A 66,438-nucleotide genomic window follows, 5' to 3' on the forward strand; every position below is an offset into this window, starting at 1 on the left:
GCCGACCCATAACCAAAGCCCAGAGGAACAAGCTTTGGGTCCGAGCCACCGCGAAATGGGTCAGCGTGTCAGTGTGCACTCTCTCTCCCGTCCGAATCCATACATCGCTTGGCGTTGAGATATGACAGCCGGTTCGTTGTCAATGAGCTAATTAATCCAATCCTCACTGGACTGATCCCATACCATATTTGGGCTTCCTTAAGGGGTGTTCGGTCCTGGAGTGCAATATGCTGTTCTGTGCTTGTTTGTCAGTTAGGACATGTTGCCCTGCTGGGCAGTGCTCTGAGCGGTGCACGTATCACGGCTCGACAGGCAGCGAACCCCTGCCACACGGCCACGAGAGACACTTGTCAGAGGTGTTGAAGCGTTAGGCCCAGCAGAGAGGCGAACAGCGGCAGGGCTGTGAAAGTGTCTCCTACTCACCCATCTCAGGATGGTGCCTCCCCTCCACAGGCACGCTGACCGTCCGTCGCAGCAGCTTGTTCCTGTGCGACTCGGAGCGCCGCTCGCGCATCAGCAAAGGGTGAACCTGAGAGGTGGAGAGAGAGAGAGAGAGAGAGAAAAAGAGAGATTTAGGATCGATATACAAAGCAATTGGTCAATAAGACAGTGTGACTCACGCATGCATGCAAACAGCTGTATAGAGTCTCTGTTCTCACAAGCTGAGAAAATACATACTGATGTTCCCAGAAAGAACAACTCTCCCATAGGCTTAAATTTCCTTGAAATAATAAAACACATGATTAGGATAATTGCAACGCTCTGTGTTTGTGCGTGTGTGCGTGTGTGTGTGTGCGTGTGTGTATGTGTGTGTATTTGTGTGCGTGTATGTATGTGTGTGTGTGTATGTGTAATATGTTTATCTAAGCAGCAGTACAGGGCTGCGTCCCAGGAGAGAGCATACGGTAGCAGTAGCCCACCCTCTCTGAGAATAGGCCCAATTTATCACTCTGTAGACTCTCATAACACATCAACTCCTTCATCTTTTTTACCACAAAAAAAATGAAGAAATAAAAGTCTGATACTAAACTGGCACAGAAGAATATATATTGTGGGTAGCACTCCTCTGTTTTCAGCAATATCTGAGGGAGATATGATCAGGGTATTGAGGGAAGAGCAGGGAAAGAGCTTATTATGGAGGGGCTCAGGTGATAAATGAGAAAGGTGGGTATGGGTCAAACTGTGGAGCCCACTGGAGTGCAGCTCAAGTGTTGGCTGTCACCTACACTTAGAGGTGGCCATGTCACCACCAGCACAGGCACAGTCATAAGACCCTGTAAGCCACTCCACTGTGAGTCCTGTTGCAGCCTTTGGGTGGATAAAGATCTCATAAACTCGAATGCTTACGTTCATTTGAAAAGAGAGAAATTCTTGCACAAGGCCTCTGAACGTGATAACGTGATTGGAAATAATAAAATACCGTAAGAAAATTACACCCCGGGGTGTCAAAATACTGTTTTTTAATCTCTTTGAAATCATTTAAAAATCACAATTTATAATGTTATTTTCATAACATTACATATTGTGAGAACCAGTTACCTTTTGACTGCAGTTAAGTGCTTCACCACAGATTCATATCATGCAGAACTGTATGGGCTGCACTTGGTAGAGCGTTTTGTTCACGTGAAACATTTTAAAACTTAACCCCCGAACATAATACTCCTGTAAGTGTCTGTATTAATTAGGTCGAGATTGTTCAGTGATGCTTTGAATAGCGGTGCATTTTCATGTTAAGGTAGTATATTTGCCGAGGACGGATATACTGCAAGCTGCAATGAAATTACAGAATGGGCCACCCAATAAAAAATGCATTATATGCAATAAATCCTTTATGAGTAACCAGCAAGCATGCAAGGGCCGTGTTCCTTTATCGGCTCACTTGCGCTTTTATTTAAGCGATTATCTATCACATTGCCTGACAAGGATCTATATATATTTTTAATGGTATGTTCAGAGCACTATGTTTGCAAAGTGTCATCTTCCGTAACGGTTTTAGGTCGCGGAACTTAAATTGTTTTACAGTATCTTACAGGAGAAGCCCCAAATTTTGTGACGTGGTTAATCTTATTTTCAAAACCGCTGGGGGGGGGGGGAATACTGAACGACTATGACCTGATCGTTTGAGAAACTGCCAAAACAAATGATCAAATCATGACTAATTAATATAATAGCTTTAAAGACAACTGGGAAATATAGAAAGTGTGAGAGTCCACTTTGGGCAGGTGTGTCACAGGTTGTGTGTGCTTTGATGGCTTTTTAAGTCCTCTGGTGAAGACGCAGATGGAAAAAGGCGCTGAGAGCCTGAGGGGTCTTAAGAGTCTGGACCATCCTGTTCCAAATGTCCCGCTACCCTGACCCGTATAACCACCATTTCCCCAAATATCATTCATGTGCTACTTTATTACAGTCCGATCAAGAGCTGCTGGTAACCTTTCATTGCTCCCAAATTATAATCTTTAATATTTAATACATGTATAAATAACTAATAGTTATAATCTAAAAATAATTTACTTGGCATATTTACTTTAGATGCTCTCAGGGAAACATTTTCAAGCGACAAACACTCTCACATAGACAACATCGCAACTGACACACGACGTCTGGGTTGCGATTCACACACAGCTAGAACAGAGTCACCAGGTTGGCGTCTGAATGGCCGAATTCCCTCAGTAGCAATTACGGGCTTCAGTGTTATCTGGTGAAGATCGCAGAGGGGACAGTGGACAAAACACAGCAAGAGAGACCCGGAGTGTTCTCGCTAGTCTCCTATCTTCATCTAAACACTGTGTCCACCTACGCACCGAGCGCACGTCCGCGGCGACTTGGTCTTAACGTTTCCACCGTAGAGGGAAGCGTGCACACGTGAGGGATGGCAGCGCCACTCTCGACGCCCCTGTAGATGGATAGCGACGGAGTGATAGAGGTGATGAGAGGGGAATGAAAACTGTAAATCTAGCCCGGGCTTGGCACACGGAGCTACGCCGTTCTCCGTGGGGGGAACTGTGCCATATGTCAGTGTTGTCTAAGCAGGCCCAGCTGTGTGAGGATTTCAAAGAGGGAGCGAGCCAAGCAGCAGGTGTATAATCCATTCCACCTTAACGGGGCATTAATCGATCACTGTCCGTGCCCCGACCGACAGCACCCCACCGGCCCGCCGACTGGCCCTGAGCTGCCACCCGCGGATTGCCTTGTCTGCTCTGCCTCTGAACTCACACGAGAGCGGCATTCTCATGACCTTAGAGAAGCTTAAAGATCCATCTGTGGAACAGCAGCGTCTGTTTGCCCGACGGCTGCACTGCAGCCCTGTAAAGATGACACTCTGGGAAACAGTTGGGTACGTTTTTTTTTTTTTTTTTTGTCGTGGTTGTCGTTGTTGTTTTGTTTTACGGTAGGTATAACACAATACAAATGTTTACTGAATAGGGTACAGAGGTTTATCTCAAATCAGTCAACGTCACAAGGAAAAGTTAGCGTGTTAATTACCCTAAACTGGGATTTCTAGAAGTACCGTCTTCCGTTCGACGATAAAAATAAGTCAGAGCGCCACTAAGGTGTCTATGTAATGCTCTGTCAAACACAAAGTGGACATTACCACACAGAGCGTTCAGTTCCACATGGTCGCTGAAGTAAGGCACGAAAATCAAAGCCTTTTGAATGAATCAAATCAAAAGTCATTTTTTTCAAGGCTGTTACGTAAGCTCCGAGTCGCTCCTTCCAAATGGATTCCCATGGATCATGAATGCGTAAGGAAACACACACACACACGCACACACACACACACACTGCTCCGCAAGTCTTGTTTTATGCACTGTGACAACAGGAGCTACGGGCAAGTCACAATGGCACTTGGTCCGCTGTGTCCACACTAATGAACCAATTTACTGCTGCGGCCAGAAAGAACATATGGACAAACACAAGCTGCGGTGGAGACAGTCACCAAAACACAAATTCTGTTTACTACAGATTCTTGGGGATTTGACCACATTATCTGAAACCAACTCAAAGAACGGCTCAGCCACCTAGTGTGTTAAAGGAGTATGCTTTAGGCTTTGCTTGCATAACTTTGTGTCAGAGTACTGCTGTGCTTCAGCGCAGGGACCATATAAAGGTGCAGCGGTGCATGCAGTGTGTGTGTGTGTGTGTGTGTGTGTGTGTGTGTGCCTGTGTGCGTGTGCAGAATGAGGGCCTGTGTCACCGTGCATCAATTACAGCAGAATTAAATGTCATCTGTCACTTTAGAATCTATCACTCCCTCTTATGGCATTTACAGCACATAACAGCATACACCATCTGTTTGTCAGTCTCTGTCCGTTTGTCTGAGATGTTCAGTCCCTCTGCATATCTGTCCATCTAAGAAAAAAAAAAACAATCTGTCCATCTAAAAAAAAAAAAAAAAAAAAAAACACACAATCATTCTCATCATTCAGTATGTGAGCAGAATCTATAAACCGAGGTCAAATAAGACAGTCAGCCATAAAAGTAAAGGGCTCTAGACAAAATGGCTGGTTTAGTCCGCAGCCAGGTTAGAGTAATATATTACCTGGCAATATGAATCTATGATGGGATAAAATGGGAAGAGAGAGGATAACGCATCTATTTTCCAACCAGTTAAAAATCAAATATGGAATATATGCGTCCCCTCCCCCTCGCCATCAATCAAACTGAAAATGTCAGTGAGGCAGAGATGGCTGTCATTTACTAAGGAGTCAACCTGAGAGAAAATAGCACTGTATTCACACACACACCCACCCACACACACACCCACCCACACACACACACACACACAAATACACATACACACACAAAACAAACAAATCATGGATACGCACGCACACACACACACACACACACAGTTGTGTAGCCACTGCAGGAGATGAGTGACAACCATGAATATTTCATAGTCCTGGTCTTCACAGAGGTAACAGTTATTAGACTGTCATGACTGATTCAAATCTACTCAAAGTGTGGCCTTATCTGAACGAGCAGCAAAACGGGCACAATTAGAGGGGAATAGGCTCCTGATTAATGGTCCTCTCACAACCCATGCCCCAACAGAACGCCTTATCAGAACCAACGTCTGCCCCAGTATTCACCCGAGTGTGCCTGCACAAACACTACCCCTATCGCCTCAGTCATTCGCTGGGAATCAATACCACAATGATTTATATGCAATATGCACAGAGGAACACCTTGGTACTCATGTCACCAAATGATTCAAAATGTTGGGCTAAGTAAGTAGTATTACTGCTTAAAAAATACACACAGATTGTATTTTTTATGGGTGTGTATGACACTTGTTTGTTTGTTTGCTTTTCTTTCTCAAACAGATTCGATTTTATATGGTTGTGAATATTACATTGTAAATGATCACCATTAGATATAGCCGCAGTGAAAGCTGACTTGGATCAGTGGGGAAATCAAGCACACGATAGCTATTTTTTTGCTTTAGCATCTTCAGACCGGTTGTTAAGTATAAGACAACATAGTACTAGTTTTCCTTTCTCTCAGCTCTATTCTGTTTTTAAATGACACAAATATATAAAAAGACATTAAAAAAAAAATAGCTCAGTCAAACCATAACGAGAATACCAGTGACTCCATAAAGATTAGATCATTTAAGAACGCAGGACACAAACGCCTGAACTATAGACTAGAAAAGGTTTTTGATTTGAATTTTCCCCTCAGACTGAAGTGAGACAGCAGTGATGTAAAGAAAGCAGCACAGAAAGGAACTCCGCAGTACCTCCTCCTGGTCCAACATGTAGAGCTGATTTCCAGAGATCACACAGAGACGTGGATCCCAGCCAGTACGCTCGTAGGAGGGAGCAGCAAAGGAGTGGGCATGGGAGTGATAGGAGGGGGGGGCAGCAAACCTCGCATCTGAAAAAGAGAGAAAGAGAGAAAAAAAAAAGGAATGTAAAATGACAGGCTCTGTTAGTGTGAGTTTCATAAAGCTCACAATTCCCTAAAATAGTTCACAATTACTAAGCATTGAATAGAGCCTTCCCTGACACACAATAGAGGACTGAGGACCGGTGCTTGAGTGAGAAGAGATCCAAGCACTCTCACAACGCATAACTACTGAGTTTTTATCAATGAAAAACATGCTAACCATGGCTTGGTAATACTAGCACTATATTCACACACACACACACACACACACACACACACACACACACACACACACACAGAGATTTGATTTCTGCCTTTGCAGTGCATCGGCACACGGGCAGTAATTTACATACAGTACTATGGAATTGTGATAAAATGACAGAATCACTAAAATCATATATATATATATCTCACATACATATATTTATGGGATATCAGAACTATATTTGATATTTTATTCTGATCACACACCCACCCACCCACACACACACACACACATACAAAGCTTGCTCTGGAGCTCTTGATGTTGACATGATCTTCAATCTAGTCTGAAAACCTCATCTCTCCACTGTCAGGGGGGAGAGCAGTAAAAAGATTACAGTGTCCTCTGACATTTTTACATCACTCTCTTTTTCCTGTTCAACATATGGTATGACAGACCATGTTCTTTTATTCTAACCCCACCCCCCCCCTCACCCCCCCCCCCCCCCCCCCCCCCCCCCAAAACGTTACAATTTCCCTGTTTTGTGGCCATTCCAAATACGATGCCACAGAACTCCAACTCTCACTGTTCTCCATCTACAACCTGCTGTAGCAGATGCCAGTCATGCTTGGGCCCATGGTCCTGCAGCAGGCAGACTATACCATGAGAGGGAACAAGACGGGGAGGGAAGAGAGCAGTAGAGCAAAAAAACTCCACACACATGAAAAATGCAGGAGACCAGCATGCTAGGATCAGATAACCCTTCTCTTTCCCTTTTTTTTTTTTTTTTTTTTTTTTTTTTTAAAGCTATCCTTTGCGGATGCTTCGGCTGTTTTCTATCTCATAGACGGACGCTCTTTTCGTTCTCTATACCGAGGAAAATGCTACAGTAAGGGGGGAAAAAAAATGCTTTCATGGATGCGGCCGCCGTCAAATGTAGCAGGCGTAGATCGTATTCCAGCATCTACCAAATCATACAGATGAAAGCTACAATCCCCCATTGGCCTGATGCATGTGCTTACTTCATAGACATTGGACAAGCTCACAACAGTGCGACATGCTGTCCATTTGACGCTAAGCCAGCTCCAATCCCTTCTGCCATTGGAAATGGCCTGTCACATGCAGCTCTCTACTAAAGTGAATAAGCTGTGTGTTGGGTGAGACACACACTGCAACTGAGACCACGCTTCGCTTCATCTTCGTTATGAATAGAGCTTCAAAATGAATAGATTCATGAATATAGATGAGAAGTGTAATGGCCAAAAACATTAAATACACCGTAAATAACATACTCTATATATAAAAATATCAAAGATGTCTATGGACTTAATCCAAAAGGATAGTAGCGAGTGTTCTAAACTGCTGAGTCAAATAAAATTCACTTAAAACATTCAATACCATAGAGCTCCACTGATTACAGTAGCCAAAAAAAAAAGGGTCATAAAACTATGAGGAGAACAGACACGGAATCTGAAGGGGTTTGTGTTTTTTTGGGGGTTTTTTTTGCCAGTGTGATACGTTTTTGGTCCCCAACCTATTCAGAAAACAGGATGTGTGTGCTAAGAGGGGCTCAGATGCTGCGTTAAATGAGAGAGGTTGAGGGAGGTGAGCCGGCCAGTCCATTATGAGACAAGCAAGGTGACGTTCCGCTTGTGCCGCTGCATCAGACGCAAGCTAATATTAAATCAGGTGGCTTTCAAAGCCATTCGCCGTAGTTTCACAAGAGTTAACATGTAACTGTCTGGTCGGTCAGCTTCACTCAGTGTTGTCATTGTAGAGTCCACCAGGGCTACCGCTGATTACCCACATCACTGGGCTCAAAACAGCGCTAAAAATAATCACGCGGTATCTTCTGACGCCCAAGGCACACTATGTTCAAACAAGAGTTGCCATGACCACTTTCAAAGCAAAGCATACAATGTCTGCTTCGACGTTGTTAAAGGAGATCCCAGTTAGGGTCTATACTGCAATAAAAACATATTATTACACTCTTTATAAATCACAGATGAGAGACAGAAAGGAGTCTAGATATAGAGGACGTTGCTTCTCCATCTGATGAACAAACATACAAGTGTCAAACGGTATGTATGTATAAATCAATCGTTGGAAAGTAAATCTATATAAATCACATGTTGAAAGTAAAAAAAAAAAAGATTAAAAACACTTCAATGTCATTTTGCATCATGTATGTTTTTTTTTTTTTTAATCTGGTCCAATACTGTACTGTAGGGATGAACAGAGGGTCAATATTTACAGTAGATCCAATGTCATATCCAGTCTGGAAAGAAGCTTGAAGACATGAGGGGCTGAAGCATTAGCTCATCAGCCGTGTACCGTACCTCAGGATCCCCTGGCTCACTGCATCCTCCACACGGCGTCACTGTTGCTGCACTTTTGTGAATCCGCCCCCAACTCCACATACAGGAAACAAGGTTACTGCCCAAGAGATGTCACTTCCGAAACACCCACTCTCGCTCGCTCTCACTCTCTCCCACACGCCCCCAGCCTATTGCCATGACAACCGAGAAAAGAATAGAATATAAGTGAGTGTTAAAGAGACAGATGATCAGAGAGAGAGAGTGAGAGAGAGAGGGGGGAAAGAGGGAGGTAGAGAGGACGAGTATATAGGTGGACATAGAGAGAGAGAGAGAGAGAGAGAGAGAGACAGAAAGAGATATAGAAGGGGAGAGAGTGCTAAAATGTGTGGGAGAATGAGTGAAAGCGAGAGACGGTAAAAGACAGTGATACAGAGGAGGAGAGGAACGAGAAGAGATGGAGGTGTTTTTGGGGGTGGGGGGGTGATACCAGTTAAGTGAGAGAGAGAGAGAGAAAAAGGGAGAAGTGAGTGAAAGAGAGGAGACAAGAAAAAACTTGGGGGGAGCCGCAAAGAGGGAGAGAAATATATAAATGAAGGGTTTAGAAAGGAATAGAGGGAAGGAGGACACTTTTTTTGGGAAAAGGGAGCCTACATCTTGTTCCCATAGCAACCTTGCCATCCATGAAATACTGACTTGGTCCTCCCTCTCTCTCTTGCCTTTCTTTCTCTCTTCTCTCTCTCTCTCTCTCTCTCTCTCTCTCTGCTTATAGACAATGTATATGTCGAGTATTTACATAAGCAGTTAGTGAATGAATAACATGAAAAGATATGCATGTCATGCCATTTTTGGAGCACACATTTAAAGCAGTCATATTGACACACACTCTCATTGAGAAGTTGAAGAAGGGGATGCATTTAGTATGCACAGAGCAAGCAGTTCAGTTGTAACATGTGAGATTATCACTGAAACCAAAAAAAAAGGGCAACAAAATGACAATGTGCAATACATTTAACCAATAAAAATGAATTCCAACTTTCCAACAAAGTCACTGGCAACCTCCTTTCATCTTTCCTCCATCTTCCTCCCTCCCTCTCTCCCTCCCTCCCTCCCTCCACCTTCTACCCATCTGTCTCCCAGCCCCCCACTCCCACTACCCATCTCTCCCTCTCTCTCTCTCTCTCTCTCTCTCTCTCTCTGCAGCCTGTCTCCTAGTTCCTGCGTTGTCTTCAGGAAGAGCTGGCAGTAGAATCAGGAGAGGCAGTACCTGAATGAAGTTTGCATATTTGCATTGTACAATATTTGTCTCAGACGCTGGAACATTCCACACAGCAATAGCACACACAGCATTTCTAAGAGTTGGGCCTGCCACCCAAAAATACAATTTACATTTGCCTATGGGCATTCATAAACAGAAAAACAGAAAGACTTTTTCTGTGTGTGTGTGTGTGTCTGTGTGTGTGTGTGTGTGTGTACACTTGTGAATGTGTTTGTGTGCAGTGCATTTATATGTGGTGTACATATTTATGTTTGTGTGTGTATTTGGGTGTTCATGTTTGCATTTGTGTTGGTGTTTGCATTTGCGTGTGTGTGTGTGTGTGTGTGAGTGCATGTTTGTGTATGTCTTGTGTATGTATATGCATGCATTAATACATGATGCATACAATGTGTGCCTTTGAGAGCATATATATGCAGTAGGTGATTTGTTACTTTTTAACAGGCGGAATGTCCCAATGGTCATTGACACTACTCTATAGAGTATGTAGGGCTATGACAGGTTAACAAGGGGGATGCATTTTGGTCATTTTGCTAACAAAGGGAATAGGATCGCTTCTCATCTCCCTACAAATCGCCTACTGCGTATATGTGTGTGTGTGCACACGTACATGCATGCGTGTATGTGCACTCACGTGTGTGTGTGTGTGTGTGTGTGTGTCTCCGTCAGTGTGTGTGTATATATATATATGTGTCTGTGTGTCTGTGTATCCTTGCATCTTTACTTTGTGTATTCTCTTATATGTCTTCATGTGTGCAAGATGCTCCACTGAGAAAAGCAGGTCGAGTTTTGGATCCTAGGAGATAAAGAATAATTATAGTGATCTGTCCTCAATCCAGAGATAGACTAAGAACTGTGTCATTGTATTATTACCCTGGGGCTGGGCAAACACACACACACCTTAACTCCATCTACACACACACACACACACACACACACACAGGCTCGAGACTGTAGACCAGTCAAAATGGGAGGTCTTGTCTTTGCCTTCAGGGTTCCAGGATTAGAAGCTTTTGACTTGGAGAAGCCTATGGCTGCATGACATTACAATCTTTCATCTGACTATTCTTTTACAGAGACTGCCTTTGGTCACTGTGCCCTGCAGCTGACCACAGACTAAATCAACAGACTGCCCAGAGAACAGCTGAAGTAACTTTTAATTTAGCGGGATGTTAGCTCTGAAGAAAAAACTCCAGGCCAATATGGAACAGGTGTTCTGGTGGTATTGGCCGTTGTGACGTGTCAAACATGAATCTACATTCATGCTTAAGACTAGAAAAAGGAGCGTTTTCCAATAGTCATGCGATGCCCTAAAAAAATTCCTAATAAAACAAGATAATATAAAATCATGTCACTAAATCTAAAAACAGAGGACAAGAGATCCATTGGGTGACATCTCTCTGACCTGTAGAAATACAGTGAGTCATTTTTTTAGGAAAGTGCTAATATTTATACAACTACAGTGCCTATAAATTAAAAGGTAACATGAGTACATTGCAGCCATTTCCCTATGGACTCCACTCATGTTCAATTATTAAAAAAAAAAATTGCTTGAATGATTCCTGAAATCATTAAAGAGAAGAATGACTTATTTTATCAATAAGCACAGCACTTGAATCATTCATAGCAGACTAATAAAGACATGGCATTAATGAGACACAACTGAGGGCCTGTGAAGAGAGGACACCTATGAGATGTATCCTTCCATGTTTAACGTGCAACTGCCAAAGAAAGGAGAGCAGGTGGCTTAGAGCAGCAGCCAGGCTAGTGGGCATTACTTACTGCTGAACAGATAAAAAGCCACTGCCAAGAAGTTTTTTTTTTTTGTTTTTTTTTTACAGCAATGTAAGGGTTTCTGTTATGTATGTATGGAAATGCTTTCAAAAAGAGACGTGAATCAGACTTGGGAAAGAAATGAAGGTGAGGAGGGAGAAACAAGACAGTGGGGTAACAAAGAGGCTGCGTGTGTGTGCGTGTGTGTGTGTGTGTGTGTGTGTGTGTGCGCGCGCGTGTGCGTTTCCGTGCTTGAGTGTGTGTGCATGTACATGTGCACGTGCTGCGCACGACACTTCTGCATGCAAAGAGTATGGGCCAAAATGACATTAACCTTGAGCTATTCAACAAAGTTACAGTTAAACACTAATGTCTGAACATTAGTGAGTTCATCAAACAAATCCCATAGTAAAACTCTCCTCATCTACTTAATTACTAATATATAGCCTTCTGAAGCACCACTCCTGTCTCAGACACTGAGTAAACACCACAAGGGAACAGTCTAAAGCCATTTTTCTGTTAAGCTTTCAGAAAATAAAAGGCTTTGCAAGCGTGTAAAAAAAGGACATAACAGCCAAACTCAGCTCAGGATATGAACTTATGACCTTATGGTGTTCAGAGCAACAGAGTATTTTATAAGGATATGAGACTGTGTGCGTCTGTGTATGTGTGTGTGTGTGTGTGTGTGTGTGTTACTGGAGAGAACAATTTCCACTCCAGGGAGTGATGTCATCTTGTTACTCTAAAGAAAAAACACACACACACACAAACACAAACACACACTCACACGCAAACACAACCCTGAGGTTATCTGACATGTCTTGCTAACAAGAACGGACATATGCCTTCCACAGCTCCATGCTTCACGCGCCCAGTGCAAGTTTCAGCTGTGGCTTCCGGATAGTATTTATTAATACCATTTTCTTATATGATGTCTGAGAACAGAAATTTACACAACTCATAAGCAAAACAACCACAGGAACCTCATAGAACTTCTAATCTTTTTTGGTTGTTGTTGTTGGAACTGAGAATGTAAAGGTCATGATTTTACAAATGTCATTTGACCATAACTGCTCGCTGAGGTCACAGAACAAATTAAGTATGTGCTGTAGAATCCGGAGAAATACTATGAAAGCTTTAGAGATAATTCCCAGTAATTCCCAGTAAAGAATGACGTTTTTAGGAACTTTTCTAGAGGAGATATATTTCAGGTAATCTGTGTTGAGAGGTAGTAGAGCAGGTATGCTGTAATTCTGTAAAGGCACAGGTGAACATGATATTTTAACAAGACTACTAATTCTCCATTTAGCTTCAAGTACTGCATGTCCCAAGAGAAATGTTAAAAAAAATGAGGTTTCTACTGAATTTTTGCAACCCTTTGATCAGTCCAGTCTATTACATGTGCTCTCTTTCTCCCTCTCTTTTCTTGTATACTCTATGTAACCCCTGAACACATGAAACAGCAAAAAACAGATGTCAAAGAAACCTTGCTTTTAAGCTACAAGTGGAAGTAATTCAGGAGACTACATGAAGCATGGTCCAAGAAACACACAGGGAAAGTTCATGTTAGGCGTTACTGTATAGAAAAGCAGGAATCATTCCGTCTTCCTTTTCCCAACAATGTTCGATCTTCTTTTCCTCTCCAGCTTTTCAGTGTCACTGTCTGTAGATACTGCAGCCAAGAGCCTGCTTTCCGAGGTAAGTCTAAGTTTGCATAAGAAATATGCATAAATGAGTGAATGTACCTCCATGACCTATACTGGATAATTCCTCTGGTCAAACAATCATTAATTCTCAACCGTTAAGACCTTTTACGATGATTGTCCGATTCATGAAATGCATGCAGACAGATAAAAAAAAAATGGTGATGAGGATTTTTTGTGCTTGATAAATGTTTCGATCACAGTGTACAGTTCTTGATAGTCTACATAGCTCTGTCCATCTGTGTATATTTTCCCCCTTGTTCTGAATTGTCAAATACAGTAAAAGAAACTGTGAAACATCAGGGACCTGAGAAGGCCCAAGTAAAACCTGTTTAGGCATATTTGCTTTTTTTTTCAGATTTCAGTTTGTTTAGATTATGAACTCACGAACTGCACTTCCATTTTTTTTTTTTTTTTTTTAAATCACTCTTCATGTGTGTTCAGACTTTACGGCTATATTACTGCTTAAATGACTAAATTGCACAACTGAACTTGTGTTCTTTCAATTTCAGAAATCTATAGGGTTCTGCCTGTGGGGGTAAAAAAAATGGGACTTCATTATTCAGTGCTGAGCTGAGGTATTTAACAAAAACCATTGATGTAGGTCCTCACCCACCGCACCTCATTTTCATGGGTTTTACTGAGCGAGCTCCACACGTTAGAGAAATGGGCTATGCTGCTGCCTCGTGTCCGTATGGTATGACTCTTTAGCCATGGAGTGACTGCCACGCAAAGAAACAGGGTGACCTCCTCCACCAAACAGATGCAATTAAAGTACAATTAAAGCCACAATTTTCTCATTATTGAACCGAGATGGTGATTTCATTTTAGATTAGTGCAAATCACTTCTGGTGATCCTTAGAGAATTAACTGATCTTTTGCTGTTTTTCATTATGAGGGAGAAAAATCAAGTCCGAAAGTCACTTGACCATGAAAACAAACATCTTTACTACCAGTCACAGTAGTAGGGCTTCTAATAAGAGCACAAAGGACTGAACCAGCTATCTTAAATCTATTTCACAGACATCTTCTTAAGTGAAAAAAAAAAAAAAAGTAAAATAAAGCAGACGCAGCAAAAAAAAAGCTGCAAAAGAAGAAAGAGACGGAGAGAGAGAGAGAGAGAGAGAGAGAGAGAGAGAGAGAGAAGGAGAGCATATTAACAATCCATCACTCTTCCTGAGAGAAACTGCGCCTTCTACACACTGTTATGACAGGGCAAGGTCCATTGGTTCTACTCCCGTGCCTATGCATATCTGTGTATTTGATTATGGGCAATTACACGGGGCACCATTCTTCATTTCTCCATCACTTACTGACTGTGTTAAGAGAGGAGAAGCCTTTTGCTGCCAGGCCTATATGAACCGAGTCGTATCTTTTAAAAGCTCAGCTCTCACGCATACACACACTGCGCAGAGCATTTCCAAATGTTACTGAGACTCAGAATGTGAAAACTGAAAATAACTCTCGCCGATTCATAATGAATGGTTAATTGAGCAAAGGTGATAAGGCCACAGGAGTCTTATGTAAAATAAAATAAAATAAAATAAAAAAAAAAAAAACTCTTGAGTGAGCACTATTTCTGCTGCTCAGCAATAGCTCTGTGAATCATAAACCGTTGTCCTGCTGCAGGCAGCACTCCAGTGATTTAATAATGTTTTATTTTAATTTCTGAGTAATTATATCATGATCTGCAGAGTAAGTATCTAATAAGACACAGGGAGTGCTCAAAACCCCACCTTTAAGCCAGGAAAAATCAAAAGTGTTTCGCAGGTAGTTTAGCTTGCTTTGACACAAAACTCTTATGCGGCAGGTGGCGTGTCTGTGCAGTGTATTACCGAATACTGTGGGTAAGACCTGGGGAAAAAAATTAACATGTCCTCGTATGTCCTCATAGAGTGACAATATAATTAGAAATACACTTTCAGCAAGAATGGATATCAAAGTATAACACATTATAAAACCGACTGAATTTCTTCGAATAATTTGTACAACCTTGATGTCACATTCAGTTCGGCTCTTGTTTGAGGAAATCTACAACTGCGAGTATCGTCCTCATTAAATTGAAAAACTCATGGAAGTATGAGAAATGTGGTAAAGACACTCATTAAATCAAAGACACTACATTTACAAAATATTCTACATTACTGCAATGGTGCTACATTGTAATTACTATATTATAACGCTGTTCTTAACCAAGGAGGGTAAAACGCTCTCTGATCGACTGCACATCTAAAGTGAAACGCGTCTAGTACCATCGCACATTACCACAACAAAGCATCTTAGTACAATGTACTACTTCTAGTAGATAAATGAGAAAACAAATGAGCTAATGTGGGCATAAAAGCATGCAGAAATTTCTCAAAGAGTACCTGGGGCCAGTGGTGAGATGACTAATCATAGGGGCATCATTATCTTTCACAGGATGTCCTGAACTGGCTGAGAGCCACAATTACTCATTATATGGTAAGGCATTGATGACCTTTGGGCTGAAATGAGTTCCTAAGATCAATCAAATAGTCCCTCCTCTTCTTTGGAGAAAATCATGAAGTCATACAGTCAGCTAGATGTTCCTTTTTTTTTTTTTCCCTCTCCCTGCAGAGCTGAACTGGGCCAATAAATTTGGACTACTCTGTTCTAAGACAACACTCCTTCTCACCACTCCCTTCCATTCTAGAGAGATTCTTATGTATATGTAATAGTGTAAGTGAATCTAAGTGAGTCTTGTCTTTTGGGGTCTGGAGGTTGAGCGATAGAGAACTGAGAGTGAGAGAGAGAGAGTGAGAGAGAGAGGGACAGGCAGGGACAAGACTGGATCCCTCTGGTAGAACACTTTCACTACTTTTGGATCTTTTGGATTCTTTAAGGGCTTGAGGCAATTTTACATTCTATCTTTGAGGAGAGTTCAATGTCACATGAAAGGAAGGTGTGTGGTTCTGCAGGTCCGCTGCACTTGAACAGAATGTTTTGCCATGCTGAGAATACAGGAAAATAAGTAGGGGCCATCGGAGGATTCAGCTGACCTGAAGGAGAGATCAAAAGTCTTTGGGTGTCTGTTGGCTAAAATGCATAACAAGCTCAGTACCAAACACCTACAGCCCTACAGCTTATTCATAAGACCTCAGACGAACCTCATGAATATGATAATACTCATGCAAATTCACACAAATAAAGGGCAGATGAACTTTGACTGCTTTCATTTTAGTGGACCAAAGTAATGAATGTAAATATATAACCTGAACCCACCGCCTCCCTCCTACTTTCAAAATTTTCACCTCCACCTCAGCAATTCCATTCAATGCATCAGCTCCATTTATAAAAAAAATATTTTAAAGCTAGAGTGAAGAAGCAGCACTGATATTAAGGCTGCCATTTCAGGAGAAGTATCAGTTTAAAACCTCATTTAAAAACATGTATATAAAGTCATAAGTTGGACGATGATAACACAAACTGTAGTAAATTAGGCTTTTCAAAGCACAGATCATAGACCCTGCATTGCCCCATAATTTCAGGCCCTTTGGTACAGAACATATACTCTCTAGTATAATTGATGACTGAGTTGATGATAACAGGTCAATGATTTAAAGGGTCTAAAAACCCTAAAAAAAAACACTACATGTAATCAGCTGTTGTCTGACAGCCTACAAACTCAATTACCTGGCTTACAAGACATCAGCCAGTGAGAAGAATTTGGAGCAGACTTTTATGACAAGGTAAAATAGATGGGTTGAGTGCAGAAGAAAACTTTCCACTGAATTAAATTAAAGGCACTAAAGATAAATCTGTGTTCAGTTAAGGACTTATAGTGAATTGTGGCAATGGATTGTTAAATATAATGAACAAATTAATAAAACTGAAATTGTTAATTAAGTCTTGTAAATCAACGGAAATTAAGATTTTTAATGACATGTTATATTGATTTGTTAATTCAGAGAGTGAGCTTCAAAATTACTTCATTTCTGTGTGGAAAATTTGAACATTTTTCAAAAAAAGCAAAGTTTCAATGTGTAAAACTTCAGTCGTGTACTGTCACTTTAAATACTGATCATTTTGATTGCTGTATCAAGCTACTGTGAGATGGACATGACTTGGATTGGATATAACCAGGACAGGGGTTCCTTTTAAATATATGAAATCCGTTGTAAATGTTGACATAACATTCCACCAGAAGAGAATGTCTCAATTTTGACAATCACCTCACAGAACATACAATGGTTTGCACATAACATTGGGTCAATACATAGACATCTGGATTTACATCATTTCCAGAAAGAAAAAGAAATGGTTCTGCGAGCTTTTAATTACAAGTGAGCTGACGTCTTCTATTGCATTCAGACTGTGTAATGAAACTTTTACTTTAGTGCAATAATTATAAAAGTCAAACTGTTCAAGAAATATCCACCACTAAGGCATTTCTACCTGAATTTAAAGTTACTGTGCAAACACCCAAACATACCAAAGTATATCTATGCGGAGTTATTCATAGCTAAACATCACACAGGTCTTACGTAACGCAGCGTGCGTGCTTTACTCCACTGCTATTTGGGCATATCACACTACATTGAGTAGATCTTGGACCAAGGCTTTCGAGTAGCCTGTATCCACTCTATGAGATCTATAACTGTCTTAGATGGACGTAAGGGTTCCATCTATGTCTGCTGAGTCTTCCCCGGGAAGAGCTATCACGCCCTCAGTTTCAGGGTTGTACAACTGAGTGTAATAACACGAGACTTCGATGTGTAGCCCTGAGGTCACTCAGCCATAATTTAGAAAACATTTTTTAACAAATGTCAGCGGCTTCTGATTTGTTGCCTATTGCAACATAACAATACAGTCAATAAAACTCTGAAAACTTTCAAACTGATTAATTTAGTCGTACCTGCTGTTTTTTTAAAGCTATGTTTCAATATGCCGATATTTCAGTCAAAAGACTGCACTATTTTTACGCGTGCTAGGAGGTGTTGATGTTACTATCGCAGGATATTGGTCAGGTCTGCACCAGTTAAACTGAAAGGAATATGACCACTCTCGCAAAAAAATTGGTATATCTGAGGAGACTACTTACTCATGAAATGCTAAGCTTTATAAAACAAGCAGAAAGTACAACTGAGTATGACTACAAGCAAAGATAGGAACAAACAAGCTCTTATTTCCAAGACTACTTCATCTTCAATAGAAAGGAGAATTAGCGCGACTACTTCAACATGATCCGTTGAGATGGGTAGTCTACATGCAGTGAGATCCACTTGCAATGCCTAACATGGGCAAGCTCACAGCCTACACTTCAACAGATTACGGCGCAGAAACTGTAATATGATAATTACATAGACTGATACTGAGTGAGTGACTTATGAGTTTTGGCATCATAATCGAAACGCTAAGGCATGCCTTTCTGTACGCAACCATTTGTTATATTCAGTACAGCATTAGAAATAATATAGCGCAAGAGAGAGGCTGTGGGAGAGGAAGGAGAGAGGATGGTGAGGGGGAGGAGGGGTGAGAGATGCAGTAGTGAAATATATCAGTTCTCTTACCTTGAAAGGGAACATAGGACATGTTCCAACGGCATTGAACGTGGTCTTCGCGTCTCAACAGTCTCTCAGCACGCGAAAACACACCTCAGTAATCTGAAAATCACTGATGTGCCGTTAGCAGTTGACGTCGACGTTGACCAGTATTCCGGTGTTGCAAATAGGAAAAAAAATAGAAATTATAATCCACGGTCGCAGTGAGTCATTCAAAATCTCAAACCCAGTGCGTAAAATTATATTCACAAATATCTCACGCGAGCCGTTGTAGTGTGAGGGGAAACGAGGGGGTGAGAGTAAGAGAGGGAGAGAGAGAGAGAGAGAGAGAGAGAGACGGCTGAGTGAGTGCGCGTGTGCCTGTTTTCCAGTGTAGTCAAATCTATATGCACCACATATCCCCTGTCTTCTCTCTGCTCTAAAAGTATTCTAGGTTAATGCCGTCCAAATTCGCCGTTGAGAGGTACGGCTCTCTTCACTGCTCCCACACGCAGCCGCAGGCACACTCATTCACACACGCCCTGTAGATAAGGGGGGGAGAGAAGCTCAGATGCCAATTACGCGGCGGCATCTTTCACACGCCCCATCTTTATCTAATTTACAACTGTAGTTTAGTATATCGTAACTACTGTCTGCATGTTAAGCCTCAGAATTAATGCGCTCAAGTAGCTGGGGAGAGTTTGCGGTAGTGATGAAGTTGTGTGCACGAATGCTTCTTACCGACTTGGCTACTCTCAAAATACGGTTTATAAAGGACAGGGCTTAAATGTCAGTTATTTAATAGTGAGTGTTTGACTGATGACTCAGATGTCAACTGTAGATTCCCGAAACTTAAGGCTACTTCAGACAGGAGTATAGTTTAATTTATGTTGTCCATTGAGTTTATTTCATTAAAGTAACAAAACAATGTCATCTAATTCTAATTAAACCCAAGAGTCAAATGAACACAATATAACCAAGAAGAGATTCAAACTTTAATACAGGCCCTCCGTCTCTCTCCCTCTCTCTCTCTCTCTCTCTCTCAAACACACACACATACACACACACACTGACACGCATGCATGGGCATTCATGCAAGCGCAAGTTTGCTTGCACCGTACACTACTTCTATGCGACTAATCGAATAGATATCACCATAGACCAATACACTGATTCTTCCGAGGTAGCCGGAGCCAAGATGGCGTTCAATGGAACCACGAGTACATGCTATCACCTGTTTGCGTGTAGTTTCAATGTTCGAGCATGCACGCCACCTGGCGGCAGAGTACTTCAATCACATATCATTACTTTCTCAAATCAGTTTGTAAAAAGCTGACACGAAAGAAAAATTTGACCTTTCGGTCTAAGTAACTCACATTTTTGTTTAAACTTTCTCAATGTCTTCCATGTCCTCTTCAAGATGGTTAGTTATGGAAGAAAAAGATACATTTGTGAATATGTATTTGTACTCTCCTAATATTTTAGACAGAAATAATAATAATTGTCATCAACCTTTTAACCAAAGAGCGAAATAAGCCGCATGGATGAAAAACCCATGGAAAAGACGATCCCTATAACTAAAATATATTCATTGCATGCTGTGTGAGTAAATGTGCCTATATGTAACTTTTATGTGACGTCTGGTCTGTTGAAATTTGCATTCATCAGTTTTGTACATCGATTTGAATAACGCGTTTGCGAAATTTCAGTCCATTCCTCTCTCTGCTTTATTCCAGCCGTGTTTGAAATATTCGTTACTTTCAAATCTTGCCTCAATATTTCAGTGGGGTTTAGGTCGGTGCCGAAGCACAATGTTCCCCTTTCGTGTGCTGTGGATCTGCTTAAGAGTTTTGGACTGCTGTATAATCCACTTTTATCTTATCTTTAACTCATGGATGGATAACCTGACAGTCCCAGCAGAATTTCCTAACACATTGTGAACTCACTGTATCATCAAACGATAGCAAGCCATCCAGGTCCTGAACCAGCGACGCATTCTACATTATGATACTCCCTCCACCATACTGGGTAGTTTGGATAAGGAACTTCTACGAGAAGGCAGGGATTGTAATTCTCCCCAAAGAGACTGTTTCTCGCTGTGTTAGAAGTTAGTCTCTGCTTTCTGTTCATAGTATTGTAACAGAGTTCTGTTACCATTATTTCCTGGGCTGGTACAGGGCATACTTGGAGTGGATTTCTGTTGTGGTTTCTATTGGTAAAAGAGTTCTCTTGTTGAGATTGTGCATTGTTCTGTAATGTTCTGTACTGTTTATGGTGTGTACTGTTGTCTGTGGTTATCAACTGGGGAATGTCTGAGACATGTTGTGTCACCGTTTTGTAGTTCAGTAGAGCACATGGCTATATAGCAGGGATGTAATTAAGCAGAAGTAAGATTCTAATGCTACATATTGGTACCTTGATGTTCCACTGTGTGAAAGTTTTCATCACCATGAAACTCTGTTTAATCATATTTGCTAGAGTCTGCGTTACTGATCATCGTGACGGTATTTTTACCGTTTGTGGCAGAGAGGATTTATTTGGGGCATTGTGTCAAACTATCAAATGAGAAACAACCTTGTGGACGCTTTGTGCCCTGGCAACATCAGAAGGAAATTTCTTCGCAGAGATCGTTATTTCTTGGTTGTGTCACAGCACCATTCTCAATTTGAAGATAAATGTATTATTTGACATGCCCTAATTTTAAAGCTTGTCGCTCTTTTAAGTTAAAACACCCTAAGACAGAAGTGCATTTTTGGCGACAATTACTTGGACAACACTACATTTACATGTTTTTTTTTAAGTCATGAAATTTTAACTCATCACATTTTGATTACCAGTGTCTCCAGTCTATTTCTGTGCATCTTCAAGGCAAACATTCGGGTGAATTTCACCTTTCTCACGTGTGAGATTTTTGTAAAGCATCACACTAGCAGATAATTGGGATCTTACAAACACAGACACACTTCACCTCACAAATACCTTCATATAACTTGTAAAAATTATGGAAGTCAGTAAAGGTGTTCAAGCAGTATTTCATTGTAATTGTTTTTAATGTTTGTTAACAGTTCAGGTGTCAACCTAAGGTACATATACAGTATAAACTTAATTTGAACAAAAGTCAAAAAATACTGTAAACCAAACTTGGACTTAACAACAAATCGATCAAAAAGGCTATAGCCTCTTAAGTCATTGTCCTTAGGATTAACATTCAAACCTGACATGTTCAATTTTTTTTTAAAGTCCATCTATGAGCTAACAAGCACTTTATATGTATATTGTAAATACCATAAATGGAAACACACAAATACATTCATAATCATCCACAAACTGATGTTGGAACCTCCTTTATATAACAAACTGCAGCCCAAAACATTCAGATGTTCAGGAAAGATCTATATCTAACTTCAACAGGACTTAGTTGGTACTTGCTTTCTTCATGCACTTCTAGTTAGAGACATGTCAAACTCACACACACTGACATGTCCAGACCTGCATCTAATGTTCAGGTTGTCCATTTAAATGATGTTTATTTTATTTCTTTTGTTGTGTTCTTGTGATATCCTCGCTTAAACAAACCTTACAAACTAGATTAGTTCAAGTTCCCATTGACAAATGGTAACTGGTGTCTCACGTCCTGCTATATCACATTCAGAATAATAACTGACTGATTTGATGTATGTAGTAACATTGGAGAACTCAAGAAAATTCCAGAACTTTCACTGCAAAGTCCAACTCTGCACTGAAACACGTTATTCTGTAGATAGCCCATGATGATGAACAAAACACTGATTTCACTCCCTGCTGACGCTGAGGGTGTCCAGGTCCTGTAGTGAAGTTGTCCATTTTTTTGTATGTTGGAGGAAGACCACTTCATTATGACTTGGAGAGAAATTCAACAACCTGATCATTTGATACAGGGAACGCACCCAGTCTGTGAAAATTAGTCTTAAATGAGCACTCAACACCTCTGGCATGACATAACACATAATTACAATTATTTGTAGACTGTGTAACCATAAAATAAACTTTTCTCAGTAATCGTACATCCAAGATTGTTTTGTTAAAGTAAACAAAATATGATGAAAGAGTCTCATTTGCATGAATAACTGCTTATATCATACAAACAATAATAAAGTTCAAGGCATTCTAAAGGTATATTCAAACAGTATTCAAAGTATGGGAGACACTACAGTGGTAGAGATAGAGAACTGACAGTATAATCTCAAAGGGTGAAGCCGTTTTTTCAGCTCGCCCTGGATTTTTTTACATGCCAGTTTTCTTAACTTGATGTTCTCTTTGAGCCTCTCGACCACCTAACACCCCAGCTGCTCATTAATCTCAAATCTCCATGACGTAGCTCTACACACACTAGCGATATTTTCTAATCTTCCTCTCTGGCCCTTTCCTCTTTGTTCTCTACTCTTTGATCTCTCTCTCTCTCTCTCTCTCTCTCTCTCTCTCTCCCCCTCCCTTGCTCTCTTTCTCTGTCTCTTTCAGTAAACACTCACATTTCCCCACTCCACTAGATACTGAACTTTTCCGTCTGGTGTTACGCGTCTGGCCAGAATCCTGACTGTCTCCCCTCCACCCCAGCCTCTTGTCATTGACCCCTGCATAGGCATTCCAGTGGGATAGGGGGCGACGTCACGCAGAAAGAGTGAGGGGCACGGCTCAAGTCTTGGCCCAGGTTGATGGGTGGACGAGAAGGGAAAAGGAAGGCAGGGGGCAGGGAGACGACAAGGGTCCTCTGCACTGTTAACGACAGACAGATAGAGAGACGGAACTTGAAAGACAGAAACTGAGATAGCAGAAACTGGAATAGGAAAATGTAAAAAAAAAAAAAAAAAAGATACAGAATATATTGTGTTGCTAACAAACAGTCTCGAGTTAGTTAATAAGAAAGTAAATATTTTACCTTCTCTGAGGAGATCATTGTTCACGCACCTGTAGTGGTGTAGTGCTCTAGATAGGGCAGGAGTTCCATTATATGAGGGATGATACAGGGCAAACATTCTCTTGGGGGGAGACCTGTTACACAGAGGTTAAAATACTGTTACGTTCTTTTCTTCTTTTTTTTTCTTTTTTTTTCAATACATCTATAGATTACCAAAACTTCTCTGCAAAAAAAAGGTGGCTTTATCGTTTTGACTGAAAAAAAAAGTACTTACATACAGATGCTTAAAACAGGAGTAGTAATTATTTTAAACTGAAGACATATTACTATTTTGATAATACTTACCCCAAACTCAACTCCTCATCTGATTTTCTGGAATTGTAGAGGTTTGTCCCACCTACGTAACCATGGTAACATGGCATCAAGTCCACTGGGTTGGCAGCAACTCCTTGTGAACAAGGCTAGTGAGAAAAACAGTTTGAGCCACAACACACATACATGTCATTGTTTTAGTTGATCAAATTTTTCAGCTTTGGATACTTGAAAAACACTATTTACATCAGTTACACTTAAAGATTGTATACTACTTTAGTGAAATCTATGAGCTGCAATTAAGAACACTGAACTACAAACGAAAATGCAGTACTTTCAATAACCGCATTTTCTGCGGTTTTCTAAAAGCTAAAATTAAAAAAAATCTCGTAATAAATATAGTTTGTAGAAAGTTGAGAACAGTCCACATCTTTATAGGTCGTAACAGTGATCTATAGGTCTTCAGTAAATGGATATTACATATTAAGACTAAAATACATTCTTTCAGTACATGTGCAGCAATGGCAAAATGGGGGGCTATTCTGCATATGAAAATGGCCCGTAAAACCACAACATCAGAACAAGCATTTCGCCAGGAATTCTAGTTGCCAAGTCACCATTTTTTGGCAATTCATATTGCAAGTATACTCATCCTGGAAGTTCCCATCAGAGATCTTCCTCCTAAACTACATGTCATACATGGCTGTGACATCGGCGTGTGTTTGTCCTGCACCGTGTGCTGACATCATAGGATATATCATTTTTGCTTTGCTGGTGCTCTGCCACTTTAAATCTATGACTTCTATCGATGCTGCACTGTCAAACTGCTGGGGCCACCTGGCCAAACTGTAATCGACTGCAAAGTGCAGTTGGAACGAATCCCAGACTGTGCATTTCTCCATACCTTTCTCCTTTCATTCCATTATAATAACAGACCTGTCTCAAAATCGAAGAGGTTCAGCACAGATAAGCCCTAATTCTATTTAAGTATGCTAATAATACGGCTTTGAACGCAGACGTGGTGCGAAAAAACCTTCTTTCGGTTCAGCGAAACACTGAATGCGTAGTTCGCTAAAAAAAAAAAAAAAAAAAAAATCTCTCAGAGCAAAAGCCCATCACATAAATCTTCTAGTTCATAATGACAGTCCGGTCATTTTCATGCAGAGGCGTAGTTGCTTTCCATGCAGGGAGACATGGCCTCTGCATGCACTGCTGTGACTGTTCTTCTGGTCAAAGACAGAGGCACTGACCTGTGTCTCCATGATGCGTCGTTTGGACTTGCGCGACTCTGGCCCAACAGCTCGTCTCTGGCACTGCAGTGACAGGGGGCTAGAGCACAGAGCACAGGATCAGTCAATAACTCTTAACTCACAACGTAAGACACGGCGCTCACCGTCCCGCTCCGACTACGCTGCAGCGAATAACAGAATAACAGACCACTATGAATATGAGGATTTTTAATGTTATCTGTGATATTGTTTCCTATGTTATTTTATGCCATAAAGGATTTTTTTTTTTAAAATGTTGGTTTTGATGTTGCTTGATCAGCACTGGGAGGGTATTAGGAGATGAGAATATCCCAGTTTACATTTAAGCTCTTCTAAACTGATCTCACTTCAATCTCAACCTAACTGAAAAATGTATCATACGTGTCATACGCTTTTGAAGGCACTAAGAACGAGGTGGCGTACATTAAGGTTCTGTTACCTGTGATTTTGCACAAAGTACCACCATAAATGCACCACCATAAAAAAAAAAAAAAAGACTACCAGAGATTTGCTTGTGGACGGTTTGCCAACCTGAGAGTCAGAAACTGATAGTCATGATCCTTACTCTGACCTTCTCCTGTGTGTGATGTTGATGGGTTGCTCTGCGATGAGGGGAGATGTGTCAGAGGTTAGAGGAGGAGGAGCTCGAACCTGAAGCCCAAAAAGACACTTTTTCTTCTTGATCTCTTTACCGGAGACAAACCTTGACGTCAGGAACACATAGCTGAGTAAAAAACTTTTAACCCCACGGAAATAAACAGCAATACTTCACGTTCTGTCACCAAAAGTTCTGGTTTTAAGTCATTTTAGCTTAAAGAGCACTGAAGTTTTACTCAAGCAAGGTAAAAACATCAGATACATAGGAGCCATAGCTGCAGTCATGGACAACGGCTTTAACAGTTTATATAGACTTCATTACATACTCGGTTTCTTACCTGTCTTTGTGGGAATTTAACGCATTGAGAAGGTTATGACACCGATCTTGTCGCGGTGTGTCTGACAACTAAGAGATGAACAGAAAAGACATAAATCATGTGATCAAAAGATTTTTAGGAAACCGACATTCTCACCTTTGGCATCATTTTGACCATAAAAACAAACTAAGCAATTCTGAAACTATTCTATCTATACTGATTTTTTTCTTTCTGTGTGTGTGCTAGTGTGAGTGTGTGTGTGTGTGTGTGTGTGTTTAAGTGCTTCAATAATCCTACTGATGTTACCTCTGCACCAAGCACCTTCCTGAGAAGTGAGCCAGCTATCTCTTTGAGGCTTCATCATTCTATCCAGAAAAGGACACATTCATACTGTACCTTCCCCAGCAGCAAAGAATCCCAGTTCTCATTAGTGAAGGATAGGATTTCATGGTCAAAATCAAAATATTTCCTCTTGCAGCACAGGGAAAGGTGATATAGCACCAAATGAGCCAAATCTACCCTGAATAATGAGAAGACAATCAGAACATTACTGTAACAACATTTCCGTTTAGTTTTCCTTCTGTCATTTTCTTACACGGTCGCTTCACTTTTGTATCTACTTAATTCAGCGGTTGAATGGTTTCATTGACTTACCAGCTCATTGGTAGCCTCTGAATTTTCTCTGGGCCATTTGCACAGACTGAACATTGGAACTGGTAAAACCTTGAAGAGAAAGAGAAGTATTACCATATTAATGCTACTCTCTGCGTCTACATTTCAGTAGCGTAAATACTATTATAACTCCAAAAGGTCCACAACACAGTGCAAATGATATGTCTTTCATACATCTAAAACCACAGAGAAAAGAGTGAGACAGTTATAATCACCTGTCTCCATAGAGCAACGGTTTAGTCAGGCACTGTGTGCAGGCTTCATGAAACCACTGTCCACAACTACCACACTGTAACATCTTCAAGTTCCATCTCACAAAAAAAAACATACAGAGACAGAATTACCTCATATTAAAAGCAAATTCAATGCCCTAAATACAGAACAAGTGCACAAAGACAATACAACAAAAGCAAGCATATCTCAATGTAAAATTATGTTTTATTTTATTTTCAATTAATCCCCTCCCCCCCAAAATGAAAAGTTCTCTATACATTTCCATAATTTGACCTGTATTTATGAGTACGTCAAGTATGTTAAATGTACAGGGCAAATCACATGTCCAAACTGACAGAGAACGCTAGAGTGCTTTCACTCACTCTCCTGGTCCAGCACAGTAACAGTAACACTGTTGTTGGTTGGTCAGATGTTGAGGGTCCCAGTCAAGAGACGAGAGCTGATAGGGTAGCCTCATTTTCATGATCTGCATGAGTCTGGCGAATCGTCCCCGTTTTAAGGCTCCCCCTCTCTGATACGTGAGACAATGTGTCATTTTAATGCATCAAATCCCTCAGTGAGTCAGACTCTCCTGTCATGTAGTCACATTTAACAGAGATGTTAGTTGAAAGCTATATTTGGAGAAGGATGGCAGAAGGGAAGTCATTAATGTCTTTCTATTGTGGGTCAGGAGAAAAAGGTTATATCTTTAAAGGAGAGTGTCAAGACTGTGAGATTTGGACAATGACGAGAAAATTCGGAACAAAGGGAGTCTTTTTTCCACCATCTAGAAGCAGCAGGATTCCATTGAAAGTATACAGACTGTAGAACAATACAGTCATTCTTAATGTGTTAGAGAAAAAAAAATATAATTCTCCGAGCAAACATATTTAAAAAGAAAGTAAGGCACATTTTCAGTGGGTTCTATGTAACACACAGTGGAGTGACAAAAACAGCCTAACCTTTGTAGCAACTGCAAACACGCACTGACGACATATCCAGGTGTTGCTGTCAACTTCCGGGTCAATAGGTGGAGTGTGACACTGCGGATGATAACCTGCAATGCCATTTTGCTCTTACAGGTGAGTGATATAGCCGAGCATTATTACATATTTTAAAATATCTGTCAAATGACAAAAAAAAACATATGTCTTCATATGTTTGAAAGCATAGTACATAAAACAAATCTGCAGTGCTAATTAAAAAAAAACAACAACAAACCACAGCAGAGGAAAGTAATGAAATCAAAACTTCATTGACAACAGAGTAATTCATCCCCATAGAAATTCTGCCCACTTTATGAAGACTCTTTGTGAGTCTTCACAGTTTCACTGATTGACAGCTTTTTGAATATCATTTTAAGGTAGGTCCTTAATACGACTCCATGTAAAAGAAAGAACACACACACACACACACACACACACATAAACACACATAATGAGCTTATTCACTCACCATGTCGACACTTGAGGCAGCTGATGAGAGGTTCTTTAAGGGGCGGGCCATCACAGATAGAGCAAACTTCCTCCACACCCACAGAAACTGCTTAATAGAGCAGGTGGGACAAAGGCAAACGAGAGGGGAGGGGCTATCAATTACTGTCATATATATATATATATATATATATATATCAGCTTACAATTCAGCTCTTTATCATCAGTGCCACACAAGAGGAAAAGGTTCATTGAAAGTACAGTTGTACAAGTATCTACAGCTGTCCATATAAGCTTCACAAATGTTGATTAAACGGTTAGTTTGGAATGTTTCAACTTTAATTTGCAGAAAAAGTCTAAAGTATTTCGGTTTAGTGACAGACAAATGGATGAATGGAGGGATGGACGAATGGATGGGTTGATGAATTTCCTTAACAATTTCTGCTGAATTTATTAAGTGTGTGGTTTAAGTAAAAAATGGTATAAATGTTTTGGTGTAAGTACCAACGTTTGAACAAAGGCACTTTTCGAATTGATTTCGCCAACTTCTCAAAAGCATGTCTAAATAGCTTAAAATAACTATCTATGTTAATGTTTTTCTGGTGTGTTTGTGTATTGACCCACATTTCTTCAAAATCCTGTAAAGGTACCATAATCCTCTTTGTGAACAGAAACAGAAACAGAAGAAGTTTGGTGAAGCTTACATGAATGGATGTCTTTTCGCAGGACCCAGAACTCAGAATTGTCCTCAAATCTGACCAAACAACACTGCTTGACACTGTCTACCTAAGGAACATACACAAGATCAATGGTTTGCAAGCAAAATCAAAGAAAACAGACAAATTCTCTCTCTCTCTCTCTCTCTGTTTCTTACATGCACTCACATACACAAAAAGATCACACAGACAAGCTCACTCTTTTGACGTTGCCAAGGTAAAGTAGTCCATCACTCCATCGAGCTAAAACGTCCTCTCCCTCACTCACTCCCCCCATCCTGAAGAGTGTGAGAAAAGGAGGGAGAGAGCTAGGTGAAAGGATTATCAACAGACAGTCTGAGAAATCACTGATTAGTTCTCTGACACAGCAGGTAATGATTTAGGGTCTCATCATCACACAAGCAACTGCAGGATAAAGGGTTAATTTCATACTCTGTGCATAGCGACAGTATACAGTACAATACGTTGAATAATGAGACAGTATTAGCTATGAAACATTGAGTATATAGTGCCATTCATGATCAAACACATACTAAAACATTATGCAACTGATGAGATTTTATTGTTATCTGTATTCTTGCATTACTCTCTTTTAGGGATAGAGAAATGAACAACTAGCGAGAGGAATTAGTAGGATTTTTTTTAAAACGTGTACATATAAATGTTTACGCTAATGAATGTACACAAGTAAGCAGACGGTGCATGATGAAATAATAAATCAATTAAAAAGCATGACATATCACAGCTGGAAAGAAAGCAAGCTCGTAGCTACCTGTAAAGTCGAACTCCTCTCTGATGGGGTCACAGGTATTGCTGTGCAATCTTGACATTAAATGTCTGATCTCTGGTGTTTTTTTTCTTCTTTTCCCGCGCCTCAATTACTGTCCGGGATGTATGTACGTGTGTGCAAGAGTGTCTGTGCACGTATGTGTCGGTGCCAAAACGGGGATGTCAGTCAAGTCGTCAGTTTGCAGGCGTTTGTCCGTCTGTCTCTTTCTCTGTCTGTGTATCGCGACGTTGTTTCGTCATGTTCCCGTCTCTTTCTTCTTCTCTTTTATCCCTCCTATTGATGTTAATAAACGTGTTTGTCAGAACGGCGTGAGAATCTATCCGCGAGAGACGCCATCATCTCTGCCTCTCTCTCGACCGACTTGTTGTGACGCAGACATAAAACACAGAGATCGAATGGGAGGGAGATAGCGGAACCGACAGCGCGGGGCGAGAACACCTTCACATCTGTACAATTGACCGATTTATTCATGTCAGTGTGTCCTGGAAGAACATTGAAACCCTCGCGCCCAATGGCACTTCCCAACCCACGATTTCAACGAGAGTATCCAACTGCTGACAACTACCACTAATTAGTAAAAGTTTCAGACTGTCCTAATTGGCCCAGCTAGAGTACGCCGAGGACTTCAGGAGAAAGTTTGAAAATGCCCCATACACCGTTGGAATATTTATTACGCGGTACTTACATGGTTATACCTTCTGTATTTACCCCTATTTATTTGACTATTTCTTTATAACACAAAAATGTAAAAAAAAAAAAAATGTATTCGAATTGGCTGCTTTCAGGGTAACTGGATAGGCTTTATATTTTATTACCTCACAAAGTAACCCAGCACACTGAGATGACACCTTGAAAATCAGTACGCACGAATCTGTCTGATTAAATGTGGATCTCAAATGTGAAAGCAAAAAATATCACTACATTTTGGTAAATGTTTTATTCATCAGCAATACATTTCTACAATTATTTTTGATGCGCAGTCACTGTAATTGTGAACACATTTAAAATTCCTTTACTATTAGCTCATTTATCGTTGCATCAAAAAGCTTATCTCTGTAAGACCAAGAAAATGTCGTGCCTTGTAAGTAAAATGCCATTTGTGAAAAACAGCATTTGTACACCATTGACTATACAACTCTGGTCTTTTATAGTTATTAATTATCAATAAAACTCCTGGACTAACCTACATTTTCAATTGTCTTACTTTGGTTATTTGAATTTATGAAGTTTTAATGTATGGTACACTTTGATGTATCCTAGATTGGAAATTGGCAAAACCTTGACCTCAGTTTCATAAAGCTTATAAAATGGAGGCTAACACTATTGTTTAATATTATCTGTGATTATACTATATGCTGTGTTCAAAATGGCCTCTAGCAAGCCTTTGAACATTGTGCAAAAACGAGACTGTCAATTCCCTAATAGTACACCAGAGGGCAAGCATGTTTCACAGACGCTGTGAATTGAGAATAAACTGTCCTTGATTCTATCCATGATCAACCAAATCTTTGTACATATATACAATATAACACATATTTTGGAATTAATAAATATTCCTTTACAATATAAAAATACCAGAAATGTCATGAAATAGAAACAAACTATGGTGCAGAGGTGCATTGGTGCATTTTTATACAACTGAACCTAAGAGCAATTATTTTCTAGTCTAATACTACTCACATTATATTTACAGAATAACTGTAGTCAGCTGATTCTCTGGTCTGGCTTATCCCTTTTCCACTTGGTATTTTTCACACTACTCTTTGCTCAAATGAATCTGTGCCCTTTTTACCAGCAGTTTCTGGACTGGATTTAAAAAAAAAAAAATTTAAGTTATGATGAAAGTGCATATTTCTGAAGTGCCCACAATCAGTATACTCTTTACTAACATAGAGAAATGCGAAAATACACTAGAATTAATTACACACACTTACATATAAATATATATGGAACAAAGTCAATCAGCTAAGGGCAGTATCAATCCTTGCAAAAAGCTTGAATAATAAGACAGAACATGCTATTCTCCAGGACATAGTCCTACCATAATTATAATATGCTCAAACTTCACTTATGTACTTTACAACATGACAAGCACTGTTAGCACTGTTGCCTCACAGCAAGAAGGCTCTGGGTTCGAATCCCCTCCCAGGTCCTTTCTGTGTGGAGTTTGCACGTTCTCCCCGTGTTTGTGTGGGTTTCCTCCAGGTGCTCCAGTTTCCTCCCACCATGAAAGACTAGGACTAGTACTCCTGTCAGTGATCTTGACCAAGGGCATTGGAAAAAAGACCTGGAGTTGGTCCCCGGGTGCCCGCGGCTGCCCACTGCTCCTAGCTCATAGTGTGTGCTCTCTGGTGTTAGGATGGGTTGAATGCAGGGGCTACATTTCACTGCTCACTGCTTGGTGAGTGTGTGTGACGATTAAAGTACTTCATCTACTTCTTCTGAATATTATGCAACATACACCCACTTCAAGTCAACTGATCTGGCCTGCAGTTTACCACTACACCTCGCAAAAAACCAGGGATGAGCAGAAGCAAGGTACACACACACACGCGCGCGCACACACATATACACATACACACACACACACACTCACACACACACACATTGAGAAGCTCAGCTTACACTTGGTATATTTCCCTCACACCATACTCCATATTTTTACATTTTATTGTAAGCCTGTGTCTTTTCACTCTTATACAAGGCGTCCTTAGCTCCTTTTGGTTTAAGTACCAGGCCCACCTCTGTCATCGCTCTGTCTAAACTCTTTCAGTTGAAGCCTAATCTGCCTTTGACTCAAAGTTCATAGTTTCTAAACAAAAATTGGCCACTTTGGAATGAGAAAGAATGGGTAGGCTACTACGTAAGCAAATCCCTCAGGTTTTAAAGGGTAATATTTTCACAACGTGGGTTTTGTATGTAATACTTATCACATGTTACTTGTTGAGATCCACTGCAAATACGTTTCTGAAAGTGTTAAGTTTGTTGTAACTCTCTCTTCACACATGGGTGGGATTTTTTCCCGTTGTATTTCCTCAAACCTCCCTCCATTATCGCAAACCTACTTTCCTGATGAAGGGGTTTGCTCCGCAGAACATGGATCAAGGATTAGTTTCACATAATCACCTTACAAAGCAGTATTCCGTTATTCCGCATAATTCGCTAACATCAAAGATTTCAGCCTCCCGGGAGGCTGTCGTTACAAAAACACTGAGACGACAAATGTAACCTTGAGGTTTTGGAAATGATCCAGAATGCTCTTTTCTGTTTTACACGTATTCTTCAACTACAAATACTCGAAGTAGCCTATAATTCATTTTCACCGGTATGTCACAGAGCACCGGTATGTCACAGGCTGTGAATCTACCGGGTAACTCCGTCTTCCCCAAAGCATCAATCCTATTGCTAAACGCGCTGAGCATACAACTGACAGGAACTGCGCCGTCAGTAAGCAGACAGAGGGAGTGTGCTACACAGGAATAGGGTCAGTTCGACGCTGTAATCAGGCGATAACGCTTGTCAGACAAGCAGGGGAGACACAGATATGGAGGGAGAGAAACCCTGACTGCAAACTTAACTATTCACGGGGGCGAATGGAAACGGTGCTTGTCTCTTCCCAGGTAATTTAGATCCTATTGAATACACCGCGATCACTGGGCTATTCATGACACGGTATATTGTACGTAATCGTCTGACATCAAGTGCACCGAGGGAGAGCAGAATGCTTTTAATTAAGTTTACTCGACAGCAGCACGTTGGGAAACTCTAATTCCTTGAATTACCACTAGATTTTTCTGTGGCCTGTCCGTTCCTCCTTGGGTGGTAGTTATCGTTTCTTATGTAAGTTGCATTGCTGATAAATGTGTATCAGATTATTCTCTTTTAATGCACCTATGACCGCAGGTCGATTGAAAAGTAAATACTGAATAATATAGCACCACCCGTCGGTTTGATCTTGTAGAAAGGAAACATGATGTTTATATGGGGTGTGACCTAACTTAGACGATTTGTGCTTTGGACACCCTACATATTTGCAAAATGTTTGCGTTTGTTAATGGCAGCCATTTCTCGCGAATATTGACGTGAGGAAACTGACCAAATACATTTGATGAGAGGTAACTCGTAGTCTGATTAGGCTACCTCTCATGAAATATCACAATCACACTTTAACGGAATAAAAGCTAAATGACTTGAAATAACCCAGGGTTCACGAGTGCTATGTAGTCTCAGTTAGATCTGTAGACTGCAAAACTATGCAGCCCATTTGATGTAGATGTTCTATATTTTTCGTGTTTATAAGACAACAAAAGTTACAAATACAGCAAATTGAAGGATAACATCGTATATAGATTTCACTCGTTGTTTTCTATCTTAAAATACTAGCAGGACCAAACTTTTGTCAGTGTCTTAACTTAAAAAAATGTCCCAGAGTCGCACTCATTGGTTCACCTTTTAGTCCATATACTTCTTGCAGAGGCTAAATACTGTATAACCATTAATAAACAAGCAAACATACAACAATAGCACCGTTTTTATCTCACATGTGTGTAGGGCAGTGCGTTTCTGAGGCCCCTACTTTCTGTGACTCTCCTCTCCCCTACTCTCTGTCTTCCTGACAGAGATTTCTATCAACAGGGTAATCAAAATACCAGTGAAGGAAAGGGGGAAGAGAAGGAGGGGTTGGAATTCAAATTTGAAGTTGTTGCTTAGCAAAGGGAAATGTAAATTGAGTAAACAAATGAACTGCCTGCCTCCAATCTCTGATTCTGCAGCTGGTTTACTTCAGATTATCCACCACCGGCAATGCCTGTCTTAATCATTACATTGGCTTGTGTTTTTTTAATGCAGGCAGTAGCACCATGCTCCCCCGTAGTATGCGAAATGCTGGTGTAGACCTACCAGGAGTGGGGTCAAGAGATGTTCCCCTCATTGGTTACCGGCAGCTACAGCCTGAAACTGACAGGAGCACAGATGAAGCGGAAAAGGGGACTGACACCAAAGAGCCTGATGTCTCACAGGTTGGACTTCTTTGCATGTGTATTTGCATGTAAAAAAAAAATCACATCACCTTGAAATTAAATGGTGACATTGTTGTGGAACAGAGGATGAATCATGATAATTGTCAGTATTAAGTTTAACAGCATATACACTTCTTTATTAGATCAGTATGGGGGGGGCGCTGTTTGCCCAATCTTTTCTAATACACTGAAGTTTTTGTTCTGCACTCTTCAGTTAGTTTACAAATTTTATAGTGTATTGAGCATCTAATTAAAGTACACAGATTGGTCCTTGGAATATTGGTATGATCTAGAATCCTATGTGGAAGTTATTTTATTAAACTTTTTTAGTCATAAAGAAAGTCATTGTGAGAAGCAGTCACAGTGAAACTATAGTAAACTCTGTTTAGTTTCTGTTGTAAACTGCAGATGCAGTTGGTTGGTTTTTTAAGAAGGCCTTAGGGACTCTTGTTTCTTCAGAACAGAGGAAAAAACTTAAAGGGGTGTTATATTCTTGGAATAATCGCTTTACAAATCCAAGTGTATTCAGTCTATTGAATTAGCCTTAAAGTAAATGGGTAAAGGAATTCTCAGGACTCTTTTAAGAGTATACTCTGAATAAGACACATGATCACTGCCACAACCTTTATCTTTGAAGCTCAAATGGAAAGTAAAGTAATCAGACTGAGTGTGGATGGGTAAACACAGATTGACTTGATTTTTTCTCACAGTGTTAGGACCTAAATCCAGCTCTCTGACACTGAGACAGTCGAGTTTTTATAAGTCAGGAACAAGCTAGTTATTCATTCGGCTGTTTTCGTTCGGCCTGCAATTTTTTTCCCCCTGCGCTTGTGTTTTTGAGTCATACAGTTCTGTTATATATTTGTATTTACTTGGCATAACGTATGAAACAAAAGGTCAAAAGAAACAACATCAGCTTCTTAGTAAAGTTTTAACCAGAATTATACTTTTATTTTAAGTCATTTTGTAACTGTGTAACAACCTGATCATTATTTCTTGAACCTAGGCTGTGTAATGTGACTCACTTTGTAGACTTAATTTAGCACTTCGATTCTACAATCTAAATAAAGAAGTCACACTGACTCAAACAGGCAGGCTGCTGTGGCAACTTCCCTCCTGCTTGTGTCACATGACTGCCTCATGCTTCTCTGGTAAATAATGCAATGAGGACCAGTATAAAATACACTCATTCTTTTGTGGCTCTCTTCTCAGATATCATTAGTGAAGCAAGGGAGCACTCAACAGGGTGGAATAGTATCTGAGCACCTCTTCATTCTTTAATGAGGATGCCAGCGTGTTTATGTACCGACTTTGACAACCTTTCAAGTCATCATACTGGCCTAGCCTTTATGTGTCATGGCTTGAAAGGGGAGGGGGGTGAACTTTTGCCTAAAACCAATCCCAGCTGACCTAGTTTGTTTACAAAAGCACACATTCTGCCCTCTCATTATGGTGCAGTGGAAGATGCGGTTTAATTTATGTAGCTGTAATTGATTCTAAAGTGTTTAACCGCACTGCATGAGCCGTAATGTTTATGATAAGCTGATGCATTCATAAAAGGCATCTGAAATAAAAAATGAATGGTGATTTAAAATGAATAGGAGTTTATCTCTCTTGAGCGCTGTGTGACACTCATGGGATGGCAACATCCAGGAACTGTGAGATGTCCAACTGGCAGAGAAAAGAGTGGAAAAGAGAAGGAGATTGGGAGGAAGAGGTGGGGTATACAGAGACAGGGGGATAGAGACAATGGGTTTCTTTAAATAACATTCCCTGAAGATATATTTAAGACTGAAAGATGACTGGGGGGGGGATGACAGAGAGATTCTATACTGTACTGCTTTCAGTTGCATAATGTAAGAGCACTACTGGTTTAAACAATAATGCTATGTTTACTGTATTATATGTTGTACTTGGATGTATCCATTTTTAGAATGTTTAAAGTTAGCATTGTTTTTCCTGTGTTTGTCAGTTAAGCAAACTTCAAGGAAATGTGGTATTTTGGTGGAAAAACCTACACAGAGATTCAAGGGCTCTTCCTGTTTTTTCTGTTCAAGGTTGACTGTTTTAAGAGGAGGAATACAGAGGATAGAGGGCTCACTGGATAAAGTGGGAGGGAAAGAGAGGAGGGGTTGGGAGAGGGGGAAGAGAACAGCAGAATGACATGACAGCATGTCCTGTTTCCTGTGTTTGTCCATACTTATTATGCACTTCCTGTATAGAGAGAAAAGACCTAGGCAGTATGAGAGAAACAAAACAGATGATGAAAATTTGAACTTCAAGGCAAATAACACATAAAATGTTGCCAAGAGTGGGGAAAAATGCATTTGTCTTAATAAATTCAGCTAATTAGAACGAGTACTGTTGCAAATGTTTTTTTTTCCCCTGATATTTGCAATTTTTAAAAATATTTTTAATTGTTGTCATCTTTGCTCCTATAGTTCGCGTTCTCCCGCGTCATTTTTCATGCATGAGCGTCAATAAGGTAACAAGATAAAAAGTTTAACTCTAAGGATTTAACTGATGTTGATAACTTTTGATCATGATTAACCTTCTCAGAAACTGAGAATCGGTCCACACACACACTGAGAGAAATTGTAGGGCTTAAGGTATAATGACAATTCATTATCACTTACACTATCACATGTTGCTTTGCCGCAGTTATTAAAGGCCTTTCTGATCTCAGTGAACTGGAAGAGTGGATCCTGTCAGACAGACAGCAGGACGCACTAGATCTATCACAGGATGAGATTATGATAGATCTGAGAAGGATTTTTTTTTTTTAACTTCCATCAACCTCAATAAGTCATGTAACACGCTCCGTGTTCTAAAGCCTTATTCTTTTAAATATGATAATTCATTTTTATTTTCAGTTTCAGACTGAAGGGACTGCAATAAGGAAGAAAGCTTTTGTTTACAGTAACGTAGCTGACCTTCTCTTTGTTGAAAAACACAGCTCCTAGCGAGACTGAAAAACTGGTCATCGAAAGCCGGTTAGACTCTCTCCTTGTCTGTGTAAATGTGTACCCTTCTCCCAGCGTCACCCTTACATAAACAGTATCTGTCTCTTTGCTTGTTGACTCATGATCAGCCCAAGGAATGATAAGAAAAAAAGAAGAACCTGTGTTTCTAGGAACTGGAAATCCCATAGGACTCTGAGATGGTTGTTGGAGAAAGCCTGTGGCCACTATGATATAGGATGTCTGTTAGCTGAGACTCTCTTTTCTTTGCTAGTTTCTTTGCCAAACTGGTTAATCAACGTCGGTCAGCGTGTTCATGAGTACAGAGAGAGAGGCAGGGAGAGAGAGAAAAGTTCATTCAATGGCTGCAGGCAGATTGACTAGTCTGTGAGTGTGTGTGTGAGTGTGTGTGTGTGTGTTTTGGGTGTGCCCATGTGACGTGGGGACAGAGAGGGTTGGCCTAGCGACCAGCTCAGGTGTGTTTGTGTAGCTTTCAAACAGACAGGGAGGAAGAGAGAGCGAGAAAAAAAAAGGGACAGATAGACAAAGGAAAAGAGCGTATTTAGAGAAAAAGAAGCAGAAGGATAAAGAAGATTTGTTGGAGCAGATGAAAGAGCCAAGAGGAGATAGCATTCTCTCACGGACTGTGAAGGTTTCCAGGAAGTTAGCAGACCTTTGCCTGTCCGGACTTGCTGAACTAAAGGTAACGTTTGTCTTTAGGTAGATAAACAGGTCTGCACGTAAAAGGAGAAAGAACGAGACGTGGTAATTAAAAAAAGAAAGGGAGCAACTCTCTATTAATGGACTTTACTTTTAAAACGTGTGGTTACATGCATTTGCATTAACAGCGTGGCAGCTTCTGAACACATGGTGACTGATAACACTTTGAGCAAACTAGGTCTAATAAGGCTATTGTGTTACATTTGTCAGAATAAGTACTTCATTTGAACAGTGCAAAGTCATTTTTCGGTTGAGTGAAGGCACAATGCACATTGCTCATTAAGTTGATACTGAAATTCGGTGATGACTCTTGGCGCGTGGCGATACGAAAGACCAACTAATAATGATGTCATAGTTTTTGAGGTGTGCATGTAAGGGATCTAGTGAAGATATCATGCATGTTGGCTAATAGCCTACATTTTTTGTGATGGAAAATCTCCATTTGTACTCAAAGCTCTAAGAACAGAAATGTGATATGTGACATACAGGTAACACAGTGCACAATTTTCTTGTGTTATTTTTTGTGTGAGTTCTTTTTTTTTTTCTTTTAAAGTTGTTTCCAAGTATACAAACTGTTTTTGTGAATAATATTGTTAAATAGTGTTGTGTCGTGAATGAATAAGTTGGGACTCATAATTCAGATTATACATTTCTAAGTATTAAAATGTTAATTCAGCTGAACTTGTGCTGCCCATGGATATAATTCCTATTCGGTCTTTTGTTAAATACAGTTGCCTTATTTTCCTCCAGAATAATATAGCCTTTGTTTTTTCTCAATAGTGCCATTGTTACGGTTATCTATATGCTTCTTTGACATATGTCATGCTAAAGGCTGTTTTTTATAGTTGCAGTTGTTGCAAAAAAAAAGAGGAGGGGGGGGTTGTACATTGGTCTAACAAACCAGTCATAGATTTTGTCTTTAAAGACGCCATTGTCCCAACATATTTTGTTAACATGGTTCCCAACATCTCAGTTTTTTGTTTTTTTTTTCAGAACCTGAATATTGCTGAAGACTAGTCTTGTAGTTCATTGTTTACTATTATCATTATTCACGCTGGATGCCAAGCAAGGACTTGCTGGCGGCTGAGAACACACATATGCGTCTAAGTCAGACCATATTTTTATGTCTCAATGTTGCTTTGAATTTATTTTGGTGTGTTTTAACTTCTTATTGCGCTCTGTTGCTCAGGTCGAACCCTCCCCCATGAAAACCACCTGGTACTGTCCTCTAGACCTGGTAAGGCTGCTCAACCTGTCAGAGCCTGTTGTGAGTGCTGACACTGCTTCTCTCATCAGGGCTGGTAGGGACACCAGCCCTGATTTTTTTTTTGTTTGTTTTGTTTTGTTTCACTAACTCAAACTCAGCATTTGATAAAAAAAGAATGGGACATTTTTGCGTTTCCTCAACTTTACGCTCGGGCCTCTACTTTCATTTATCACCTATGAGTGTGTTGCTAATTTCACTGTTTATTTAGTATTTATATTTACACTAATTTCAGTTTTATGACGTCATCAAGGTCAACTCCAGTACGGAGGTTATCTTTATCTCACTCATTAATTAACAAACACGAAAATGTCCCAGCCTTTGAATGAACAGTTGATGATGATCTTATAATTTTCTGTAATCCTGTGTCAGATATCGATATCTTATTTCTGGCCCGTTTCCAAAGTAATATTTGAAAAAGCCTTTAACAGTCGTCCAACACGTGGCCTTAATCTCTCCATCTTTGTCGTTCAGTCTACTGTGTCAGAGCGCGAGGAGGATGGAATCGTTTACACGGTAGTAGTGAAACAGCAGCATGGCGCCCCCACCAGCCCAATGGTAAAGACCTCACTCCCTTACCCTCCATTTGATATATTTGATATATATATATACATGTGATGTCATGATGTTGTTTTTCTCTCTCTATCTCTTTCAGTCCACGGCATCCCGATCTCAATGTGTTAAGGCGGGAACAGAAGAGAAGCTCGTCCTTCACCTTCTTCACTCCTTCTCCTTGGGCGATTCCTCTTTTCTCTCCATTTTCCTCTCCACCTATCGCTCCTTCACCACTACCGAGAGAGTGCTAGACATTCTGAGTGACAGGTAGAACAGCCCAGCCTGCAAACTCACTATAGCAACACGGGGCAGAGTTATAGAGCAGTTCTTTACGTGGATGTTGATCAGAAACAGTATTGACTCTTTTACATGCATAGGCATCGATCTGTAACAGTTACTGTGAGGAGGGAACCATTATTGAGCTTGAATGTTTATGAAAATGCAGGCATTTTTCTGACAAAGCAAATCTTTGTATACACACAAGGGCCGGTATTTCAAAAGTGCTCTTTCAGCTGCAAGTAATACATCAAAATATTTTCCTTAAATATCTTGTAATTTTCATCCCAGATTGGGGAATCCACCAGGAGAAAACAACAGTCATACTCGACAGGCCTTTAACAAGTAAGTACAAATAGCACTCACTCTAGTGTTTGCTGTAGTTTTTTTTGGGGAGAGATCCATTCAGTTAAATGGCAGCGATCCCCAAAGTCTATCCATTTGTAATTCCTTCCTAATTGAAACATGTAAATGCCTGTGAATCGCACATTCTTGACCTGCTGGAAAGATCCTCCTTTGTGCAATGTCATTGAGGACGTGTGGTAACCCTTGATGGTTTTCTCTGGTCCAGGGCCGTGTGCACAGTCTTCAGCACATGGTTAGCAGAGTACCCGGAAGATTTCTCCTCTATGGGGGAGCCTTCACGCCTCCTGCGCTTGGCCCCCCTGCTGCCTACCGACTCCTCTGGCTCGGATATTAAAAAGCGTTTGCTGAAGATTGCAGAGGGCCTAAGTGAGAAAGCTCTGCTGTGTAACAAGCCTGCAGGTCAGAACATCAGCTATCTATGAATTTTGTCCCCCATATCCCAGTACAGTCTGCAGTACAGTCTCCTCTAGTGGGAAAACTCTTAATTATTATGGCATTAAAGTTTAATAAAGTCATGACAATTGCACGGCAAGATGAAGTCCGGTGTATTGAGCGATACCTAAGTCTTACACTCTGAAATACTGGCCAGAGGTTTTGTATGTGGATCAAAAGCGTTTGTGTATTCAGTGCAAACTTTCTGCTCTCAGCACATTCACAGATTCCTCCAGACCCAGTGACCTCCGTGACCTCTCTTGCTGACCCCTCAAATTTTGAACCCACCACCATTTTGGGCTTCCCTTCCAGCGTGATTGCAGAGCAGCTAACCAAAATAGAGACCGTGAGTCTGATACTATTCTCTCACAGTGGCGTTCACGTGGAGACTGAGAATCAGGTCAAAGTCAGTAATTGGTCATGCTGAGATGTCTTTGTTGCCTTTGATCTCCTCTCATCATCACGAACTTTACCAAACTTTCCTCAGAAAGGCTGTTCCGCCCCGTTTTTCTTCAAGCACATTTAACAATTATTAATGGATCATTAAGTATTTAATCATGCTTTCTTTCTTTCTTTCTTACTTTCTCTCTTTCTTTCCGTCTCTCAGGAGCTGTTTTTGCGTCTGGTACCCTACCACTGTCTGGGCTCCCTGTGGTCTCAGAGGGATAAGAAAGGAAAGGAGGGAGTGTGTTGGTCAGTCAGAGCTACTGTGCGTCAGTTCAATCGACTGGCAAACACTGTCACTGCCTCCTGCCTCTGGAACACGGAGCTGAAGAGCCAGCAGAGGGCTCGGCTGCTGGAGAAATGGATCAGTGTAGCTGAGGTCTGCATTATTTTTCAATTTCCTTTACCTCATACCAGAACATATAATAACAAATTATTACCTTGAATATCGCTTTCATATACCTCTTTAATTTGTTTTTTTTATCCCTGGATGGGGCAGACTGTGTATTCCATTAAATTAGTTTAGAACAAGACTAATACCATCATCCCCCTGGTGGTCTATTCTCTTTCATGAATTTTCTAAACCTAACCTAAAACATCTTAATTTTTAAACGCGTTGAGAACCTTCCTTTCCTGAATCAGGTGTTCTATTCCAATAGGCTTGCAGAGCAAGAAAAAACTTCTCCTCGCTCTTTGCTATCGTGTCAGCCTTGAAGAGTAGTCCCATACATCGCCTGAGGAAGACCTGGCAAGACACAGACAAGTGTGTGGAGAACCTATAGACTGCCCTCATTTTGATATCAGCTTACTCTATTTACACCGCTATATAAACTTCTAAGGAATATCTGTGGGCTGCATAAACAATCCAAGAGCAGTTAATGGAAATGAATTTCATGTTATTAAGTCATCTGACACTGAAAAAATGACGGTGAATTGGGGTCGATGGCAATGTAATTTTTTTTTTTTTTGTCGTTTGGATTTGCTTGCTTCTCCCGTTACAGAGAAGCGGTGAGGCGCTATGAGGAGCTCTCCTATATTTTTTCGGAGAAGGACAACTACTCTCAGAGCCGAGAACTTCTTAAAGAGGTGAGTCCCAGTGATCTCGTGGAACAAGAGCTCTGTATTCACAGGACTGTAACCGCCGTAATTTAATCAACGTGTCAGAAAAATTGCTGTTGTCCATACAATAGCGCAGCAATGCTCATCAGGAGATGGAGAGGGATATCTATTGTTTGTGTTTGTTTGGACAGCTAAACAATGCTGCCCCAACGGTAATGACTGTTGAGAGGGAACAGAATTGATTGGACGCGGCCTGAAGCTAAAGACAGCTGCTGACAGGCATAGGCTGTATCACTAAGGGAATAGAGATTGAATCGTTTCGATACTCAGCCGCATGAACCAGCGAAGGCGTTGACTTGTGTTACATTTAATTACATTTTCGTTCATTTACATTTAAAAGCTTAAGACTTGTGACGCAGTGTTCACCGCTGAGATGATCAGTTTTTGAGATGATTTTTAGAGCTCTCATGAAAAATTTCAGAGCTCTCGTATCAGATTTTGAGAGTCTCAGAGTAACTGGTCTTGCAAGATGCCTGAAAAGCATGCTCCCATTAAAGCAAACTACACTAGCATGGGAAGAAAAAATACAGTTCCCATGAGCATGTGCGCAGACAGTGTCAGTGATCTGTGAGTCCCCAGCTGAGGATTGTTTCTATAGGAACAGATCATTGGTCAATGTCGTCAATAGAAGCAGATGATGATGACAGCAAATAGGACGCAATATGAAAATATGTTCATATAAAAGAACAGTTTCTTAAAATAGATGATGATAGTAGGTCTATAGAATAATCATTCATGCACATCTTCTTTACGTGAACCAAATATTATCAGAGTTTCTTGTCTCATAATAACAACGACACCAACAACAACAACGACAGTGATAATGATGATGATGATGAGGAGGAGGAGAGCTGTCTGCAGTGCTTGACATACAGATTGCTTATTATGTGCTAATCTCTTTCGTTGTGCAGGAGGGCACAGCCAAGTCTGCTAACCTAGACACCAGAACGAACCACAGAAGACACACAGGGGTGAGTGCTCTTATTCTCCTGACATTCTGTGACCTTAGGCAAGAAGCACTTTCATCCAGCATACAAACTACTAAGCAATACTGGACAGAGGACAGTGTGATTTGTTTGTTTGCTTGCCCGCGATGCATTTTTTTTTTTTACAGTGCATTTTTACGGCGCATTTTAACGTTTTGACATTCCTTTGTTTCTCTCTGGAAGTCCAATGCCCAGGGTACAGTGCCTTACCTGGGGATTTTCCTCACCGATCTCACAATGCTGGATGCTGCAGTCAAAGACAGGCTAGAGGTGAGACACCACACTGTCATCAGAAACGGTGACAAATCGTCTCTATGCCAAACCGAAGTGTGAAAGCTTGAGAGTAAGAAATTGGTCATTTGTGAGAGAAGTGAAGAAGACTGTCTGCCAATGTATTCTGTCTGTGGTTTATAGTTGAATTTTCAATTCGTACTATTTTGTTTTGTGCTGTGTACGATGACATTGTCTGCACAAGGAAGTAGCGCTGACAGTTTTGCTGATTGTTTAATGATTATTTAATGAGGAAGTTGTCCTGATGCGATCTTTCATTCCCCAGAACGGCTACATCAACTTTGATAAACGAAGACGAGTAAGTTTTATAATGAACATTTCCTTATTTTTATTGGGCTTTTAATTGTCCATGAATTCATCCCTCATTTCCTTGATGTTTATGTGGGTTTCTGTGAAATGCCAGCGCATGCTAACTAAACTGCAAGTTAAACAGCAGTGTGAGAAGTAATAATGGAAATAAATGTATTTTAATTGATTTTACTTTCTCTGGTTCTCAGGAGTTTGAAGTGCTTGCTAAAATAAGGCTGCTCCAATCCTCTTGTAAAAACAGCACTTTCAAATCTGATGAGAGCTTTTTACTGTGGTATTATAGTGTACCTAAGCTTACTGAAGAAGAAAGGTTGGTATATCATTTTGCTTCTTGTATTAGCATATAAAATAACCTTATGTAACTCTTATATCAGGCAGAATGTCCTGTTATACTCTTCCTCTTTCTGAGTAAAATCTAATCAATTTTAAAATACATTTCAAAATACATATACATGGCACATTGTTGATGTGTTTTTGAATATAGTTACAGATTGTCCAATCAGATTGAAGTCCCATCTGAGCCAAGTCCCGGACGTGCCCTGAACCCCACGGTGATCATCACACAATGCCCCGAGTAAGAACCTCGTACCTCCTTTACACGCCCCTCACACGTACACACAGCACGAGGCCTGCCGTCCTTTGGAAGCGCTTTTTAATTGAGCGCTGACACTGCAGCCACGGAGCAGAATCGAAAGCATTGTCGCCAGGGTTGGAATGCAGGACGAGTTATGTCGTTCGGCTATATTTGTGGTGAAAGGATTTAGCACGTTCATGTGCAACAACGTGACTCCGGCCACACCGACAACCAGACTCACCGATTCAGCTGACCGAGTTGTTTCTTCAAACCTCTGTTAGGATCGTTTCCAGTTTTCAGATGCAACAGACTGTCGCAACCCGAGCAGGGCTGTTTGCGTGTAATGCCTTCAATAATTTACTAGCCATTTTATGAAACCGTGTATCTCAAGATTTTTTTTTTATTCATTGTGGTGACAAGTTCTGTGTCTCAAATGGCCACGTCTCACGTCGCACTTATTCACGCTTGTTTAGTTGCTGCTTTTGCCTGTTCCCTTTACGCGTGTTAAGAGCGACCTTTGTGTGTGTTCCTCACAGCCTTCCCCCTGAGATGACGAACCCGGCGATGGACGGAGATGGAACATTTTACTTCCACTCTCCCGTCAATCACTTACTATCAAAGCTTGCCAAGGTAATGTCCAGAGAAAGCTTTGTGCGGATGGTTTTATAGCTGAGTTGTGTGTTTTTGGGGGGGGTTTTTTCCAGAGGTATCGCTTGTCTCCGTGTATCAGCAACTTTGTGAGATTTATCATCTGAGAGCTTTGTTTATGGTTAATAAAAATTCCCTCCTAATCTGCTGATCTAGACCCTCATGCATTTCCTTCACACCAATTATATGGTTGTTGTAAAAATATACAGAGGAGGAACACTTTCGGTATTTTTAAATTTGCTGCTCTATGATTTTTATCTCCTTGTGGCTGCACGGACGGACCAAGTCTTTTAATTTTTCATATGCAGAAGTATTTTTATTTTGTCATCATGACCTATTATTTCAGCATATGAAATCCCCCTCCGTTTCCTGCCTTGATGTTGAATCGTCACCAGCGTCCAATGAGTCTACTCCCCCTGCGCTTACCACACCCACTGATGTTGTCAAATCGCACCGCCGGTCTGTATCCTGCGGCAGCGCCCCCTCCAATAACAACCCAAGTGCGGGGCCAGATATGAGAATCATCAGGATTCGTATGGATTTGCATGACGGGAATTTATATCGAAGCATTCTGGTACTGTCTCACGCAGATAACGTTTGCAAGAATCACGCACAGACATATCGGCACCGTCTATCCGCACACTGCATGGGCCTCGAATAATTTGGTCGCAAACACAATATTTCACATTACTGCCACATTCTGTTATCATTAAATCTAAAAGGCTGCATGTTGAGTGTTGTGCTGTTCTTAATTTGCGCTCCTTATCCTAATGTGTTCTCTTTATTCTCTGTGCCCTCAGGTTACTAGTAACGACAAGACTCCGTCTGTAATCAGTTCTGCCTTAGAGAAGCACAACCAGGATCCCAAAGAAGCCTCCAAATATGAGCTTATCCAGCTCCTGCCTGAGGGGAAAGGTAGCGCTCCCTCGCCTCCTACAATTTTACTCACACTGCTGTGGTTTACATCACGTACTGTATCTTCTTTCAAGTCAACAGTATTGTACTTGGAAGGTTTTGTACTATTTTATGGTACATATTTTATAATAAATAAATGTTCTCTCTGATTTTGGCCAGAGTTGATAATCCCTGCAACTGGAAATGTCTTCTATGCTATGACCTCTGCTAGTGTGGACTTCCTGCTGAGAAGAAAAGGAGGAAACACACCTGTTGGCTCACCATCTCTTGGCAGTGAAACAAGTGCTACCTTCCCACGGATCAAAGCCAAGGGCCGCAGACTGGTCCGCACTCTTTTTTAACAGCTGACGTTTCTTCCATTCCAAGTATTTCGTACCAAGTGGAGACATAATGTGCCGGTCAAAGAAAGATCTCACTCTCGGTTCAGCATCTGGGCCCGTATGTAAGAAGTGTCTTAGTGTAACAGTACTGATTTAGGATCAGCTCCCCTTTGCTCATATAATGTATATATTAGGATTTTTAAAGGCATAAATGTATCCTAGATCAGCACTTTGAGAAATATAACATGTATGACCTCTTTTTTTTTTTTTTAAGAAAGACTTTAGCACAAGGTTTGAGTTTGAGTTTTTTTGCAAACAGAATATTTCAGTGATATTTTATTGAATGGGTTATGGTGACCCACAGTAGTGACTTTCGGTTTTATTTAGCTGACATTTCTTAGCCCAGCAAATTTCAACAGAGAAATCTATTAAAGCATTAGTTACTGATCTGTCATCAGAAACAACAAAACAACAACAACAACAACAACAAAAAACAGTCCAGTGATATTTAGCATTTAAAGAAGGTACTAAATTATTATGCAAATGTATGCATTTACAGCTCCAACGTAAAATATGGGCAAGTGGTTTTTTGCGAATGCCCTGGTGATGCATTGTCTAATCAGAGTGTTTCCCAGTCCTGCTCTTGGGAGCCCGCAGATCGGGATAGTTTAGGTTTCTCTGTGCTTTTACTTAAGGGCTTGATAATTCGCTGAAAAGTTGAAACACCTTGTTAGAGCAGGACGAGATCCCGCATATGCTGTGTTGTGGGAACACAGGAGCAGGAACGGCAAACGCTGATGAATGTCTGTCAGACTGTGAGTGTATTTGTAGCAAAATTCTTATATTAGATATATAGCACTGCCAGTGTTGAGCTTTCCCATCAGTTATGCAAAGAAATGTTATTATGTGCTACAACCAAATTTGTCTGAGTGAACATTCTGAGCACTTCACACTAATATAATAGTTTTAGTCAAACTTGATCTGAAAAAAACTTCATATGCTCCACAGAAATAGAGCTGCCAACCGGATGATGCAGTGATGAACCAAGTGTGAAAGAGTTTTCACACTTAACGTACGTCAGATGTTTAATGAGAGGTGAACCAGACAACTGCTACTTCAAAGAGTATTACATGAATGACATAGAAAGGCCCTCAGTTAGCACAGCTGCACTTTTCAGAAAAAAAAAAATGTTTTCAAAAGTTTAAGGCTCTGAAACTTCAATCAGCAGCAACGTAGCAGGGAATATACCACCTCACCAAAGTCAGACCTGCTTGACTCCTTAGTTCTTTTGGACCATTACATAAATGGTTCCTTGCTAAACCAAAATGTTCACTAAAAAAATAAAAATAAAAAGGAAAAGAAAAGAAAAAACGGCAACACTAAGTCCATGTGAAGACGTTGGAATAAAAGCATTCCGCTACTACTGAAACAGGAACATCATAAGCTAGCGTGTAGGTGACATTAAGAGCATAGCTGTACCTTTAAAGAACAGGTTTTTATTTTCAGTTTTGTATCTTTGAGATTGTACTCTGGTGACCCTTGTTTCCTCATATCCTAGTGCTGTTGATGTTTGTGTTAAAACTGAAGCATTAGAAGGACAAAGGAGAGGAGTATTGCTTTTAGGTTACGGTGTTTGTCTTTCATTACCTTTAAGAACTCAACACTCGATGTTAAGTGCCTTGTCTTCAGGTGCTCTTGCCTTTTGCCAATGCTTTGAATTGTATCTTGGGTGTGCCCAGAGTAAGCATGTTGTACATTCAGTCTTGTACAGTAAAGCTCTTTTCATACATGTTTATGCACTACATACACCCTATTCTTATATGTAATAAATTTTCATTTTGATAATAACCCAAAGTTTCCGTATTTGTGAATAAGTTTGGTCTGAATCAAATACATCAGCGTTTCTGCGTGTTGGAGTTTTGACGCCTGTCAGCCAAGCGTTCACTTTGGAATACATAAGCAAAATTTTAAATATTTATCAGTATATCTGGAGAAGAACGAGCTCTTGGATAGACATTTTATAGAAATTGCCGCTTCAGCGTTAAGATGGCAGCTCATACCAGAGAACGGATGTTTCTTTTTTGCCTATTCATCTATTAGTCTACACATGTGTAACCTGCTGAAATGAGAAATTAAATTCAGTGCAAGTTACAGAGTCAATTTAAATGTGTTTTATTGCCCAGGGAGTGTCACACAAAATTAGTGCTTGTTCATCAAAAAATTAAAAGAAATTTACAGTGCTTGACAATCAAAGAAACTACAAACACTACCATCACACAATTACTGATGAGAGATGATTTGCTTCAAAAAAAGTGCTTTTGAATTCAAGTATTACGATCATGTCACGGATATGATTACCACAGAGTGTTGATTTTATCATCTATGTGCCAAGGAAACACAGTGTTCCGTCCACTAAAAATTCATGTCTAAAAATATATACATCTGTATTACATACATTACTGTAGTTATACACAGCACTGACCTCTCAAAACACTGTAAACTATAAACACAGTTAAAAAAAAATAATGCTGATATATAAAATATAATGCTGAAAATAGAAAATCCACCCGGAGATGTACAAAAGAAAAGAATATCTACCCCTGAGTTTCACTACACTTCACTGCACTTGGGCCTTAATTTGGCTTTGGGAACAGCAGAGGCGCTCAGGTACACTGACCGCTTTAAAGAATTACTGTCAGTGCTGTTCCTGTATCTCTCTCAGTGCAGAGTCACACTCAGCGGAGCTTCCTGTGCACGTCTCACACTTCAGCGCTGCCGTGCGATACGCTTTCCACACGACGGCGTTCTGCTGACATACTGTCCCCCCACCTCTCGTCTCCTCCGCTTTGTTGCGGTTAATGTCCCCCACGCAGACCCATCCTCCTGGTCCATCTCTCCCGCTCCCGCCCCGCTTGCTGACGGCCCACTTGGAGTGATCCTCCGTGGCCTTGAACGTCAACCGCTGGCCTGGAGAGATGAGGTCTATGTCCAGGACCTTCCAGCGCTGCGAGCAGTCGGAATGCAGGATACCGGTGGACCGGCGCCAGAACTGCACCAGAAGGTCAGACTGAAGGGTGGGGGCCACCCAGGAGTGGTATAAATCTGAATATAAACGAGAGAGACGAGATCGATCAGATTAAAGTGGAAAAAATCAGAAACAGCGATTTAGATGCTGAGGGCACTCTGACAAATCAGCCATTTTCAGGATTTGAGATGAGAACCATTCCTCTTCTTGTTCCTATTCTTTATAATTCAGTGAGTATTAATGAAAATATTTAGACTGTCTGGAGTGTTACAATGGATACTGATCTGAGAGCAGCGTCACAGTTGATCCTTACCAGCACCAAAAGAGGCTCCTTTGGCAAAGCTGATGAACTGTGTTCCAGCCAATGAGAGGAGGGCCACACTGCGATTGGCTGTAGATGAGGAAGTGTGCAATAAACTTGTGTTTCCCCCTCTGCTCTGGCTGTTTTTGCAAAGCTGGACCATAGAGGGCAGTTCAGAAGCCAGGGAATCAGGAATATGACAGTCATATATGTGGGGCTGGTTTATTTTTAACTGCTCACCTGTGAATAACAATACATGAACACGTAGGTGAATTACTTATCACTGATGATATTATAGCATGTTCTGTGTACTGACTGCGACCATGACCCAATGAACTCTCAAGCGGAAATGTTCCCTTGTTTTGAATATTCAAAGCAGGTTTCATTTAGCAGCATGTGATACTCTCATACACTGTCTTGGTAAGTGAAGTGCTAGCTTTGGTTAGTTCCCTTTTTTTTGTTTTTTATACTTTTGTGCACTATTTGTGCATTGTACAAAAAGAGTATCTCCCTGCATCTGTTTCAGATGTACATTTGTTATTTGTACATACGTAAAAATAACCATGCAACACAAGACGTCAAATTTATAAGCTTTGGTAACATAAGACAATGCAGTTATTAACAGAGCGACACAACAAAATGTGAAAAGGTATGGTTACTATGGTTACTATGCCTGTTAAAGAGACTGGCTCACTATATCTATGGTAACTGTTCTTCATTCATAATCTGCTAATATGACAATGATGACAGCTCTGAAAAACTGAGCTATTTTATATATATATATATATATATATATATATATATATATATATTAAAAAAAAACATTTTTATATCCTGATGGACAAAGTGCATTATGTTGCATAAAAATAACTGTCATTTAAATCACCAAAATCTACATTTGAAAGGCTTTCAAATTGAACTGATTCATTCAGACTGTGAAACCAAAGCGAAGCAATCCATCCCAGTTCCTGTGACAATGGTAGAGTAAATGTTTCTGATATCTTGTCACTTGGTCTTACCTATCGTTTGGAAGCGCTCCATGGGGTAGGTCACACAGATGAAGTTTTGTCCGTTATTTATGCCAGAGCTTGGGTATGAGAAACTGCCCTCTCTCTTGGGTGGGGGGAAATGTGGGGTACTATGGACCAACCAAAAGCCTTGCTTCTTGTCAAAGAGGACAACGCCTAAGAAAAAAAAAATCAGGAGCTATTATTAATGCTATTAAACACTCTTATTTATGTAAAATTAATTATCATAAATCATTGGTGTCATGCTTGAGGAGTAGAGATTGAATAGAATAGATGGGTCTAAATTGTGCGTAAAATCATATCGTTCTCCTGTCAATTCACACCTTTTGTGTGACCTCCACTCCTGTTCTCATCTCTCGTATGGCCGTGCTTCGGCGACGGAGCCTGGTCGTTATACAGAATGTATCCAACTTCATTCTCCTGTAGGTCACACGCAGTATTAAGTCATACATGGAAAAATTCAAATGATGTTTTATTTTATGATTTATAAACTATGACATATTTGAACTATTCTACAATATTTGATAAAACAAAAGCAACAATTGGGAGAACAGGGAAGAGGGGGGAAAAAAAAGTCAGTCATTTTCATTTCATGCGGTCATGGTTTATATCAAGATAAAAAAAATTTGCTGAGTAAAGTGGTACAATCTAAACGTTCACTTCTCGAAAGAAGGCTTCAGGAGAGTTTTCCGTAATACAATAAGAATTATAACCACAACTAAAGGCCTGCTAAAGTAACCTGCATGTTCTTTCATTTCCCAACTGAACCATCCGTTCAGAGTTGGGATACAAATGAACTCGACCTCATATAATGGTGCCATTGTTCTTCCCAGAGCACCTGAACTGTCATTTACAAGCACTTTCCCATCCATCCACTCCTCACTCCCTCCGTCCATCAGAAGATACTTCAGACCCTGAGCAACGGGTTTTCTGTGAGGATGAGGTAGCTTGTAAAGATAGAACCTAGAGAAGGAGATAGAGAGTAGGGATAAAGTGAGAGAGAGAGAGAGAGGGGGGGGGGGTGGAGCGAGAGAATAAGAGACTAATGCAGGACACCTTAAGTTATATTCTGCAATGTTATAACTTCATCAAAACTACGTTGCAGTGGATAAACTGAAGAAAACTGTTTTTTCCTTTTTTTTGGTGTAAAACATAAAGTCAGTAAAAGAAAACTTTACTAAAAGTAAACTCATTCACCAGTCAACAGAGCTTCCTTGGTCATTGTAGCAAGAAATTGGTGCAGCAACTCCCTCTACTGGTGTATGTAGAAACAGCAGGATGAAGAAGAACATGGCTATACTTTCGAAACAACAGTAACAAATTTTTTCAGAAAGTTGGTTATGAGGCAGGTGACCAAGTTGAATTAATGATTTCTACACGATAATTAACATGAACTTAAATGGTTGCCTCACTGACTGACTGGCTGGCTGGCACGAGGAATGATGAACAAGAAACTAGAAATATATTTTCCTCATCTTTTCCCTCCTCTGTAACACAATTCATCACACATCTGTTATCAGCATTAAAACTGGATGAAATAGGCTATATTTGAACATATGTTACGGTCCAAATAACCATTTTAAAAGAGTTTTAATTAACATGGTGGGACTGGATTGACCGGCCGTCCGCATTCTGACAGGTTTTCTCCCATTATCAGAATAAAAGTCTTAACATTCTGTAGTGACTTTTTTGACATAATGTGCATAATTAATATAATGTGCAGTTACAACAGTTACAGTTTTTATATTTTAAAAGACTCTTACTTGTTCGTGAATGTCTCTTTTCGAACCTGTTAACTGCATGTGATTTCCACCTACTGAAACGGTTCACATCCTTGTTTTGCCTGAAGTCGTGACGTCAGTGGGTATGTTCATGAGAGTCCTATTAGGTTTAACACGCGCAGGACAGGGTTTGAGGTCACTTGGTACTGATCATGCACCACTGCTGCCGAAATTTGTAGTTCGTTTCGACAGTTCGGTATTTCCCACCATTTCTCTGAAGAATCATTTTCATTGGGAAAACATTAGATTTTTGGACATGTAATATTACACGTTATATAATTTTAAATACACTATGATAAACAATATTTACCAAGGAAAAAAATATTGTTTGGGACTCCACAATACAAGGTGGTTTCAAATCACCTTGGCTAGTTGATCTTGTATTGTCTATTTCTCTTTAACCTGATATCCACTAATGAGATTAGAGACCTCGTCGGGAGGGACAGACTGAGGCTGCATATTTATGGAACACCTCGTGCAGCGAGCTGTTGCAACACGAAAACGTTGGGCCACAAGAGGAAGTTCAAAACTGATGAACTACAGCAGTCCCCGAATGGCCTCCTCCTCTTTACTCACTTCATTCAGTCTGTAAAAAATTACACTGTTGTAATCCCCTGACAGTTGTATAAACATTGTGGTTTTCTCACCTCCCTGAACGAGGACAGTACAATAAAAAGTGTGGTAAATTGGATGAGATGAGTTTATGACTGCTATGGGCAGCTTGTTTAATGTAGTAAAGCGACAAGATAGATACCAATACATGAGTTCACTTTACACTGACAGTAGAGCAATTGTTTGTTGTGAATTTAACTCTCAAAAGACCGTGTAGCATGTGGTTTAATTTCCATTTAATGCTCCAGGGGAGGAAAAAGTAAAAGTGGAAGTACTCTTGCTAAAAAAAAAAAAAAAAAGTACTCTAAGCAGAGTTAAAAAAAAAAAATTTAAGTAAGAGTAAAATAGTCAGTCATTTACAATTTACAAAAATGGTTGTCAGTTTAACTCTAGTTTAACTCTAGTTTTTTTTTTTTTGCAAGAGTACTTCTACTTTTACTTTTTCCACCCCTGTTAATTTCTTTAAGGTTAGAGGTTGAGCTTATTCATTCAGTCATTTATTTACCCTCTTAATTCTTTCAACATGAAATTTCTCTCTGAGAACTCTTACCATTACATCTCGCAAAGTACATTTAACAGCCGGAGCGCTAGTAAACATAGCTGCATCATTTCAGTTCAGTCAAAACTCTTCAATCAATGATCTTTTTTTTTTTTCTTTAGTTTCAGATATTTATATGTCCAAAAAAGAAGCAGTCTTGGCCCATGTCCCACGTCAGGGTCTGTCCCAGGTTGTAAACAGGAGGTTGTGGGTGTCAGCAGCTCAGTGTTATTGCACTGCCAGATTAGAGCATGCAGTTTGCTGAGAGTGGGCATCAAGTTTCACTCCAGACACATCCCAGGGTCTGAGAGACAGGACAAGCAGGAGGAGAGATGCGGAAAGAGAGAGCGATGGCCGTTCTTTCACTCCAGCCTCCCACACTTCCTCTTTCTCCTGCAAGACCTTCAAGACCAGACACTTCAGACCATCACACTCTTGTCTACCGCCTGTGAATGTCTGTGTGTGTGTGGAAGCGTGTATGTGCTGGACCTGAGTAAGGATACTGGCTTCAGGTACAGTAGTCTTCTATGTCAGGTCTCTATTAGACAGTATCTTGCTGCGTGCCGATATGATTCTGAGCACTGGATTGGTTTACAGTTTGTCCTTCCTACACCTGTGCATGTGTTTGACATTATAGGACCCAAGATGTGGACGACTGCGCTTGTGTTGATATGTATTTACATTGCTTCGCCAGGTAATAGTTTTTACTGTAATTAGTGAGATCCATTGGCAATATGCTCCGATCATGTTGTCTGTTCTTAAGTCTATAGTTACCTGACTGCCCTTGTATTGTGCACAGGTTATTTATAAGATATCGATCTTTTTTTTTTTGTTTTGTTTTTTTTTCCCCTGGCTTCATCCTCCAATCCTGTTCGTGCTTTTCAGGTACAGAGGGCAATAGATGGTCTGTGTCTTTCTCCAGGAAAGAGATCTGCGTTTGGGCTGGAACCACAGTTACACTGCCTTGTCGCTATGACTACCCTACGGGTTACAATGTGAAGAAGGTGATGTGGTTTCGTATTTCTGTGGAGGACAAGCGAGAATTTGCCTATCATAACGACGTCAGCTTGATCAGTCCGTCTTACCGGGACAGGATCAAATACATGGGGGGCTATAAAAGATGCAGTTTACAGATCACCAATGCAAAGCTGAGCGATGCTGGACTGTACCATTTCAGATTTGAGACAGAACAGCCTCAGGGAAGGTGGACTTCCCCAGATGCAGTGTCCCTCTCAGTCACAGGTGAGTTCTAAAAGTGATGGATACATTTATACATGGTTATAGGGCTTTTAATTCTGATATGCCTCAAATGAATCCTCTTCTGCTTTGCTCCTGTTTCATTCTCATGTTAAAACCAACGTATTTTGAATAAAAGGGAACACCTCTCACCTTCTCAAATCCAGAGGAAGAACCAATTAAAAAAAAAAAAAATAGGTCAATAGCTGACATTTATGTTGTTCACCTGGCTCAGATGATGTGTCCTGAACCATCTGTTCTGTGGAGGTAAATGTAGTGAGCTGTGTCGATTGCAGAGCTTCAGGTCCAGGTGCATCCTGCGAGAGCAGGAAACATGTTTGCAGCAGGAGAGACAGTTTACCTGAACTGCGCTGCCAAGGGGTGTGCCGCTCCGGGCAAATCCTTTTCCCTCTATCGTAATGGCTTTAACCTGGGACGATCCGACAGGATGTCGGCCGTCTATAACTTTGATAGCCAGCACACTGGTACCTACACCTGCCGACCAATACCCCCCCAGAACGTACAGTCTCCAGGTGTTACTTTGGCTTTAGGACGTGAGTATGAAAACTGTTATCGATTACTGTTGTTTTACACGTGAAAACCAACAAAGTGGCCCGAGTGTTTTCTTTCATGTCCATATTCACGATCTTCCTTTGTGACCACAGATGCTCCTCGCTCCACTACAGTCGATATTAGTCCTCAAGGGGCTATAGGAGAGGGGGGATCCGTGACAATGATCTGCAAGAGTGACGGAGCCCCCGCAGTAGAGAGCTTTGCCTGGTTTAAGGAGGGGGAGAGCGGCAGTGTACCGGACAGTTTTAAACCTGAACTTCGTATGTGGAGCCTGGACTACAGGGACCATGGAGAGTATTTCTGTGTAGCTCGGAATATACTTGGCACAGATCGCTCCAGACCAGTACTGCTCAATGTCACTTGTAAGAGTTTTGTATTTTTTAGACCTGTATTACAGACAGTGCATCACGTTTTCTACATAGGTATCACACTTTTCCTGTAAAGCTCTTAGGGTGAAATGGTGTTGAACTATTGTCTCTTTATAGAAAGGCTTTTACAGGCCAACTGCTCTCTTGCAATGATTTTATTTTTAGTGGCACACGTGTGACGTTAACTTTCAGCTGACAGGAAACCGATGTCACTGTCTTTAAAGTACAAACTTAGTCTACATTTTAAAAATAAGTCATTGCTTCAGCACTTTCCACTCCACAGCAGAATTAACGCGCTCGGTGTCTACTGCTGAGATGTCAGACGTGACCAAAACTGTCCTGATATTTTTTTTTTTTTCAGATGCCCCAAAGAACACGCGGGTTCTGATCAGTCCGACAGGGGATATAATAGAAGGTTATACGGTGAACCTCACCTGTAGCAGTAATGCCAACCCACCTGTGGAGAAGTATGCCTGGTACAAGGTCAGTGGGGGTCAGCCATGGACCAGAGGGTCATCCCAGAACCTCACTTTCCCCATTGTGCGTTCACACCACGGCGGCCAGTACTACTGCACCGCGTGGAACCGTTATGGGCAAGGAACATCTCCCACTGTCACTCTGCCTGTACTGTGTAAGTCTAGAACGCGAGGGCTTTAACAGCAAAAATGATAAGATCGTAGCACACGACTATCTCAGATCTGGTATCTTTCAGGTGTATTGTACCTTTCAGGTTCAATACAAAATGCTGTTACCCTTGGACCGTTCAGATTACTTAAAGTGAAAGAAAACCTCACCTCTTACCAGTCTTAGTCCTTGGGAAAGACTGATCAATCAATCGCTCTTGAACACTCTCTCTCTCTCTCTCTCTCTCTCTCTCTCTCTCCCTCTCTCTCTCTCTGTCCCCTCTTTCTTTCTCTCTTCTTATTGTGCCGTCTTTCAGATGCCCCTAAGAACACCTCGGTACTGGCTCTTCCCTCCCCTGTGATCGAGGCAGGTGGATCTTTGACACTGACCTGCAGCAGCAAGGCCAACCCAGCAGTAGAGAACTACACCTGGCATCGGATCAATGCAGCTGACGCCTGGGAAACCCGATCGGGCCCCAGCTATACCATCAAGGAGGTCAGCCCGGGAGCCAGCGGCCAGTACTACTGCAAGGCACGCAACCGGATCGGCACTCACAGCTCCCCGCTCCTGACTGTGCGCGTCAGAGGTCAGCAAGTTGTCGGATACATACATATGTATTTTCTCTGTGACTTCCTTCTTTAAGTTTCATTCATTTTTAATGATTTATGATTTGATAATGTCACGCTGGTGGTGTGGTGCAGGACCCAAGTGCAGAACACAATGATGAAAGTGAAAAACTGAGGACTTTACTTGAACTGAAGATCCAAACACACGTGCAGAACAGGAACAAAAAACCAATAACAAAAAGGTGCAGCATAACAGTGTGCACTAAAACACAAACAACGATAGACAAAAGACAAGGCAAACACTAGGGCATAAATAGAGAGGGAAACTAAACAGGGCAAAACAGGATTGGATAAAACTAACAAGGTTAATAATGAGACAAACGGGAACAGGTGGGGGGCGGAGACAGACAGAGAACAGGCGCACAAGGACATGACAAATTAAAAGTCCAAAATGAGGTGCAGGCTGTGACAGATAATATAATATGTTACATAAAAAACACACATGCTTTTGCAAAATGATCTTTCAAAAAGTCATGATACACACACACATTTATGCTTATTGTGTGATTTTGATGCAAGGTTTGATCTAATTGATTTATGACCAAGACACAACATTAATTATGTCTTCTTGTGTCTTATGACTTAACTGATTATTCCTGTTTCATCATCCCACATATCATCTCTAGACCATGTGCCTGTGCAAAACAGCTTGTTAAACTGCAGTCCTTTCACATCTGCAAGAATAGACATGTTGTGTAAGACACTACAGGTGTGTGTAAGACAGAGTTTTTCCTGTCTTCAAAGTTTCATAATGAATATAGATGACGATGCTGCCGCTCTTCTGCTTTCAATATATTAACAATGTCCACTGCAAGCTGTAGATTAAAAGGAGTTGAAACTGGTTCAGACAGAGACGTGTTGTGTCTGGGTTTCACAAGTTTTATCATGCATTTTCCCCCTACAACTCATAGATTTATCTTTTTGCCTCCAACCACTTCCTAGTTTCTCTTGCTTTTCTCTTCCTCTCTAATTCCCCTGGTGTAGACAATCACTTCTTCTGGTCACAGGGTTGCCATAACTTGTCTGATTTGCTGTTTAAGGTTCCACATAGTATTCCCAGTATATTCTGATTAAAGCCAATCATTCTGAGCACAACATTTTCAAATCTTCACTGTTGGAGCAGTGAGTTTTGCTGATAGTTTGTTACATGAAATGAGACATGGACCACACTCAATGCTGGTTTCCATGTGAGCGGTAGTAAGTAGTAGAAGTTTCTAGTTCAAATACATGACAAATCAAACTGGTTTAGTCTCCATATGGATCTTAGTAAGGCCAGGGTGTACTGAATGTACCAAAAAGGATTATATATTGGTTAATATCTGATTATCTGGCAAACTGAAGAAAAATACTTCTTTTTTTTTTTTTGACAGGTCGACTGAAAGTCATTGCATTGGCCTCTGCCGTGGGCGTGTCTGTGGGGCTGATCACACTCACTGTAGCAATTATGATCAGGTGACTATGTACATGCGTGTGTGTGTGTGTGTGTGTGTGTGTGTGTGTTCATCTTTAACAGGAAAACTTTTATTCATTTAAACTAACAGATGATATTTTCTCCTTCAGTAAAAACATGCATCGTGTAGACTCTGAGTCTCCCGAGGAGACCAAGCAGGTAGATACACATTTACTTCACAGAGCAGATTAGAAGAGCAGTTCGTGATAGAGTAATGTCTGCTCCTAACCTTATTTCAGCTCTATTTTTTTTTTTCATTTTCTCCTTTATTCTGTAACAGCAGAGACCTTCAGAATCAGTGGACACAATATTTCTAGAATCTTCTCAGTCGAGCATTCCACTCATCCGACGTGAACCAAAGATGTCTGACATTCCTGTAAGTCTAAACAATTCCACTACATAGCAAAGAAAGAGTAAGTCCAAATTGCTTATTGCTCATTGTTCATATGCTGTTGAGATATTAGGAGTTTTGTGCTCCCTGGGCCCAGTAGACTCTGGATGAGAGAGTTTTTAAAGAGCGAGAGGGTTTTTTTTTTTTTTTTGCACCTTTTCTAGGAGGAGCCGGAGGAAATGTACGAAACCAGTCACCCTGCCATCGTGCCCTTGAAAGAAGCTACGCAGAGTGCAGAGGATGATGGGAAAGTTAGTTACATAACTGTGCATTATTCACAGATACCCAGGTTAGATTCTCATCTTAACTGTCTGATATCACATATCTATTATAGCATTTTCTGTTACACTTCATATCACTCAGCAATTTAATGGGGAACAAATACTCAGGTGTGACTTACTAAAAGAGGAATCGAGGTAAGCACTGTCTGGACTAGACCACATGATAACGTTTTATTTTACAATCCTGTAATTACCGGTTATTAACTAGGAAATGAGATAAAATACAGTTATTAGGAAAGTGCCAAAAAAAACCCCCACTAGATAGGACACTAATAAATAATTTGCTTGTAAGTGCCTAATAAAGTAAAACATTACCGACCACATTTTGAATGGCAGATTATTATATTGTAAACTTTGCCATAAAAAAAAAAACATCCTGCTGTTACTGTATGTCGTATATAAACACATAAATGTAAAGCAGCTGTTGTGAGGACCACAGTATCTCTTTTCCGGGTTCTTGTCAGCTTTAAAATGATTATTCTATTGACAGCACAATGTACAGAGAAACTGATACATGTCAGTGACATCTCATCACAGAGTCCTCGCTCTGGGTATTTATTATGTGCAGTGTCTGGAAACAATGATGACATTTGATTGAAGTTTTACATCTGTGTCCTGTTTTTGCTCTCCATTATATATTTTTTTTTCCAGTAGTTTGGACCAAGTGCAGGTCAGAAACATACCACTGGATGGCAAGAAAGAAGGAAAGGATGGCAATGTTGTTTATACAGTGCTAGCCAGACAACCATGACAGTGCATGGGGTAAAGTGTCTCTATTCCTACAGTGTGCATTTATTTACATGTTTTATTCGGTATATCTGACTTGATCAGAAACTCACAATAATGTCAGTTTCTATTTATTTATTTATTTACCAATTGGCCATCAAGTGAATAGACCAGAACAGCACACCGTATATTCGTTCCTTGTGTATTTCATACAGTATTTTCCCAAATGGCCTTGAATTAAATGCATGAAACATTCATGAATTCTTCCTTTGTCTCTATGAGAGAGACACGTAATGTAACTGGAGATGTGTTTTACCATGTTATTTATCAAAATATGAAGTCTGCTAAAAGCTCTGATTCTAAATGAGCATCTTTTCTGTTTTTTTTGTCCCTATGGTCTAGATAACTTGAAGGCTGCTCCGAGATTAAGGGAGATTAACGGTGTGTTGAGAGACCAAACTAGAGCTGAGATATCTGTCCAGCAATCCTCAGAGTCGTCGGCTTTCATAGAACCAAAGGCCTTCTCTAACCGTCTTACAGTCTTAACCATCTGTGTTAATACAATACTTTATTAACTTGTGTTTGTACTTGTCGCAATTATGGCAAACCCATCTCTTTAAATGTCTTTAGGTGTAAATGTAGATTTTAGTTTTGTTTTTGGCTAGACTAATAATGCTGTTGACATATTGTTTTGAACAACAAACGTGATGAATTTTTTACGAACACCTCAGATGTAACTCTCTCCCAGTGAGCTGTGCATTAGCCTGACAAAATCACAGGGACGCTATGTCATTCTTGATGAGATTGCATATCCTGCCTCATTCTGTTCCGTTAAGATCCAGAATCCAAAATCTGACGTTTTGTGTGGCATTTGAGTTTCAGATGTATTCAGCTCCATCTCTGCGGTCAATGTTCATGTCATCACTTATCAGCTATGGACACATCAAACATCAGAAGGGTCTTTCATGTAAAATTTCACAAAACCCTTAAATATCACCCATAATATACTGAGTGATATAATATACAGTCACATTTTAGCTAAAGGTCACATTGTTTAAATGATAACGTTTGAGGAACGAGAAAGGATTTTGCTAAATTGACTTCCCATGTTTAACACCTCCCCTACTAAGGATCCGGTGATTGCAAATATACCTGAACAGTCACGTGAATCAGCACTCGTGATTGTATGAATGCGCCCCGCGAAAAACTAATTTGTGAGTTTGTGGATATGCCTGTAGCTCTTTTACGACCCATATTTTTTATTCTTTTGTTTTTAAATAAAGTTTCTTTGGGCGAATATTTGGTTGTGATCCGTCACTTCTTTTGACATAGTAAGACTCTACACAACAATCGTTAGGCTTTATGCACACATATAAAAATATTATGGTGTAGTTCACCTGTTTTGAATTTGCATACATTTGTGACAAAAACATAAATGTGTGTCACAAGAAGAAAGCAGCTAAACAACTGACATTTGCATATAGTTTGCTGAGGTGTGGCATTACCAACCTGTACACTACCTTTCTTTCTTAAAAGAGGAAGGCCGCTTAAAGCTTGCACGGAACAGCAGAGCCTGTTGTCCTGTATATACAGGAGCTTCATCATCACTGGAAAGTGTTTTGAAGGGTGTCAGGTCAATCGTTCGGATCGGTACTCTGAAAACGTAAGTTCTCTTTTGGGAAATGTCGTTCCCTTTTAGCAAACCGTTCATTTTTATTTAAGGAATCAGACTGGACCTATTTACTTAAATGGGTATTTTTACGGGTAGCTGGTCAGATGTATAATAATTCGGCAATTAATGGAAAAGTCATACATGTTGTGCACTTTTTCCCCCTTCACAAGAAAATCTGAGGTCCTAGGCTGAAGTGCGAATTTTGGTGGGAGTATTAAAATGAAAACTATTCTTCATCTCACTCTCACTCTCACTCTGACTCGCCTTGCTCTGCTCATGGTGACAGGTGAGTGAGAAAGTATTTTTTGAACTCTTTTGGGATACTGGTTCAAAGCAAAGATTCCTTAGAACTGGTCAATAGGTCAAACTACAACTGCTACCAAGTGAACTGCTAATATATTTATTTGTTTTGTTAAATTATAATTATTTATGCCATGTGTGTAAAACAGCACCCTATAAAAAATATCAAACATGCTTATGAACTCACCTTAAAGCAGGGCTACCAACAAACCATTAAAAAGTCATGAAAAAGGGCATTGAAAAGTGTTCTCATCATGAAATTGAAATTGAAATGATAGTGATAGTTCTCTGTTACTATGACATCACTGTTTTTGTTCATCTTTTCTTACCACTCATTTTACATTGTTAAATGTCAGCCTGAAGGACAGTGCTGTAATTTATAAAATGTTATCATTTTTTTACTTCTGTGTCAGTCGTTTGGATATTAAATAGAAAAATACCGTTCTTTCGTTCTGCATTGTTTTTCCTATTGATCTCCTGAAATGTAAAATATACAACATACACATGTTATCTCGGTAAGGAGCAGAAGTTCTGTTTAATCCCTGGCAGTGTTTTGTCAAAGGGGTGCTTGTATAATCTTTACAGGAGACAGACTAAGGAATCTTATGGTCTTTCATTGTTGTCCTTCTTTTCCAGCTGATCTTGAGAGATGGGGGGTTCATTTTGTGCACACAAACATTTGTGCATTGAAAGGGACAACAGTGGTCATGCAATGCACATATGGCTATCCAAAAGGGCAAACAGTCAGAGACAAATTCTGGTACATACACAATTACTTAAATCAAAAAATCGAAGACAGCAATCAAACAAAGTATATCGGGGACATGAATCACAACTGCACTTTAAAACTTAAAAATGTAACAACTACATCAAATCATCAAAGAAATTATAGATTCAGGTTTATTACAAATGACGACGCGTGGTCATCTAAACAATCCGTCCGACTGTCAGTCACAGGTAACCAGCTGACAATCATATCAATCATAAATTTAATGAACTGATCAATAACATGGAAAATAATGGTGATACGCATAAAGTTTGTTTATTCTGTGGGCAGAACTGCAACTGATGGTGAATTCTGAGACAGTGAGAGAAGGAGACGCGGTGAGATTGGTCTGTAGAACGTCCTGCGTGCTTACTTACCACCATACCTTTATCTGGCTGAGGGATGGACAACTAATATCCAGTCCTGAGTTTAATGCCACCAGCGAGGATGGGGGCACTTACCATTGTGCAGTGCAAGGCCACGAGGGCATACGATCAACCCCAGTGACTCTTAACGTGACATGTGAGCATCCTGTTATCAACTACATCAGCTTATTCTGTTACTCTGATCATCTAAACGAGATATGTAGGGCTTTATGTGGCACACCATCCAGCAGAAGCCCTGAGGGCAGATAGTTAGACACAAATTGACATCAGTTGTTTGCTGCAGTAGTTCCTGAGTGCATCACTGCACACTTACCCCTCTGTGAACACGGAGACGTTAAAGTGGATGAATGTCAATGAGCACACACAAACTGCTGTTTCCTGAACTGTATTTTTCAAAATTTCTCTGTGTTTCTTATATCAGTGCAGAACTATTCTAAATGCTGACTCTGGGAATGTAACTGAGGGTTATGGCAACGCTTTCAGTGAATATATAGTTCACTTAATAGTGGATATAATACACTTGACAAGAGATGAAAGCATCACCCTTTTTCATGTAAATAACAAAGCAGATGTTAACGCTTGTAAGATAACTTTGGATGACTGGAATAAATTTTCTGTGTAAAGGTAAATAAAATTCAGTGTTTTTTTGAATGAAGTGAATATAGGGTTGGGTTAAAATATGACTAATATTTTACAAAGGTAATATTTGTTGCCTGAACAGAAAAAAAGAGTATTGTTGTTAAAAGAGGGAACTTAGTGACTTCCTTTTAAAGGACTAACCCATTTTAAATTGTCCACTGTTGGGTTTTTTTTTATATAGATGGTCCAAAGTATACTTCAGTCGAGATTACTTCTGGTATTGTTGTAGACGGCAGTGCTGTAACACTAACATGCAGCAGTTTTGCAAATCCACCTGTGGAGAACTTGGGATTTAACTTAAAAAATGAACAAACAATTATTTTTTTCATCTTCTGTTCCTTCCAGACCCTCCAAAGAACATCTCCGTGAGGGTGTCTGGTCAAGTTTTACAAGGGAGCTCTGTAAATTTAACTTGCAGCAACTTTGCAAATCCACCTGTGGAGAACTACACCTGGTTTAAAGTGGATGGAGAACAGATTTTAATCCTAGGGTCTGAGTATAATTTTTCAATCACTGACATTCAGCCTGAAGACAGTGGACTGTATTACTGTGAAGCACAGAACAGTATCGACAAAAGTGTCTCAGAAAGGATGTATTTGGATGTCCTGTGTATGTGAAAATAATCACAATTTCCTTTATGACAGAAAACTCACTCATTTTTTCCTCTCTTTGTTTAAATGGATCAATTGTAGTATTTTTCTAAACCCATACTTGGGGAATTCAGCAGTAACATTATGAAGCATACATAAATAATTACACGTTGGGATTTAACTTCAAGAATGAACAAACCTTTTTTTTTTTCATCTTCTGTTCCTTCCAGACCCTCCAAAGAACATCTCCGTGAGTGTGCCTGGTCAAGTTTTACAAGGGAGCTCTGTAAATTTAACTTGCAGCAGTTTTGCAAATCCACCTGTGGAGAACTACACCTGGTTTAAAGTGGATGGAGAACAGATTTTAATCCTAGGGTCTGAGTGTAATTTTTCAATCACTGACATTCAGCCTGAAGACAGTGGACTGTATTACTGTGAAGCACAGAACAGTATCGACAAAAGTGTCTCAGAAAGGATGTATTTGGATGTCCTGTGTATGTGAAAATAATCACAATTTCCTTTATGACAGAAAACTCACTCATTTTTTCCTCTCTTTGTTTAAATGGATCAATTGTAGTATTTTTCTAAACCCATACTTGGGGAATTCAGCAGTAACATTATGAAGCATACATAAATAATTACACGTTGGGATTTAACTTCAAGAATGAACAAACCTTTTTTTTTTTCATCTTCTGTTCCTTCCAGACCCTCCAAAGAACATCTCCGTGAGTGTGCCTGGTCAAGTTTTACAAGGGAGCTCTGTAAATTTAACTTGCAGCAGTTTTGCAAATCCACCTGTGGAGAACTACACCTGGTTTAAAGTGGTTGGAGAACAGATTTTAATCCTAGGGTCTGAGTGTAATTTTTCAATCACTGACATTCAGCCTGAAGACAGTGGACTATATTACTGTGAAGCACAGAACAGCATCAACAAAAGTGTCTCAGAAAGGATGTATTTGGATGTCCTGAGTATGTGAAAATAATCACAATTTCCTTTATGACAGAAAACTCACTCATTTTTTCCTCTCTTTGTTTAAATGGATCAACTGTAGTATTTTTCTAAACTCATACTTGGGGAATTCAGCAGTAACTTTATGAAGCATACATAAATAATTACTCGTTTGGATTTAACTTCAAGAATGAACAAACTATGATTTTTTTTTTGTCTTTTTTTTTTTGCTCTCTTGCTCAGTTTGAAATAAGTACTGAGTTTACAAATGTATGAAACTGGCTAAACGTGAATTTATGTGTCCTTGATCAGGTAACGAAGACATGTCAACCAGATACATCACTGTTGCTGTTGCTGTTGCTGTCTGTTTGGGCCTTATCTTAACCGTTGTGTTTGCATGGATATGGTGAGCTCTCTTTAAGTTGCCTTTTATTAGAGTTACGTGTAAATATGGTGCTAATTTTTTTACGTGCTCTGTATCTGCAAATTTTGCATTTATGTTAAT

The 66,438-nt window shown here is 40.3% G+C and overlaps 4 protein-coding genes across 4 annotated transcripts in view; 1 reads left to right on the top strand and 3 right to left on the bottom strand.

Moving 5' to 3' along the window:
- The window catches only part of syngap1b (synaptic Ras GTPase activating protein 1b), a 54,143-nt gene extending 48,356 nt beyond the window's left edge, over nucleotides 1-5,787 (bottom strand). Inside the window, exons 1-2 of the mRNA XM_030781795.1 lie at nucleotides 5,744-5,787; nucleotides 424-529 (exon numbers count right to left, since the gene is read on the bottom strand). Coding sequence (XP_030637655.1) covers nucleotides 424-529; nucleotides 5,744-5,761 — 124 coding nt within the window. The 5' untranslated portion in view covers nucleotides 5,762-5,787. The remainder of the gene's footprint in view (nucleotides 1-423; nucleotides 530-5,743) is intronic.
- A 17,368-nt stretch (nucleotides 5,788-23,155) lies between these two features.
- On the bottom strand, nucleotides 23,156-29,925 carry phf1 (PHD finger protein 1). The gene is made up of 15 exons (XM_030782766.1): nucleotides 29,857-29,925; nucleotides 29,284-29,362; nucleotides 29,073-29,154; nucleotides 28,391-28,477; nucleotides 27,898-27,992; nucleotides 27,319-27,467; nucleotides 26,938-27,033; nucleotides 26,705-26,773; nucleotides 26,447-26,570; nucleotides 26,072-26,139; nucleotides 25,708-25,839; nucleotides 25,119-25,197; nucleotides 23,902-24,017; nucleotides 23,607-23,690; nucleotides 23,156-23,414 (listed from the first exon to the last, which is right to left on the bottom strand). Exons 2-15 carry the CDS (start codon nucleotides 29,359-29,361, stop codon nucleotides 23,156-23,158), a joined length of 1,518 nt encoding a protein of 505 aa, XP_030638626.1. The 5' UTR covers nucleotide 29,362; nucleotides 29,857-29,925.
- Nucleotides 29,926-33,412: 3,487 nt separating this feature from the next.
- On the top strand, nucleotides 33,413-47,375 carry rgl2 (ral guanine nucleotide dissociation stimulator-like 2). Its single transcript, XM_030781686.1, has 20 exons — nucleotides 33,413-33,494; nucleotides 34,723-34,892; nucleotides 39,762-39,809; nucleotides 40,311-40,394; nucleotides 40,492-40,658; nucleotides 40,959-41,012; nucleotides 41,239-41,432; nucleotides 41,681-41,811; nucleotides 42,073-42,288; nucleotides 42,569-42,672; nucleotides 42,911-42,995; nucleotides 43,940-43,999; nucleotides 44,198-44,284; nucleotides 44,571-44,603; nucleotides 44,803-44,924; nucleotides 45,099-45,188; nucleotides 45,725-45,818; nucleotides 46,183-46,410; nucleotides 46,637-46,751; nucleotides 46,911-47,375. The coding sequence occupies exons 2-20, from the start codon at nucleotides 34,734-34,736 to the stop codon at nucleotides 47,090-47,092; spliced, it is 2,253 nt and encodes a 750-aa protein (XP_030637546.1). The 5' UTR covers nucleotides 33,413-33,494; nucleotides 34,723-34,733; the 3' UTR covers nucleotides 47,093-47,375.
- Nucleotides 47,376-49,766: 2,391 nt separating this feature from the next.
- On the bottom strand, nucleotides 49,767-52,717 carry dnase2 (deoxyribonuclease II, lysosomal). The gene is made up of 6 exons (XM_030783182.1): nucleotides 52,623-52,717; nucleotides 52,229-52,388; nucleotides 51,749-51,845; nucleotides 51,417-51,581; nucleotides 50,410-50,637; nucleotides 49,767-50,173 (listed from the first exon to the last, which is right to left on the bottom strand). Exons 1-6 carry the CDS (start codon nucleotides 52,715-52,717, stop codon nucleotides 49,767-49,769), a joined length of 1,152 nt encoding a protein of 383 aa, XP_030639042.1.
- Nucleotides 52,718-66,438: the final 13,721 nt, after the last annotated feature.

Source organism: Chanos chanos, chromosome 8, assembly GCF_902362185.1.
Source record: "Chanos chanos chromosome 8, fChaCha1.1, whole genome shotgun sequence".
NCBI classification, from domain to species: domain Eukaryota; kingdom Metazoa; phylum Chordata; class Actinopteri; order Gonorynchiformes; family Chanidae; genus Chanos; species Chanos chanos.

Bases quoted from the DNA above. Each gene is read 5' to 3' on its own strand.
- phf1 (XM_030782766.1), bottom strand. From the start codon at position 29,361: ATGGGGGGAGTGAGTGAGGGAGAGGACGTTTTAGCTCGATGGAGTGAT. The intron at 26,140-26,446 runs GTACAGTATGAA...TTCATCTCTTAG, and splicing joins ATTCTTTGCTGCTGGGGAAG to TTGTCAGACACACCGCGACA. The intron at 23,415-23,606 runs GTGCGTGAACAA...TGTCGTTAACAG, and splicing joins AGAGCACTACACCACTACAG to TGCAGAGGACCCTTGTCGTC.
- dnase2 (XM_030783182.1), bottom strand. From the start codon at position 52,717: ATGTTCTTCTTCATCCTGCTGTTTCTACATACACCAGTAGAGGGAGTT. The intron at 51,846-52,228 runs GTCGAGTTCATT...TGTGACCTACAG, and splicing joins CAATGGCACCATTATATGAG to GAGAATGAAGTTGGATACAT. The intron at 50,174-50,409 runs GTAAGGATCAAC...GTTTATATTCAG, and splicing joins AGGAGCCTCTTTTGGTGCTG to ATTTATACCACTCCTGGGTG.
- rgl2 (XM_030781686.1), top strand. From the start codon at position 34,734: ATGCTCCCCCGTAGTATGCGAAATGCTGGTGTAGACCTACCAGGAGTG. The intron at 40,659-40,958 runs GTAGAACAGCCC...TTTTCATCCCAG, and splicing joins CTAGACATTCTGAGTGACAG to ATTGGGGAATCCACCAGGAG. The intron at 44,925-45,098 runs GTTGGTATATCA...TTTTGAATATAG, and splicing joins AAGCTTACTGAAGAAGAAAG to TTACAGATTGTCCAATCAGA.